The sequence below is a fragment of the Galeopterus variegatus genome, unplaced genomic scaffold (genome assembly GCF_000696425.1).
Source record: "Galeopterus variegatus unplaced genomic scaffold, G_variegatus-3.0.2 Scaffold1573, whole genome shotgun sequence".
NCBI classification, from domain to species: Eukaryota; Metazoa; Chordata; class Mammalia; order Dermoptera; family Cynocephalidae; genus Galeopterus; species Galeopterus variegatus.
The window spans coordinates 231,813-303,901 of record NW_007727684.1 but is presented as its reverse complement, the minus strand read 5'-3'; the positions used below and the strand labels follow the sequence as shown (position 1 = coordinate 303,901).

The following is a 72,089-nucleotide window of genomic DNA, read 5'->3' as shown; positions in this document are numbered from 1 at the left end:
TCCTATTTCCTTGTTCCCACCTTACAAAACCCACTGTTCTGCTATAGCCCAGTGGGAGCTCTCATTTTATTTTGTAGAATGGAGGCTGCCCTGATTAATGAATCACAAATAAAAGCCAACCAGGTCTATAATTAAGTTTGTTGTAATTTTGTCTTTTGACAACACAGAAGGTGGCTAAAGGGTGGCTAAAGGAAAAAGAGGGAGCCACAAGTGGCCAATTACAGAAGGGACGGATCGAGAAGGGACAAAGCCAGAGAAGGAGTAAAAAAGAGTTAAGCAAAAAGCCAGAAGGTCCAGTGTAGGATAAAGGAAAAAGAACTCTGAGAACCCAGGAGGCACTTTAAGGCTAGAAACCTAGATGGGGAAAAATGGGTGAAGAAAAATCCACAGTAACCTTCAGGAACAGACTAGGTAGAAGGAATGGGAAGTAGGGTAGAAAATACTTATAGGAAAAGCTGCAAAGTACTATGGGTGCATATCATTTTTTTTTCCTAACAGCGAAGACACAGGGAGGCATTGTGCTAATCAGAATGCAGAAGGATATGTAAACTTGATGGAGTGGTTTGGTAAAAGCATGTGATCACTTCAGCCAATTGAAACTTAAAAGGAAAATAGGCCTGTCCTTGCTAGAAGAACTGTACTGTGTTCAGGTTAATAGAAGAAACCAGTGCCAACTGACCAGGGGCTCACTCTCTCATACTCAGGAAAAGAAGTCACACTTCAAGAAAAAAATGGGCAAGGGGTAAAGAGTGGGAATTGAAACAATAAAGCATCCTTAGTTTTTTCCTGCCTGTCACAGAGATTTCTGTGTGGCCCTGAATGGCAGGAGATGCTCAAAGAGGGGAAAAACTAGCCACTTAGAAGGAGTTCCTGCTATGGCCTAGGGCACTATCTACCAAAAGGCTACGTGATCCAAGTACTAAGAGTGCTATGTGCCACTTGGAGGGTAGTCTTTGAGGAAGCCTCAGAGGAGGGAGAAAGCGTTGATATCCAGGCTTAACTTCCTATAGGGCCCCACATGGCAGGAAACTTATGACTATTAGCAAGTAGGACCTTCCAGGAGACCTGCAATTACACAGACCCTCTCCGCTTTGTACCCATGGGCACCAGAACTGTCTCGTTCTGAGACAGTGTGGTAAGAGTGTTCCTCTACCTTAAGTGCTTTCGGCCCAAAGAAACCTGTGCCCCATTCTGTGTGTATGTGTGTGTGTGCAGATACAAGAAAAAAGGAAAAAAAGAAAGAGAGAGAGAGATTGTGAGAAAGACAGAAGGAAGAGACAAGAAGGGAGAGAAAAGAGAAGAGAGGAGAGAGAGGGTAGAGAGGAAGAGGGAGAAAGAAGGAGAAAAGAAGATGACCACCACTAGGTACTGTATAGACTTTAATTCCCAAGCAGGCCTCCTAATTGGTTTGTTAGTTTTGTATTCCTGGGTTGTAGATAGAGCACTCTTACATTTACAAGATCTTTGCTCTTAGAGAAGCTGTGGACTATACATAAACCATGTTTTTTTCATTTCCCTTCCAGAAAGGGAGAAAGAGAAGAAATCGGGTGCACTTCAGAGGTCTCGGAATCCATTTACTATTCTGAGTTGCCATAATTACTGGTAATAACTCAGATACACTGCAAAAATAAATAAATAAAAGACAAGACATGGTTTCAGAGTACCAACAGTGTAATGATATTCATCAGCCACACACATGTCCCAAACAAGGCCTGCCTTATGTGGCATCACCTCCAAAAGGAGAGAGTATTCATCATGAAAACAACTGCTGCACCCAGCCACATATTAAGAAAGGCTTTATCCTGCTTTCATGGAAAGCATCTCTAATTTAGGTTTCTTCTTTAAAGTAATAAGAGGGAAAATATGTAACAGGAGAGAGGGGAGAAAGGGAAAGATGGAAGGCAAATTGTCTTTTGTATCAAGATGTTCAAGGTCATTTGAAGCAAGTATTAAAAATGCAACACAGACTAGCCTTGAATGGATGCCACCCCAAACTCTCCTTTTCAGTCCCCTTCCAATTAAAGGAAATTTTTAGACTTGGAAAGGAATTCTGCATCTCTCAGTCCCCATATCAATCATTCTTAAGTGCTGAAAACACCTAAGAGTTAGAATGAACCTTCCAGGGCCGGCCCGGTGGCGCACTGGAGAGTGCAGCCGCTTGGGAGCGCAGCGGCGCTCCCGCCGAGGGGTCAGATCCCATGTGGAGACCGGTTCCCGCTCACTGGCTGAGCGCGGTGCGGGCGCAACACTGAGGGTTGCAATCCCGTTACCGGTCAGTAAAAAAGACAAAAAGGAAAAAAAAAAAAAAGAATGAACCTTCCAGATTACCACTAGCATTTCTCAAAGCATGTTCTATAAACTCTAATTCCACATGACATTAATAGGTGTACACACACACAGAGTTCTGTGGTCAGGATAGGGAAACACTGGGTGAAACAAATATAAGCAGGTTTCTTTGTTGTAGGGCTTCTTAGAGCCTTTAATAGGTGACCATTCACTATGAATCTCTACAGTGTTTGTGTTGTCAACATTATTTTACCTTAGAATTCTTTTTATTGTCTTAAGCAAATTATCTTGTGGGACTAGTGTTCATCAAGAACATAGTTTAGGAAATCCTGGTATAACCCAATCTGGTTTGGGGATTTTATTTTTTTATTGAAGCAGTATAGTACAGAGGTTAAGAGCACACACTTTTGAGTTACAGACTACCTGGCTTCATATTCTGGTTCATGGTAAGTTGCTTAACCTTTTTGGTTGATTTGTTTATCTTTAAAATGAGAATAACAGTATTGTTGCAAGCATTAAATCGTACATAAATATGCAATATTTATGTAAAGCACTTAAAACAGCACCTGGCACATAGTAATTACACTACAAAGGTTAGATATTATTACCATTTTACCCAAGAGGGAAGTGAAGCCCTGAGAGGTAAAAGGACAGTCTAAGGTCACACAGCATGTCAATATCAGAGCTGTGGCCAGAACTCAGGTCTCCTGACTCCCTGTCCAGTATTGGTTTCTCAAATAATTAAAATGTCTTTAGAGCTTATCAAAAAAATCTTTCTAAAGCACTTAAGTATTGTACCACAAAACCACAAAAATATCTAAAAAGACACAACCCTAAAACAAATCCCAGTGGTTTCTAGGAGTAACTGCTTAGTTGGGTTTCCAAAGTACAAAGTGAGGTCAAAAAACGAGGTTTTGATGGTGAGGAAAATGATTCCAATGCAAAATAGTGGCCAAAATGCCAGACCACTGCTACCAGGGTTTCCTAGGTAGCCTCTCTCCTTGCAACATAGTACCAAGAGCCTGTTGGCACACTCAGGCAAATCTCCCTCTGAGACAGGCTGATCCTTGAGATCCCACAGGACTAATGTAAACAAAAACCTCTACCATTGTTTGGCTCTGATAGAAAGAGAAGGGAATGCACAGTTATCAAACACTTAAAATGTGCCAGGCCCTCATCATATACCTTATCTTAATTTTCATCAGTCTCAGACATTATCCCCATTTTACAAATGAGAAAACTGAAACAGAGCATTTAAGTGATTTGCCCAAGAACTCGGAGCTTATTAATAAATATATCTTGGATTCAAATGCAGCTCTGTCTGTCCATGATTTTTCCACTACATTATACTACTTCCTAAACTGAAAGGATCAGTGTAAATCCAAGTGGATTTGGACTTTTGAGAAATGAAAGGGGAGCACAATTCTCACCTCTAGAAATCCCAATTCCTTGATAATGAAAAACACTTCTTTACCCAGTTTTATCTTTATTTATTTTGACCCTGCCTCTTTCCTAAATGAATTTGAGGTAGTTTGTAATAAAGGACAGATCTACAATTAGGTTATTAGAATAGAAAATCAAAGCCGTGAAAAGGAAAAGAAAGGAATTATTCTAAGTACAAGAGCTAATGTACTTAATATGACAGAACATTAAATTTGGTCTTAGTTTCCTGGAAGTCAAGCTAAAAATTATCTGCTTTTAGGAAGGCTTCATATAAATTGTAATCTCCTTGAGAGCAGGTAGGGTGGATTGAAAAGCACTTTGTAAAGTACTACAAAGTGTTATTATTTTTTATTATTATTATTCAGAATAGCATTCTATACCCACCCAGCACTTCAATTATTTTGGCTGTTGTTTCTGTGATAACTCCACACAGTTTATCATAGTCTGACGCAATCATGCATACTAAATAACTAAAAAGCAATGCTGCCTCTCTGCTACCTGCTAGATGTTTGACCTTGGGCAAGAAACTTCAGCTCTCTGGACCTCAGCTTTTACATTTGTGAAATGAGAGGCTTAGACTATCACTAGTGATATTTATTTATTAACAGCTTTATTGAAGTATAATTTACATACCATAAAATTCACTCATTTTTAAATATACAATGCAATGATTTTTAGTAAATTTAGAGTTGTACACTTGGGTGGGAGGGGGGAGAGGGAGGAGGGAGGGAGGTTTCGGTGATGGGACATAATCAACTACATTGTATACTGACAAAATAAAAATTTTAAAAAAAATTTAGAGTTGTACAATCCATCACTGCAATAAAATTTTAAAACATTTCCATAATGCAAAAAAAAAAAAAACACCTCATTCCCATTCCTCATTTAGATAATTTTTTAAAAGGTCCTTCCTAACTTTTATCTTTCTAGACTTACAAAGCTATAGCAGCTCTTTGCTACTTACGGAACCAAGTTCAAATTCCTCAGTGTACCACTCAAGGTCCTTTATAACCAACAAAACCTAATCTCCAACTTAATTCCTTGCTAAACACCTCTTACCCCCTTGACTTAATGAGTTACCTGCCTCTGAGCTTATGTCCTTGCAGTTCCCTTAACAGGGTCCCTTTTACCTCCCCAGTCTCTGAAGAGTCAAATCCTATCTATACTCAGACTCAGCTTAAATGCCACCCCCTTCATAAAGATTTCCTCATTTCACACTCCTCACACGAACCTGAAACTGGACCTAATTGGCCTTTAAACTCCAACAGTATTTCATTTGTCCTCCTCATGAAAGTTCTCGCTTTCATTCTTGGATCTTATGCTTGGCATCTCATCACCTCACTTGATTAAGAGATCCTAGAGGGCAGTTGCTATATCTAAGCCAGCCATGTATCCTTAATAAATCCTAATGTGGGGTTCTATAAACAATAACAATTAATAATGATGATGATAGTAATTGGTAGCTAAATTAAGCATCTACCACATACCAGGCACTGTTCGAAGTACTTTTACAAATATTAATTCATTTAATCCTTATAACAACCCTGTGAGATAGGTAGTAGTATCACCATAATTTTACAAAGAAACTGAGGCACAAGAGATTATATACTTGCCAAGATCACAAACTAATTAAGTAGCAGAGTGGAGATTTGAATTCAGACACTCTGGCTCCAAAGAATGTACTCCTAACCACAGTAAATTTCCAAGCCAGTTGAAGCTCAATAAATGTTAACTGAATAAATCCTAATTTAAAAAGTTCCATTCCAGGAAGGTAATTAAGAATTCTAGGTGTTAACTGACAATAGAGATGAGGGTGGGGAAAAGCACAAAGAACAAATTCTGACTCTAATAGGAAAATCACTGAACTTTAAGGTAGGCCCGAGGTGCTACAAAAATGGTTGCTGAATCCCAAGTTGTAACTTAAAAAGGCAGTTCCTTTCTCATGTGTAGGTGGTAAGAGTGGAAATTAGTAGTATCTAACTGAACATATGCATACTCTATGACCCAGAAATTCTACTTCTATGTATATCCCAACAAATATGCATATTTCTATCCACCAAAAGAATGTTCTATTGGTAATAGCCAGAACTGTAAATTCCCCATTAACAGAAGAATGGATAAAACACGTGGCATGTTAACAAAACGTAATACTATATAGCAGTAAGAATGATCTATAACTACAAGGAATAATACGAATGCATCTTTCAGACAACATTGAGCAAAAGAAGTCAAACACAAAAGAGTGCATACTGTATGCATCCATTTACATTAAGTACTAAAAAAGGGCAAAACTAATGTATCCTGTTAGAAGTCAGGCTACAGTTCACCCTTAGGAGGGGTGTTGACTGGAAGGGAGCATAAGGAGGACTCCTGGTAATGTTCTGTTTCTTGATGTCAGTGCTGGTTATATGGGTAAGTCTAGTTTGTAAACATTCATTGAGCTATAAACTTATAATTTATGTACTTTTTCTATACGTATATTGCACTTTGATACATTTTTTTTAAGTCTTCCTGAGAAGAGAAAAAGACTCGAGCAAGAGCCAAAAATAAAAGTCACTTTGGTACTTGACATGCATAACTAATGACTAACAAACTCACAGTTATCTTTGTCCTGAGATGGACAAGACAGATGTCTTTCCCTTTTGTGGAAACAGTTAGTTGACAAGATGGAGGCCGTTTTAATCCCTAGCCATTAGTGCAACCCTAATCCTCCCCAGAAACTTAAAAAAAACAGACGTGGCAGCAAACCACCTGTGGGCACTCACAACCCTGCCAGGCATCAAAAGAAATGCCAATTTTGTTTAAAAAACTAAGTCTACTCTTGGAGCTTTTATTTGTATTTTAAGACTCACAACACCATCCATGCAGTACAAATGGAGTCTAGCCATGATGCCAATTTAAGTTATCTTGAGCATGAATACCATACCCACACCAGTCTGAAACTGAGCACTCCTATCTTTATTAGGCAAGTCATTCCACCTCAATGCATCTATTTCCTCATTTAGAACATGGGAATAATAATAGTATCTCCCTCATAGGTTGTTATAAGGATTGAAGACCTGTTTCATGTAAAACATTTAGCACAGTGTGCCTGCCACATAAACACTCAATATGTGTTAGCTGTTATTATTTTTATACGGGCTAGTTAATGATTTGTTCTCTCTTCCAATTACCATACAGCCAGCCCAGTTTATAGCTTTAATCCCCCAGTAGGGAGATTTTAATATGTTAAATATTTTAATATTTTAACGCTCAAGGACAAGGGCAGTTCTCCTTCCTCTTATCCAAAAAACGTATTCAGGTGAGCTGAGTTTGAAATGAGGAAGTAGAATGGCCCAGGCTTACGCAGGTTGGGAGCAGAGGGAATCTGGATAGCAGAAGCTCCTTTGCCTTAATGGTGCCACCTTCCCATACCATGCCAGGGAACCTGGTGCAAATTACATTACCTGGAAAGGAAGGAGCCCAGAAAAGGTAAGGCTGGCTACTACAAAGAATGTGGTTGGTTATCTTTCACAGATAAGGGCCCTGAAGAGGAGGGAGTCAGGAAAGAAGAGGTTTGAAGGCTATACTCCCTGCTTTGCCCATCAGGAAGCACGAAGGTCTAAAGCTAACAAGTGGGCAGAACTCTACTAATTAGAAAAAAAGCTTGCACATGCATCCTTTTATTTAATCCTCACAACCACCCTAGGAAGTGAGGGCAGATTTTTTTATTACCCCCATTTGGTAGATGAGAAAAAACAAGGCTCCTCACCAGCTAGTAGTTGGGGGGCCAGCACTCTAATTCAAGTCTTCCTGCTTCAAAATCTATGCTCTTTCCACTAAAACATGCTGGGCTTTTATGTGGACTTCAGTTAGCCTGGGCCACTTCTGTTATGATCAACAGAATAATTAACCACAGACTAGTTGTGAACTCTTGACTGTTCCTCCGATAGGAGAAAAAAGACCGTCAAGGGGGAGGTGGATCTGGAATAGAAAGGGGCTGGCATTGGGAAGGGAGAGAGTAGGATCTGGAAAGTTAAGAGAGAAAAAGAAGCAGAAGCAGCTCTAACCGGGGGCCGGCTATAAACAGACACCAACTGGCCTGCAATGCCACCTCTTGGGTTTCTCCTCCCGGCTAAGAAGGGCCAGGTCCACTCTGCTCCACCCCCTTTCCTTTCCCATAGCCCAGCCTGGGCTAGAAAGATGCTGTCTCCCCCCAAACCCACACACGCACGCCAAGGAGCTGGGGCTAGGCGGGGATCTGGGGAGTATTCGGAACAGGTTAGGGGCAGGGGAAGCCAAGAGGAGAGTGCAGGAAACGCTGGATAAAGGAAGTAACTCGCCACGAGGCAATGCCACGTGGGGTATTCGCGAAAAGCGGTTACAAGTGCGGCGAGTGTGTATAAGAAACTGGAGTTAGGGTGGGCATGAGGTAACGGCTGGGAGGAGGTGGGGCCGGCGGGCCAGGGCAGGGAGGGACCCGCAGACGCTCACCAGGCGCGGGGGAGGGGGGGCGGTGTCGCGTGAGGGGACGGTGGCGCAGAACACCTCTTCCCGCGCCGCCCGCAGGAGGGTCCTGAGGAGAAAAGTTCAATTTGGTTGAAAAGGAGTGCGGACTGAGAAAGACACGCAGGTCCCAGCGCGGGAAGGGAGCGTCAAAAAGCACCCCTAGAAGGCTGAGGGGGTGTGCCTGGACTCCCAGCTGAACGCCTAGAGGAAGCCCGCGGCTCTGAGTCTCGCCTAACTCCTCTCCTTACCTTGGGCACCGTGATGTGGTCCATGACCCCGGTTCCCGCCACTCGAAGCCCTCACTGCTACTACGGCTTACCGCCGCCACTCCAGCCGCCTTTTAGCCCAACCCGGGCTCCTACCCGGAGCCCTTCCAATCCTGGCTCAAACTCTCGTCACCTGATAAGCGGGGAGGCTTCTATCGCGGCACTTCGTCCGTAGCCGCTTTCGCCATTTTGCTTCCTGGCATATGCCCTTTTCTTTGGGGAGCCGACTATTCAGGTTTGGGCTGAAGGTTTTACCCAGTGCTTAATCCCAGACTCGAGTATTGTCACCGCCTTCACTCTCCTTGATGCTATAAGGTCTCTGAACACAGATATCACTCGACTAATGTTACAGTGATGGGACCTTGCAGAGATAACACAGCCTGTCCTATGCTGGCAACTGGGTTTCTAAAGAGCTTCCTAGTTCTGAGACCTTTGGCAAGTCACCCTGTTTTTTGAAATTTGGAGAGGCATTGTTGCTTTGTGTTGCTTCACCCCCCATGGATTTGTCACCCCACTACCCCTAGGTGACAGAGACGCAAAGGATTACTAAAAGCCCATCTCTTCTGAGCAGTGAGAGGCCCGGAAGTGGTTAATCTCCCGCTGGAACCCTCAAGTGAGAGGGATCCCTTCCTTGGGAAATTAATGCTGAATTGGGGTTCAAATATTCAAGACCAGGATGTTACAGGAAGAGAACAAAGGTGGAGTTATAGTTTAACAATATAGGCTGGTAACTTTCAGTGAAACAAGCCAGATGACATTCCAGTAGACAAGTAAGTGATCTTATCAACACAAGCTTGATCTTAGCAAACATTCCTTCTTATAGCAATTTCTCAGTATCTTTACATAACAATCAGTAACTAGTCTGTCTTTGAGCCAGCAACCTGCTGTGCCACAATTCTTATCTTGCAATAGAAACTTATAGCCTGAGGAAAATTTCCTGTCCTTGCAAGGTCAATATTTGAAACTGCAAGTCTTTGGAAAACCAGGCCCTGTGAGGTACATATGCTTTATAGTATATTCCACAAGGCATATCTTTATCTCCATCACCTCTTTTATATGTTTGCTGTCATCAATCTAGTTAAGACCTGGAGTACTGCGGTAGCCTCATAACTTTTGCCATCACAGATGTGGGAGGAGGACCAAGGGCCCACTGGACCAGCTCTCAGATGAGACGCAGATCTGCACAGGCCCTCAGTGGTGTGCTCTGAATCAGATTTATGATGGGAAAAAGAAAAGTCTGGGAGTTGGAAAACTTGGGTTCTACTCCTATCAAGTCTGCCGCTAACTTGCTGTGTGACCTTTGTCAACAAATCATGTCACCTCTCTGGGACTTGAGTTGACCAAGGTTATGATGAGGGGTATTGGCCACTATCTCTAAGCATTTCTAGCTCTACTATTGCAATATTAAGGTTTGCAATCTCACCTCCCCTAAAAAGTGATTTCTATCTTCTTTGAATGCCCATAACATTTGCTAGCTAAACTACTCATTCATCATATTCTGCCTTCTTTCCTACCTAAAAGCCCTTCCCTCGATTTTTGGCCCTCTTTTCCCTTGAACTGTCATTTCATCATTTTCAGTTCTTTTACTGTCAAGCATCTCAAAAGAATAGTCTGCTTATCATCACCTCCACTTCATAACAAACTCCCTAACCACTCCCCTGAGTTGGCTTTTTTACATTATCCTCAACTCCAATGAGTACAACAACTCTTCTCAATGCTCATTCTCTATTTTGCAGCATTTAACACTATTGATTCATATCTCTTTTTGACATTCTTGTCTTGCCCTTTGTTATAAAGAAGACTCACTGCCTGCATGCCTAATTGTTCTGTCTCTGCCTCCTTCCCAGTTCTTTTTGTCCTTTTTTTAGCCATTTCCCTGGCTTCTATCCTCATTCCTCTTCTATTTTCTTTCCGTTGGTAATCTTGATCTCTTCTACAAGTTCAACTCTTACCTGACTCCCCATCCAGGTAGGGAACTCCCAACTTTATACCTCAAGTCCTGTGACCTTTCTCCTGAGCTCAAATTTAGAACTTCCAACTGCCCCCTGGGAGTTCCACTTGTATGCTCTTGCTAGCATATTAAAGGCATAATCACCCAAAACAAATTCATCATCTTTCACGCTCTCCTCCCACCCACCTCCCCACATTCTCCCACCTCTGCCACCTGCTCTTTCTCAAGGTTTCTCTATCCCTTCTAAAAGCACCACCATGTGCCTGGTTACTCAGATTAAAAACCTCATTTCTGTGCTGTTTGAGATAGTGAAAAGAGTGTGTGGACTCTGTAGTCAGACCAGGTTCAAATTTCGGCTCTGCTATTAGCATGACTATGGGCAAGTTATACAACCTCTCAGTGCCTTAGTTTCTCTCTCTCTCTCTCTCTCTCATTTACCTTCAGAAAGCATAGCAGAATGGGCCTTCATTTTCTTGTCTGTAAACTCATTCTTATAAAATTCTTATGGGGATTCAGAGTATGTAATGTGCCAGGAACAACATATTGGAACAATGAATATTGGTGGTCCCCTTCCATTCCTCAACTCAATCTGAACACTTCTGTTCTCCTCTCTCTCTCTCTCAGATGATTACCTTGCGTCCTAGTTTGCTGATAAAATAGAAACCATCAGAAGGAAATTTCCACATCCTCCTACAACCAAATCTGCTTGCTGCCCTGCATGTGAACCCATATAATCTGCCTTCAATGAATGAACTGTTCCTGAGTCTTCCTAAGGCAACCCTTCCACTTGTTCACTCAATTTCATCCTCTCTCACCTGCTCAATTGTCCCATTTCCTTTATTACTAAATGTGTACACTTTACCAGATCATTTCCAACAGCACAAAATAAATTCTATAATAGTTTTAATCTTAAAAAAACTCTTTATTGACCCACATTTCTGTTCCCTAGCTATCATCTCCCCATTTCCCTGTTATATGTTATAGGAAAACTCCCCAAAAGATTTGTCTAAATGCATTCTGTCCCCACTTCTTTTCCTCTCCACCTGTTCTCTCTTGAAGTCACTCTAATCAGGCTTTGCCCCTACCACTCCACCAATCTGCTCTTATCAATGTTGCCAATAATCTCACCATAGCAAAATCTACTGGTCAATCTTCAGATATATTCTTGTCCTCTCAGCAGTATTTGATCATTCCCTTCCCCTTGATACATTTTCTTCACTTGGCTTCAGGGACACCACTCTCTCTCCTACTTCTCTGACTTCTCTTTCCCAATCTCCTTTGCTGCTTCCACTCATCTTACCTATCTCTACATGTTGGAATGTTGCCAGGGCTCAGACCTTGGTCCTCTTCTCTGTTTACACTTAATCTCTGGCTGCTGTCATCCAGTCCCATGGTTGTAAATAACATCTATTTGTGGAAAAACTTTATATCTAGTCCTAAAACTTCATGTCTATGTCCCAAAGATTTATATCTAGTCCTAATCTGTCCTCTGAACTCCAAATTTACATAATATTAGGCAGCCTACTGACATTTCTACTTGGATATCTTAGAGGCATCTTAAACTTACCATGTCCAAAACAGAACTTTTGATTTCTACCTGCATCTTCAAACCTGCTCTTTCCATAGTATTTCTCATCTCAGGAAATGGCAACTCCATTCTTCCAGTTTGTCTTAGTTTGTTTGTGCTGCTATCCCAAATTACCTAAGCTTTGGTAATTTATACAGAACACAAATATATTTGTCACAGTTCTGGAGGCTGGAAATCCAAGATCAAGGTGCCAGCAGGTTCAGTGTCATGAGGACTGCTCTCTCTACTTATAAGATGGCATCTTAAACACTGCATCCTCCAGAGAAGACAAAAGCTGTGTCCTCACATGGCTGAAGAGATGGAAGGAGAAAAAAGATCTAGTTAGTTCCCTCCAGCCCTTTTATCAGGCACTAATCCCCATCCATGAGGGTGGAGCCTTCATGGCCTAATCACTTTCTAAAGGCCCCACCTCTTAATATTGTTGCATTGGGGAGTAAGTTTCAACATGAATTTTGAAGGGAACACAACCATTCAAACCATAGCACATTTGTTCAGGCCAAAAAGCCTTTAAAAAAAAAAAGATGACTGGTGAGGGGATCTTAACCCTTGACTTGGTGTTGTCAGCACCACGCTCTCCCAAGTGAGCTAACTGGCCATCCCTATATAGGGATCCGAACCCATGGCCTTTGTGTTATCAGCCCCACACTCTCCCAGGTAAGCCACAGGGCTGACCCCTTAGGTCAAAAGCCTTTGAAGCATCCTCTTTCTCTCATATCCCACATACCCAACTCATCATCAAAACCTATCAGATCTTCCTTCAAGATATTATCCAAATCCAACCATTTCGTTCTCTTGTACCCTTGGCTCAGTCCTCTATTACCTCTTGCTTGGATTATTGCTACAGTCTCCTAACTTGTCTCCATGTGTTGGTGCTGGTCCCCTAGAATCTATCTCTACATAGCATCTTCTATGGGACTAGAATCTAGAATCTAGAATGATGTCACTCCTTTGTATAAAACCTTCTAGTGGTGCCTCATCTCAGAGTAAAAACCAAACTCTTAATCATGCCCTATGAAGCCCTACATATGATCTAAGACCAGTACTTCTCTGACTATATCTTCTATAACCCTTTTCTCTCTCTGCCCAAGTCATATTGACCTCCTTGCTGTTTCTCAAGTATACCAGACATGTTCCTGTCTCAGGGACTTTGCACTTGCTATTCCCTCTGCCTAGAATGCTCTTCCACCAGATATCTACATGTTCACTCCCTCATCTCTGTCAGGTCTCTGATCAAATGTCACCATGTCAGAGAATCCTTACCTGAGCACGTTATATAAAATAAAACCATTACCACTTCTCCAACATTCTGTACTCTCCTAACCCTTTTTCTTCATAGTTACCAATACCACCTGATATATTATAAATATGTTTGTCATTTATTATTTTATGTATGTCACTTCTTTTAGGGTAGGGACTTTTAGTTTACTGCTAGATCTCCAAAGTCTAGAATAGGCCTGGCACTCAGTAGGAACTCATTAAATATATGCTGAATAAATGCATTTTCAGAGCTATTCCATATTTTTCCCACCATTAAAATTAGTCATTTCTCATAAAATTCCCTCCTTAAGGCAAGTTGGTATCATTTCAGAAAAAAATGAGGCACAGACAATGACTTAGCAAAGGTTGCAGAAGAGTCACGAGTCAGAACAAACATCCACAGTAGTAAAGAAAGCCTGGGAATGAGAGAGAAAATCTGGAAGAAGAGAGTATTAGGCTCATAAAATATTTTTAGTGAAAGGGATACTGCTATTATCTATTACTTTTTTGTCTCCATTAGAATGCCAGCTCCATGAGGGCAATGGGTTGTCTCTGTTCTGTTCACCACTGTACCCCAGTGCTTAGAAAAGTACTTGGCACATAGTGAATGCTTGATAAATACTTGCTAAATGACTGGATAAGAATGAACAACTCTAGACTCACAGCTGGTGAGGGCCAGAGGATAAACTAGAGGGAAAGAGTCTGGAGGCAAGGAAACCAGTTAGGAGGCAATTGTGATTGTCCAAAAAGAAGTTGTGAACTGGTGAACCCTATAGGCTTTTTTACTTTGTACCTAGATCCCAGGTCTCAGCAAGATTAGCCAACGTATGAGATAATCGTTTCTGTAGTAAATCTCCCCTGTCCTGTTTTACATTCAAGCCTCCAACTCAATTATTGTCCACTTATGTTCTACTTCCAGGGCTTTCCTACTATTGGGGGTTAATGTTCTTCCCATGGTATCCCAGGGAAGTAGGTAGGTCTACTTTGTCCTATAATCTTGCTAGCTTTGGATACTTCCTCAGAAAGCTACTACCAGAGGTCACCAATGATGTAATTGATGATGACTATTTTAAAAGTCACACAGCCTTTGTGACCTCACTCCTGCTCCAGAGATAGCTTGATAAATCACAGCAGAAGGCAACTGAGGCATAACAAGTCACCAAGACCTCCTCCACCTTGCTTCTGGAGAAAGGCCATAAGAAACAGACTATTTTTAACTTATTTCAGTCTCAGCTTATCATACTTCTTGAGCCAAATGCCAACAAACTTCCTTTGAAGACCAACTTGCTTGAAAGCACTTTATTCATTTTTTAGAGACCACTTACTTGAATAATGCAGTGCATAGGGAATATCACCAAAGAGGTCTGGCAGGACTACATCACCCTCTTCCTACAGACTGGGATATGCTGTGATGCAGCAATTATCACCAATTCCCCTCCTTGGTTATTAGCATCTTATACTGAAGGCAACCTGTTCCAGTTGACTCAAGAAGAAATTCAGATCTTGGTGGCAAGGGAGGGGAGAGAGAAGTTATTTCTCCAGGGAATCACCCTTGCGGGGACCAAATGCTTGCTGATCCGGGACAACCTGTACACTGAGGGCAACAACACCATGGACCTGCGCACCAAAGGCCAGAGTCGGGGCAGCCAGGCAGTGACGGTGGTTCAGATCGAGTCTGTGTACCTTGTGGTGATGGGACAAAAAGGAACAGAAGGAGGGCCTCTCAACCTCAAAGCTTTTGAGATAGCACGTTACATTAGAGAGGCTATTCATCAACATGTGACCCATTTCTAACTAATAAAAAAAGACTTGATGTTTTACCTGTAATTTGAATTCAGTGTTATGTGTTTCACCTGCTAAATTAACATGCTCTTGAGGAATAAAAGAAAGGGAGATCCCAGATTAGGTTTGGGAGGGGGTGTGCGTGCATGTGTCTGTGAGTTGGGAGGAGGTATGTGTTGGGGAGTGAGTAATTCCTTCAGGCATTTGAGCTTCTGTGTCTTTTTTACATTCTTAACACCTACAATGCCATCCCTTCCTTCTCAGCACCTGGTTGAGAGAATAGTGGACTGAGAACCAGAAAATCTCGGTTCAAATCTCAATTTTTCCTGTGATCTTTACGTCTCTGGGCCTCACTTTCCTTATCTGTACAATAAGGAGTACACTATGTCTCTAAGAGTCCTTTAAGCTCTGGAAATCCAGGATTTTATAACATCATACACATCCTCCAAGAAGCTTTCTCTGACTGCCTTAACCCTTGAGGCTAACCCTGATTTGAAGTCCTAGAGGTCCAACATTCTGGGTCATTTGTTGGCCCTTAATCACACTCTACCCAACATTTCTTCGATGACTATTCTATGTACTTGTTTAACTTTTCATGTACACCTTGGTTTTATTTTCCAACTTCATTATAATCTCCTAGAAGGCAATGGCTTTTACTTCTCTATTACCTTCTTGGGATAACCCAGCATGGGACTCTTCAAGTGGAGTTGGTTATAGGCATAAAATTGCATATCAGGCAGAGATAGATTTTCTGAACTGAGGGCTCTGCAGGGTGTGGGTCATCCAGGGTGCTTGTGGCTAGATTTTCCTCTTCCAATTTGTAGCTCATTTTTGGACCATTTATGTGTTTATTGATGTCACTGTCAGGGGAAGCATGAGTGGGCAGGAGGTAAGAAAGGAGGTGAAAAAAAATCTAACCATTCAACCTAGTTTGTGGCTAGAAGCTTTGGAGCAACTGGGATGAGAAATGGCAGAAATGAGAAAGATGAGGTTGGGTAATAGACCATGGGGCTATTTTTTTGACCCCGTTGTCATCAGTACCCAGGAGCAATGATTATGGAGAACACTCTTCTGTGTTAATTACAAAAACCAAAATTACCCCTAACACACACACACACATGCATGCACACACACACACACACACATACCCCTCACAAGCTTGTAAAGGTCCGGGTTTAAACATGGAGGTGGTCAAAATCTCCAGAGCAGCACTATCCAATACAAGTATGATGCTTGTTACAGATGTAATTTTAAATTTTCCAGTACTATAATCAAAAAGATGGCAAATAACAAATGCTGGCGAAGGTGTGGAGAGAAGGGAATGCTACTGCACTGTTGATGGGACTGTAAATTAGTACAAGCACTTTGGAAAACAATTTGGAGGTTTCTCAAACAACTACAGATAGATCTTCCATATGATCCAGCAATCCCTCTTCTGGGTATATATCCAGAGGAATGGAAATCATCATGTCGAAGAGATACCTGCACTCCCATGTTTATTGAGGCTCTGTTTACAATAGCCAAGATATGGAACCAACCTAAATGTCCATCAATAGGTGATTGGATAGGGAAACTTTGGTGGTATATATATGCTATGAAATACTGCTCTGCCATAAAAAAGAATGAAATGCTCCCATTTGCAACCACATGGATGAACCTGGAGAAAGTTATGTTGAGTGAAACAAGTAGAGCACAGAGGGTTAAATACCACATTTGCTCACTCATATGTGGGAGCTAAGAGAGAAAGGAAGGCAGGAAAGAAAGACCACAGTAGTACCGTGATCCAGCAGAGGGAGGGAATATTCCTAGGGCTACAAATTGGAGTTGAGGGGAGAGGGGGAGGGGGAGAGGGGGAGGGGGAGAGAGGTTGGGGGATAATTGGGAGGGGCAAAGGGTGCAAAAGTAATTTCTGGTAATGGATATGCCCCCAGTATGAATCTGGCCCCCACATCATGGGCAGGAGGGGGAACAATCAGCTTTGTATCTCATGAATATTTGTAATAAATGAATATATGACTAAATGAATAAATAAATACATAAATAAATTTTCCAGTAGACACATTAAAAAAGAAAAAAACAGATCAACTTAATTTTAGGAATATATTTTATTTAATCCAGTACATCTAAAATATTATTATTTAAACATGTAATCAATACAAACATTACATGTTTTTATTCCAAGGCTTCAAAATCTGATGTGCATTTTACATTCGTAACACATCTTAATTTAGGCGAGCCTCATTTCAAGTGCTCAGTAGTCACGCATATCTAGTAACTATTGTATTAGGCAGCATAAGTCTAGGCCAACCCCCATCCAATACTTGAAACCCTTCTGCAACATCTCTGCCAGTACATCCATCCATCCATCCATCCATTCATCCAATACATACCATGCTAGACATTGCATAGGTAACTAATGAAAATGTCAAGAAAGAGGAAAAAGAGGCTTTCTAGATAAAATTTTAGTGGGGATAAGACAGAAGAAAATATAAATTACAGTATGAGGTAAATGCTATGAAAGAGTTTATTTGTTCATTAAAGTTTGTATTGAGCTCCCACTATGCGTCAGGAACTGTTTTAGACACAATAGTGGATAAAACATATAAAAAGCCTACATTCTACTGGGAGAGACAGATAATACATGTCAGGACATAAGTGCTACTAAGACAAAGCAATGTAAGAAGAGATAGAGAGTGATGGGAGGGACTACTTTAAGTAGGGAGGCCAGGGGCAACCTCTCTGGAGAGGGGAGATGTGTGCAGAGGCCTAAGGAAATAAGGGAGTGAACCATGTCAAGAAATGGAAGAAGTGTTTCAGACAGACTGAATAGCCTATTCAAAGGCTTAGAAGCAAGAGCATGCCTGGTATGGTGAGGTACCACCAGGAGGCCAGTGTATTTGCAGCCCTCCAGGACAGTGCCCCTTTCCCCTTCTACCTGCAGCATCCTCAGGCATGGTGATAAACAGCTTGGTGCTGCCTTGCAGGGTGAAGCAGCAAAGCAGAGCTAAAGCTCTTGCCACCCTCCTTCTGGGCCCTCTCTTTCTGATTAAATTGCATTAAGTTTTTTTTTAGCAGTCACATCATTCTGCTGACTCACATTGAGCTCTTAGTTAACTAAACCTCCTAAGGCTTTTTTCACACTGGCAGCTGTTAAGAAATGATCTCAAAATAGTGGTGGGCCAATGAGCCAGAGAAAAAATTAAATGTGGAAGTGGCTTCACCTTCATCTTGGACACAGCCCCAATGTGGCATGATACAGATCCCTGAAAGGAGAGAGAAGGAGGTAAGATGGAAGGTGAGGAAGGTGAATTTTTAAGATAATTGAGCCTTCTACATTGTCTTTGCAGCCTGGATGTCTCAAATAAAGAGACAAAAATAGGGCTGCTGGGGAAGAAATGGCATTGCAAGTTAATTAGAGGGGCCCAGGCAAATCATTAGAGGACTACCTAAAGCACCAAGATGCCCCATTGAACAAGAAACTTAATTGGGCCTACAGCCGACTGAAGCCCAGGACTGGTAGGCTGGGAAGAAGATTGGGGAACCAGTTGGTGGCTGCCCAGCAGAAATCCTGCTCTTTCTAGCCAGGGAGAAGCACTTCATTGCTGGACCAGGCCTGTTGTTATGGTGAAGTATTTCCCTAAAGACTGAATGTGCCTTGAACTGCACATGGAGAGAAACATATAGAGCTGTACTGCTTCCAGAAGCATAAAGGAAGGCCATCATGGGAAGGCTGGGGCCAGAATAGGGAAGCTTGTGCCTTGCTCGGAGGACCCATCTCCTTTCTCCATCCATCCTGTGAGCCCCACAGCAGCCCCTCTTCAGAAGCTAGTCTTAACCCTCCTCTGCCACCCTCACACCCATTTTTCTTTTGCACCCCATAGTTCAGCCACATTGAACTCCTCACTCTTTTCAAGAAATGCTACACAATTTCTGTATAGTCTGTTTTTCATGTTGCTATAACAGAATACCTGAGACCGGGTAACATAAAGAACAGAGGTTTATTTATCTTACAATTCTGGGACAGCTGCATCTAGTACAGGCCTCAGGCTGCTTCTACTCATGGCTGAAAGTGGCAGGCAGCCAGTGGGTGTGAGCAGATCGCATGGCGACAGGAAGCAATACAGAGAGAGGAAGGTGCCAGGGTTTTATGGGAACTAACAGAGCAAGATCTCACTCGCATTAATCCATTCATGAGGGATCCGACCCCATGACTCAAACAGCTCCCAACAATGCCACACTGGGTATCAGATTTCCACATGAGTTTCGGGGCGGGGAGGACAACACATCCAAACTCCATCATTCTGCCCCTGGCCCCCCAAAACTCACGTCACTCTCACATACAAAATACAGTCATTCCATCCCAACAGTTCCAAAAATCTTAGCTTGTTCTAGCATCAATTTAAAAGTCCAAAGTCCACAGCCTTATTTGAGACCAAAGGCAAAACTCCTTCCAGTTGTGAACCTGTAAACATCAAAACCAAATTTATCTACTGCTAAGATACAATGGTGGAAGAGACATTGGATGCACATTCCCATTCCTAAAGGAAGGAATAGACCAGAATAAAGGAGAAACATGCCCCAAACAAGTTTGAAACTTGGTAGGGCAGATATTAAATCTAAATGCTCCAAAATAATCTTCTTTGACTCCAAGTCCTGCGTCCTGGGCACAATGGGGCCTCTGGGCCTCTAAAGCCTTGGGCAGTCCCACACCCATGGCTCAGCTGAGAGCATCCCACTGGGCTGCATTGGTGCCTGTGGCTTTTCCAGGCCAGTGTTGCATGTGACCAGTGGCCCTACAGTTCTGGGGTCCTGCTGGCAGCCCCACTGCCGTGGCTCTACTAGACATGTCCCCCCAGGTGGGGTCTCTGTGGGAGATCTGACCCCACTTTTCTGCTCCACATTGCTCTAGTAGATGGCTTCTGCAGCAGCTCTGCCCCAGTGGCAGGTCTCTGCCTGGGCCCCCAGTCTTTTCCATACATCCTCTGAAATCTGGGTGGAGGCTGCCACGCCTCTACTGCTCTCGTGTTCTGCCAGCATGCAGACAACACAACAGGAACACCACCAAGGTTTCTAGTTTGTGCTCTCCAGAGCTGCTGTGTGAACCACACTTGGGGTCACTTGAGGGAGGGCTGCTCCAGCCAGAGCAGCTGGGATGCAGGGAGCAGTTCCTGAGGGCAGCTGCCCCCCAAGTCTGTCCTCCAGAACAACTCAGTTCTCCCAGGCCTCTGGGTCTGTAATGGGAGGGGTGCCCTTCCAGACTTCTGAAATGCATGCCTTCAGCCTTTCTCTCATTGTCTTGGTTATTAGCATCTGGCTGCCTCATCACCAAGCTAATGTCTTTAGTAACCAGTCTATCTGCTCCTTCATCCTTGCATTTTTCTTATAAAAGGGCTTTCTCATTCTCTACCACATGGCCAGGCTACAAGTTTTGCAAGTCTTTATGCTCTGCTTTCCTTTTAAATTCTGGCTTTACATCATGCCTTTTCTGCCATAACTCAGCATAGGCTGTTGGAAGCAACCATGCAGCTTCCTTAATGCTTTGCTGTTTGGAAATTTCTTCCACCAAACATTCTGGTTCATAACTCTTAAGTCCCACCTTCCACAAAGTCACAGGGCATGGACACAATGCAGCTAAGTTCCTTGCCATGGTGTAGCAAGGATGATCTTTTGTTCAATTCCCAATAAGTTCCTCATTTCTGTCTGAGACCTCATCATCAGCAGTTTACTGTCCACATTTCTATCAGCATTCTGGTCACAACCATTTAAACAATCTCTAGAAGGTTCTAAACTTTCCCTCATCTTTTTGTCTTCTTCTGAGTCCTCCAAACTCCTCCAACTTTGCCCATTACCTGGTTCCAAAGCCACTTCTACGTTTTCAGGTATCTGTATCACAACATCCCACTCCTGGTGGCAAATTTCTGTATTAGTCCATTTTGTGTTGCTATAACAGAATACCTGAGGCTGAGTAATTTATAAAGAGCAGAAGTTTATTTGGCTTATGATTCTGGGACAGCTGCATGTGGTGTGGGCCTCAGGCTGCTTCTACTCATGGCAAAATGTGGCAGCCCATGGGTACAAGCAGATCACATAGCGAGAGGAAGCAAGAGAGAGAGAGGAGGTGCCAGGGTCTTTTGAATAACCAGCTCTTGTGGGAACTGATAGAGTAAGAGCTCACTCACCACCTCCACTCCCCAGGGAGAGCATTAATCCATTCATGAAGGATCTGACCCCATGACTCAAATAGCTCCCAACACTGCCACATTAGGGATCAGATTTCCACATGAGATTTGGAAGACAGCACATCCAAACTCTATCAATTTCCCTCATGGTATTCTCAGAATTGACACCTGCCCCCCATTCCCTGACAATCTCAAGCCCATATCCTACCTAGTTTTCTGGCCCAACCACGAGGACCCTTCCTCTAAGGATATTCCCTGGTCTGCAAGTTTGGAGGTGTTCTCTTATACCTTGGAATCCCCCACCTTTTTCTTTGCAGCTCTCCTAGGACACTTAAAACTTTCAACTTTTAGTCCTTACTATGCATGTGCATATCTTCTTTCCCTTATTAGTCTGAAGGTTCCCCAAGAAATTACTATTTGGCTGTAACCCCCATTAGAGCAGGCTTTCGTGCTAGGAAGTTCTCAATTAATACACAACTTACTGGACAATTAAACAATGACAGACATAACAAATGAATGGACGAAGGAGTGATTTTCCAGCCAAGCTTCTTTCTTGGCTTCCCCCCTCCCCCACAGTTTCAAGCAGTGGAGAATGAGGAAAGGTTGTTGATGATTGCTCTTTGCCCCCTCCTCCCCGACTCCCTAGCACTAGTCACTAATTCCCTTGCCTCTAGGCAGCAGGTAGGAGTGGGGGAGTATCACTTTGGAAAATTTTTAACTGTGGCTTTGAGGCTCTATGTAATTAATTATTATGGACCCTGCATAGGGTGAGCTCCTGCCAAGTGAATGGTAGACACAATTAATGGTATAAGGGTTGAGTGGAAAAACTGCCTTTGGGTGCTGTCCTTGCTCATTACCTCACTGAATGTGCATACTCTCTGCTAATTAAGAGTTCCACAAGCTGCCTATTCATTTATTCATATGTTTATTTTGTTGCCAGGTTGTCTATGAAGACATTTACAATGGGATGAAAAGACTTGAAATCTGAATCCCAGTCCTGAGCTATCACTAACTAACCCTGGACTAGTCATTTTACCTCTATGGGCCTCTGGTTCTTTACCTAGAATAGGGAGATATTGATATCTGCAGGGCTGGTGTGGGAATGACCACAAAGTGCTTTGGAAAATGTAAATTGCTGTATGTATAAGGTCAGCCATGAAATGGGGATTAAGTTAGAGCCATCTGTGTTCAGACAGGTACTTGGAAGCAGGAGTCAGACTCAGATCCCAGGCTTAACAACAGTCTGGAAACCTTGGCTTTAAAGTGTTAATTACAGCAAAGGCTTTACTGATTTTGAGGTAGGGAAAGGGGTAGAATGAAGTGTTGCCTCTTGTGGAAATGTTGGGAGCAGCTATTAGTATCAATAGCAAACAGCCTCATCCTTGTGGCCTAGAAAGGAAGAGGGTAGCCATTTCCTAATGATAAAGCAGTGTGGGTACTCTACAGTTTATAAAAAGTTTTTGACATTCATTCATTCAATAGATATTTATTGAGTGCTTACTATGTACTTAAATGTGAACAGATAAATTACAATAAATGTAGTAAGAGGTATTAGAGAGTGTTTTCATTCATTCATTCAAATATTTACAGACTGCCCACTATGTTTCAAGCACTCTTCTAGGCACTGACAACATAACAATGAACAAAACTGAGAAAACCCCCTGCTGTCATGGAACTTATGTTCTAGTCTGGGAGACAGATAATACACAAAATAATAAAATACACAGTATGTCAGATGATGATGAGTTCGAAGAAAGAAAGAAAGAAAGAAAGCAGAGAAGGGTGACAAGGAGTACTGCAGCAGAGTGAGGAAGCCTTACAATTTTAAATAAGGGAGTTAAAGAGTGCCTTACTTACAGGCAACATTAAAGAAAAGACCTGAAGTAGGTAAGGCAGTAAATCATGTGTATATCTAGGGGAAGAGTATTCCAGGCAAGGACAAAGGCTATGAGGTAAAAGCAGGATTGGTGTGTTTGAGGCCAGAGTGGAGTGAGCAAAAAGGGGAGGAAAATAGTTGGGAGATGAGATCAGAAAAGTTATATGGGCTAGATCTTGTAAGACCTTATAGGACTTCAGCTTTTACTCCAAATTAGTTGGGGAGCCTTTGAAGAATTTCAACAGGAGGGGTGATACAATCTGACTTGTGTTTAAAAGAGATCACTTTGGCTGCTATGTTAGGGATAGACTGCAGGAAGGCAAAGGAAAAGCAGGGAGATCAGTCAGGGGGCTACTGCAAATGATCCAGGTGAGAGATGGTGGTGGTACAGAAAAGGGTGGTAGCAGGGGAGATGGTAATAAGCAGCCAGAATCTGAATGTGTTTTTAAAGTAAAGTGACAGGATTTGCTGACAGATTTTATGTTGGGTGTGAGAGAAAGAATAGTCAAAGATAACAGCAATGTTTCAGACCTGAGCAACAGGAAGGAGTTGCCACTTGCTAAAATGGACAAGACAGCAGGAGGAAAGTTTGTAGTGGGGAGAGCGAGGAGGTTGTAGATTGGGAGCACAGTTTCGGTTGTGTTAAGTTTGAGATGTTAAGTTTTAGATATCCAAGTGGATATGTTAAATGTTAAATAGGAAATTGGTTATATGTGTCTGATATATAAGTCTGGCATCTAGAAGAGAGGTTTGGATTAGAGATATCAATTTGAGGGTTTCAGAATATACCTGTGTATCATGGGAGCTCCAAATCTGAAAGGGCACTCGTGCAGTGCTTGCCTATTCCAAAGAACTTGCATGGGCCAATAGTGGTTTATTAGACTTACAGGAGGTGCCATGGGGTACATACAACAGTTATATAGTGAACAGATCAAAGTAGAGGTGTAAGTCATTTGCATGCTTACCTGTAGACTCTCACCCAGCTCACATAACTCAGAGCAAGGGGAGATCTGGCTGAGTAAATAAGTTGAGTTACCTGCTACCCTCCTGGTACCAGAGTAGTTAACACTAGTGTGCTAACTCCATTTATATGTTAATTCATTTACTCCGGGGCTCCTGCTTCCTACTGACTTCCCTTTGTCTTAAAAGAGACATGCCTTTCTTTGGGTAAACTACCGTGGCCAGGGGTAGTTTCCAAGGGGGAAGGGGAAACTCCGGTATGCACGGGGAGAGGGAATAAGTCTATGTCCAGCATTTACCTTACAACCTGGTATTTAAAGCCACAAGAATGGATGAGATCCACCAAGGGTGTGAGTGCAGACAGAGAAACCACATGATTAGTCTGTGGCCGGACTGGGATCAGTGGTGTGCTGGTAAATGTTTGATGACTAATTCTCTGAAGGGAGAAAGCCCTGATTTGCAGCATTTGCCAGTTTCCATGGTGTAAAATCTTCCACCATGGCCAATTTCAAGCTACCAAGGTGATGTTAACTAGTTGCAAAATTCCTGAAAATTAACTCTCACTAGCTGATATAGATCAGTTCCAGCATACCATTGGGTAAAATAGAATCTGGATTCCAGACATTTGACTCTTCCACAGAGTCCCAGTCTTCTAGACATTTGGGCCAATTTAGAGGTGTTCTGGAGAAGAGGTTAGGGACAGCATCTGAGTCTTGAGTCCTTTTGGGGTTGGCGCTACTACTACTTACCAGAGGGATGTAGAGTGCCCTGCCTACTGCTGGCAAGAAAATCTTCCTGTCTACAAATCTTTCCAGTGTCTGCTTTTCCACAGCACCTCTTTTAATAAAAGCATCCTCTTCCAAAGACCCTTGGTAAAATTTCAAGCTCAGTCCTATAAGGAATGGCATATTAATTAGCACTAATTAATGTCTTAGTTTATCATGTTACCTCTAGTCATTTACTCTGCTGAGCACAGGGTCCTGAGCGAATGATATCCAGGAATAGCAAAATTTGATTGGATATGACAGGCAATGGGAAGGGAGTGGGGGATAGAAGTGATTACATCCACATATAAATGATTTCAGTATTCCTTCTCTCCAGAAATGCCACTGCTATCACCCAAGATGCTTAAGGCAGACATTTGGCTGTCATCTTTAACTCTTCCTTCTCTTATAAACCCACCCCCACACATAGTCAATCACCAAGTGCTATTGATTATACTTTCTAATTACCTACCAAGTCTGTCCACTTTCTCTCCATTGCCACTGGCACCACACTAATATATGCCACCCTCTTCTTTTACTTATAATGTAACCTCCTAGATAGTATCCCTTCTCTTCAAGCCACCCACCCACCCCCAATCTATTCTCCACAAAGCAGCTAGAATGATGATTTTAAAATGCAAATCTGATGGTATCATCCTGCTTAAAACAGTTCAGTGTCTTCCAGTTGCCAATGAAGACGGAGAACCTCACAATAGCCTAGAAAGCTTGTCAAGGTCAGGTCCTATCTATTCCTTCAACTTCCCTTTGTGCTATATTCTTTTCCTCCACACTCCAATCATGCTTAAATGTGTCAAGCTCTTTTTCATCTTAGGGTCCTTTGTACGTGTTTCCTTCTGCCTGGACCCCTCCTTCTCTCCCTCCTTCACATCTGCCCCCCTCCCAAGTGTCTCCTGATAATGCTTTCTTATTCTTCAATTCTCATCTGAAAAGTTGCTTTCTCTAGGAAGCCCACCAAGAGTACACATACTAGGTTAGGTCCATCTGGTGCATGCTCCTAAGCACCCTGTACTTACTTGTCTTTCAGACATTCACAGAACTTGTTCATTGTCTGCCTTCCCTACGAAGACGATAGCATCATAAGAATTGTAATTAGTTGGCCTTGTCCACTGCTTCACCCCTCCCATACCACATAATAAATGATCTGTAAATATTTGCTGAATGAATCAATGAATTAATGTTTTATAGGGCCCTTTTAAATTCAATATATCTAAAAGTGAATTTATTATCTGTACTCCTACCACCTTACCTGCTCTCCCTATAGCATTCCATACATTAATTTACAGCATCATTGGCTTATTTTTGTACTCTTGAAAGCAGAGCCTAAGACAAAAATACTCAGGAGTAGATGATTTATTTAGGAGGTGATCCAAGAAAGCATGGGTGAGGGAGGAGAGAGAGAAAGAGATATTGAAGAAGGAAAACTAATGTAAAGATGCATTTTCAAGATCATTACTATAGACAACAGAGCCTTGATTCCACCAGGATCTCTGAGAAGCATCCAGAATGCCTCCCCAAATTCTCTACCTAAACATCTTTCAGAGGCAAGAAGATATATCTAATCCTATTGGTTCTCTTGCTTCACTGATGGAAGGTTGCTCCTGGGGTCATTAACTTTCCCTGCACTTTTGGACTACTTTTGAGCAAGCTCCACACACCAGAAAAGGCACTGGGGCAGAATTCAAAGATGTTTATCGTGCTCTTGAGGCAGGACACCAGTAGCTAGAGGTGAGTCAAAACTGTCCGTCACAGGTACAGCTAAAATCAGAGGTGACCCAAGAGGATGTAATGTGGGTGACAAAGGTTTCTGCTCAGTCACTGAATTAGTTTCTATTACTGTGTAACAAATTACCATAAACTTTGCAGTTTAAACAAAACTTACTTATTAGCTCACAGTTCTGTATGTCAGAAATCTGAATGGGTTTAGCTGGGTTCTCTGCTTAGGGTCTCACAAGGCTGAATTCAAGATGTTAGCTAGGTTGTACTCTTATCTGGAGGCTCTGAAAAAGAATCCACTTCCAAGTTCATTCAAATTGCTGGCAGAATTCAATTCTTTATGATTGTAGGACTGAGGTCCCTGTTTCATTGCTGACTCTCAGCCAAGGGTCACTCTCAGCTCTTAGAGGCAACTCTCAGCTACTTCCACATGGCCTCCTCCATCTGAGAAATAAAGAACATCCCTCATTTCAAATTTCACTCACTTTTAATTTCACTGACTTCCTCTTCTGCTTCCTGCTAGAGAAAACTCTCTGCTTTTAAAGTGCTTGTGTGATTAGCTTAGGCCCACATAGATAATCTCCCTTTCTTAAAGTCAACTAATTAGTACCCTTAATTACATCCGCAAAATCCCCTCTGCCATGTAATGTGACATAATAAAGGGTGTAATACCAGGGGACAAAGATCACAGGGGCCATCTTACAATTCTTCCTTAACCACCGTCTACTTAGTTGCCTCCTTCTTCTCCCTCTCTTCCCAAATCCAGTCACTACATCATGTCAGTTCTATCTTGTCTCCAATTACTCCTATCTCTATCCTTTCCTCTCCATCCCACTACCTGGAGTCAGGCCCTCATCTTCTCCCACCTGCACAATTGAAACAATCTTGTGACTGGTCTCTCCACTTCCAGTCTCACCCTTTCTCTAATTCATCTTCCACAATGCAGTCAGAATTATCTTTCTTTTTTTTAAATTGTTATTTGTTTATTAATATATATATATTTTTACATTCTAAGATGTTGTGGAGCAGTTGGGGGGAGGGGAAAGGGGGAGGAAATAGGGTGGGAGGAGTAGGAAGGAAGGGGGGCTTGGTCGAGGTCCATGGCAGCCCCGTCATTCCAGTAGGGGAGACCAGGGAGCTTCCAGTGGCCACTCAGTCATTGCTGGGCTGAAAGCAGATGTCAGAGGGATGTAGCTGAAGCCCTTGGCCCCCCAACAAACTGGCTTGGGAGCCTGGGGCATTTCCAGCTGCAGCTCAGTGGTCATCACTGGGCTTGGTGCAGATGTTGGGGGGGTGGCTGAAGCCCTCAGCCACTCACCATCCCAGCTTGGGAGCCTGGGGCACTTCCAGCAGTGGCCTGGTGGTCGTCGCTGGGCTGGGTGTAGTTGTTGGAGGCACATGGCTGAGGTCCACAGCCCTCCCTGCTCCTCGGCTTGGAAGCCCAGGGGGCATCCCGTCCTCCTGGGTTTTATAGGTGTTCTTTGGTGGTGTTAGACCTTTGCTAGTTAATATCAAACTTTGTCTCTGATCTGTGGGTTTTCTTGTTTTTTCTTTCAGTTCTGTGTTGGATTATTTGCTGTTTCCACCACTTAAACTCTGCACTGGAACTAATTTGTTGTCCTTTGATTACTTCTAAAATGGGGAACTTCCTGTGGAGACCAGCACTTGAGCTCTATAGTTGAATTAAATTGCTGCTTTGCTGCTGATTCCCTGGGGAAGGCTTTTTGTGCAGCTCAGGTTTTAATTGCTGACCTTGTATGTACTTCTGGGTCTTGTGAGGTCCAGTACACTTGAGTTGTGTGGAAACTCTAGTCTGGGCCTGAGACTTTTAAGCAAACTGCACCCCCTGCAGTTCTATATTCCTGACCAGTCTCCACTGAGTGGTCCTGCACTGGTTGAGGGACAGATCACCTGTCCATGCTGTGCCTCAGTGTTCCCCTGGTGGGCCCGTCTCCCCCACCAACTGCACTCCAAACATTTCCCACGGGATGGGCTATGTGCCAGTCCCTTGCAATGACTCACAGGCTTCTGGGTGGCTCCTTTTTTCAGTTGTCTGTGTCCCCTCACTCCTATGTGGGTCCACAGGAACCATGTCAGTGGTCTTGCTGGCCTGGGGGCCACCAAGGCCCTCTTCTCCCCTGCTGCCTCCAAGCAACTTCATATGAAGGGCATAGCTGTGGCTTTTTCCAGCTCTTGCTCCATGTGCTCACCATCTCCAGCCTTGAAACAGCCAGGGCTCAAAATGGTGGGAGTGATCCTATCTTTCTCTCATCATGGCTTCTCCTGCCTTCGTGAACTCTGTAGGTCTCTCCTCCTCTTCCCCTGAGCTCTAGCAGCCCCAGCTTGGCTGTCATTGCTTTTTAATAGTTGTATTGGATGATTTGTGGGAGACCAGAGTTGTCTTCCTAAAGTATAGACTAGATCATGTTCTCTGCTTTTAAATCTTCCATAGTTCCCCATTGTTTAAAGGATAAAGCTTAAATCCTTTAAATTTTATTTATCAATGTATTTATACTCTACTTTTTCCTGCAATTAATGGCTGCAACTTATAATGATATCCCATACAATATTATAGTAAATAATAAAGTTAAAACACATAAAATAGTAGTGGAACATAAACAGAAAATGAGGACCAAGGAAAAGAAAAATATAAAATGAAAATTCTAGGACTAGTTGAGTTTTAAATTTGCCTCTGAGCTCCCTGATAGCCAAGACAAAAGTGGGATATGATCAATTACATTATTCTCATTACCAGAAAGGACAAAGTAAATCTTTGGTTAGCACTAAGTAGTGAAATGAATAATGTCTTATGCCAGCATTTTAATAGGAAAAGTGGCAATGGATTTCAAGTGACTATTTGAAACAGCTGAGCAAGGCGTAGCAGGTTCTTCACAATTCATCTTTGGCCTCCTTTTCAGACCCACTCCTGCCATTCCCCCAGAAAGTACTTCTACCTTAACCCTCAGAACAACTTTCTACCCAGCAAACATAGCTTACATGTTCATGTATCCATGACTTTGCTTGGCTCCGATTAACACTGTGAAGTGTTTTTGTCACCTACTGCAGAGTTCTTTTCTTTACACTAGAGGTTATAAACTCAAATGCAGGGGTTAGGCAAATATAATAACAGCCTTGGAGAGTTTATTACATTAACTCTTTAAATTCTCACAAATTCCCTACAAGTTGGCACTACCATCTTTTCCATATACAGACAAGGAAACTGGACAGCTAGTAAGTGGCAGATCCAGTCTATGCAAGCAGGAGGTCTGACCCCAGAGACCAAATATTCTTAACCATTGCATGGGTTAAGTCTTCTTAACCTCTTGGGCAGCAGGTATAAGACAACAGGGAGTGATTTGAACTCAAGAGTTCATACTCCATGTTAATATTTTTTTAAAATTATGCTAGCCAAACAATACATGACTTCAGGTCATAAGGACAGTGTAATAGTCAATTTTTGTGTTGCTATAACAGAATATCTGAGATTGAGTAATTTATAAAGAACAGAGGTTTATTTGGTTTACAATTCTGGGACAGCTCCATTTGGCACAGGCCTCAGGCTGCTTCCAACTCATGGCAGAAAGCAGCAGGCAGCTGGTGGGTACAAGCAGATCACATGGCAAGAGGAAGCAAGAGAGACAGAGGGGAGGTGCCAGGGTCTTTTAAACAACCAGCTCTTGTGGGAACTAATAGAAAAGAGAATTCACTCACTACCCCCATCTCCCAGGGAGAGCATTAATCCATTCATGAGGGATCCACCCCCGTGACTCAAACAGCTTCCAACACTGCCACATTGGAGATCAGATTTCCACATGAGTTTTGGGGAGACAATAACATCGAAGCTCTATCGGACAGCTATCACTAGTTTGTAATCTTTGCTTTATCCTTCTCACCATAAGTTACCTGATGTTTCTCTTAATAGCTGTATCCCACACCAGGTGAATCCTGAGGCCAGGTCTGTCTTTCATGTCTATCTCCGCTACCTAACCTCCCATTTCCCATCTAGGTTTCAGCTAGTCAGAGGGCCAAGCAGCCATTACTTAGTCCCAGTTGCTACTTCCAAGGAGCCAGGAGAAAGGTAGAGATTAAGCTCTGTCTTTTTTTCTGTCCATGAGAGTTCCTGGAACAAATCTCTGAGAGCGAAATCTAATGTCTAATGGGATTCCATGCCCGTCATGGAGATCTGCTGTTCAATTTCCTGTGAACAAGCTCCAGTACTAAATACTGGTTAAAAAAATAAAATAAAGTAAAGTAGCCACATTGCTTCTTGTGGTCTGGGTCTCTCCTCCTTCTCCCTTACACTACTTCCTCTGGTGTGCCCCAGGAATACACAAGACTCCATTCCGTCTGTCCTAGGTCCTTCTCTACCAAACACCCTCTGCAAAACAGGGTTGCATTCCAGTTCTGGCCTAGTCCAAGAAGAGCGTTATCAAGCACTTTTCTTCAGGTTTTGAAACCCATTTGAAGAGGAAACATTCTGCAGTTTACATGGACCAAGAAGATGACCCAGAGTTTAACAGATTCAACAAAGAGCAAGCCAAAAAACCTCTCAATTTCAGAGATCTTCTCTGAGTCTCTGGTTTAGTTTACAAGGCAGAGAACTCTGTGGATTTCCTGCCTCAAGCAGCTTTCAGATACCTCTTCAGTATTGAATTGTGGGTGTGCCCAGTTTACTCAGAGCCCTTGGCTCAACCTAGGACAGGCATTAAGTACCTGGGAAAAGGGGGGGAGGGGAAGGTGCTTATGTGCAAAGGGAGAAGCTAAGCCTAGAAAGTGAAGGCCCTGTGCCTGAGATGAGCCCTGAAGTCTAAATTGACCATGCACCCAGGATTCTTTCAATAAGCTCTGCTTCTATTCCATCAGTCTTCCAACCTCACCTTTCTTGATTTATTTTTAACTCGATTCCAGTCAACAATCTCTGAGTTGGATCCCCATTACTTCCCTGACCTTGTCTCCTGACAGTCTTTCCCTCTCTCACTCTGCTTCAGCTACACTGGCCTCTTTGCATGCTCCTACCTCAGGATCTTTGTACTTACTGTCCCCACAACTTGAAACATTCTTGCTCCAGATATCCCCAGGTCTAATTCTTTCATGTTAGATTTCTACTCAAATGTCACCTTTTCTGAGAGGTCTTTCCTGATTCTCCTGACATGGACCCTACCCCTGTCATTCTATCCCTCTTACTATGCCGTATGTTTTTATAGCACTTATCATTGCCTTATGTATGATATATTTATGTGTTTATTGTCTGTATCTCATAATAGAATGTAAGTACCATGAGGATATGGATATTTGACTGTTAGGGTCACTACTGTATCCCCAGTAATCAGCACAGTGCCTGGCACATAATAGGTACTCAATAAATATTTGTTGAAAGAGTGAATAACTGAATGAATAAACAAGAATTTACAGGGGCCTACTATGCTGCTGATCCTGTATTAGACTATGATGAAAGAAGGGGTGGGTAAAGATAGAGTGTCTATCCTGGTGTGGGATGAAGGGCTTTACAAATTAGTCAGGGAGTTAAATCCATCCACAAGTAACTCTGCTGAGGTAGGATGTGGTAGCCGCTATAATAATAGAGCCAGAGAATGTTCAATGGGTGAACAGGGGTGAGAGAAAATGGGGTGATCTGTGAAAAATTTGGGAGGAGATGGGATCTGAGCTGTGTTTATGAGAGTGGGTAGAACTGTCAAAGGTGAGAGGAATCAAAATAAAGGAAATTTTAGGTATAGAGGGGACAGCTTGAGCAAAGGTACGGGGAAGAAAAAGTGGCAGAAGTGTTTCAACAGAAAAGGTCATCTAGGATGGGTGGCTGGTAATTAAGTACATCAGTGGAGGCTGAAATGAGTTGGAGAGGCAGACTTGGGTCAGGGCAGGAAGTCTCTGGCTCTTCAGGCCATCTGAGAAAAATAAGAGTCACCTGACAGAAATGAATAGTGTGCATTTATGAAAGCAAGCGGCAAGCATACTGGACTCACTTTATTTTAAAAAGAAATGCCAGCCTGCAATGTGTAGTTAATGCTTGGCGCCATCAGCAAAGTCCCTGCAGGGACACTTGTGGTTAGTTAAAGATATAGAGGACATTTTTCATGCTCCTAGATTTTTCTGAACCTGCCTACAAGCCTAATTATAAATGTCTCAAAATATTTCTTACTCATTCTCACAACTGGGACAGATTATTGTCACCAAAGGCAATGGCTGATCATTCAGGGAATCTGGAATTGCATGCTATTTATCAAAACATTATTTTCACATTGTTAGTTTAAAAGATCCCAAGCCCCCATCACTGCCTCTCAGAACTCTTGCAATGTCAGTTGTCTAGTGCATTCTGCCCCATGATTGTCATCCTTATCATTGTCATCATCATCATCACCATGACCACCATCTTAGAGTGGAGAGAGGGGACAAGGAGTATTTCAGGAGTTACTTGAAGAGGTTCTTCATTCTTATAGATCTGCCCTCTCTCATCCAAGAAGGACCTTAGTATGGGTATCTTTGGTCTGAGTGTTGTTTTCACCTTCCCAGCATCCCTTTCATTCCTTTTGATAATAGCCTCCTCAATTTCCCTTTGGGGAACCTTCCCTTCCTCCCTCAGTCCATGTAGGTCAGGTGGGTTGACACATCTCTTCTCTGACTCAGATGGGTTGGTACATAATATCACTTTGGCCAATGATATCTCATTTTATTACCTACAGTAAGTGTTCAGGGATGGAAGGTGACTAAAACTGAGGCAACCCTGGAGCTTTTGATTGGAACTATTGGTAACAGTATGTTTTATTTTCATTGGAATTACTAGATATGAGGATGAAGATGATAGCAACCAATTGTTGGTATTTGCCATTGTTCTAAATCCTTAATGGTTTTTTTTTTTCCTTTTTGTCTTTGTTACTGACCGGTAATGGGATCGCAATCCTCGGTGTCGCGCCTGTACCGGGAACCGGCAACGGGATCGCAACCCTCGGTGTTGTGCCCGCACCGCGCTCAGCCAGTGAGCGGGAACTGGTCTCCACATGGGATCCGAACCCTCGGCGGGAGCGCCGCCACGCTCCCAAGCGGCGCACTCTCCAGTGTGCCACCGGGCAGGCCCTAAATCCTTAATGTTGATGAACTCATTTCATTATCACAGTAACACTATGAGGTAGGTAGTAGTATTATCCATATTTTATAGGGGATATAGAGAGTAAAATAACTGTCAAAGTCATGCAGTAAGTAGCAGAACCAGGATTCAAAACTCAGGAGTGGAGTTCCAGAGCTTGTGCTCTTGACTACTAGGCTATATTGTAGATGAATAAACAAGACTGAGTTGGTGGATGTGGGGATGACTGAGGATAAAATGGAATGATGAAGAGAGAGATTCCAGGTTCTAAAGATGTAATTGAGCTCCTAAATCCAGATATCTTTGATCTTTTGAGGTGTCTGACAATAAATTACCTTTTTGCTTAGGCCAGTTTGAATTGAGTTTCTGTTACTTGCAACCAAAGTAACTCTGACTAATCTTTTTTTTCCACTTGTCTTACTTAGGGCCTCATATTTCTATGAGTTGGAGGGAAGAGAGGAAGAAGAGTCCTGGATAGCATCAGGCTCTGACTGGCTTCCTCATCTCCCAAAGCTGGAGCCACATGACATCTGCATGCAGGCTCAAGCTCACCCTGGACTTTGGAACTATCACTGACCTAAGATAAGGGAGTTGAAAGCATAGCTCAAAAGACTCCCCATCATCTGCCATTGGCTAGAAACCTTACTTAAATCTTGAATCACAACACCACTCATGTCCCCTTTAGATAAACAGAATGCTGAATGTGAACTGGTTGGATGCCTGCACATGAAAGTGAGCTGGTTGAGGGCCTACACATGAAGATGATTTGCATTTTTGCTTTGATCTGTTGACTATATAACTTCTGTGTGTGGTCCACAGTGGTGCAGATTTCTTACTGACCAGCCACCATCGGCATCTCTTGTTAGTCTAATAAACCCACATCTCTACCTGCTTGATGTCTGGGTGATTTCTTTGGAATAGAAGGATACTACACAAGTGCCCTCTCAGATTTGAGGTTCCCATGTTACACCTGGTTTCAGTAGTTTAATTATTTCCTGTGGTAATTTTTTTATTACTGCCTTGGCAATCTCCCTGATATCACCATCGTTCAGTGGCAGTGGTCCAGGATGGCCTTGCCATTTACTTTCCCAGCTACTGGAGTCCATCTTGAAGTCCCAAGTTGATGGCTAGGGTTCTGCTACTTGCTGAGAGACTTGCCAAATGCAAAATGCCTGCCTGGATTTCCTTGCATCCCATATATCTAACTTCCATGTGGTTCTCTCTACCAATCTGGCTTAGTCTGGTCTCTGGCATATAGAACATGCTCAGTGAAAGATAGCTTATTTTAGTGGGCATTTATTGTTTACCTTCTTAACATCCACTCCCCAATATCCACCTTCCCAACAATTTCTGATTTATTTGGAGGATCTATGTGATGTGGTTTCAGGGAAGTTGATTATGTCTTTAACTCTAGGAGTTGAGCAATCTACACATTCTCTCCCCTATCCACAGAGATTCAAGGGTGGTCATATAATTTAAGCTGCTAAAATAAGAATGAACCTGAGGGGTATAATGAAAACACTGGGATAAAGATGATTTCTTTTCTTTTTTAGATGTGAGAATTGAAGCATGTAGCCCTTGGACATTAGCAGCCGTCTTGAGAAGCTAGCCTTAGTCAACATCATGGAAAGTAGGGTGGAGAGAGGGAAATAAATCAGGGCCTTCCTGACAATGTTGAGCTGCTGATAAAGCCCCACCTGAAGCTAATCCTATCTCTGGGCTTTTCAGTTATATGAAGTCATTTCATTTAAAAATCAGTTTGAGCAGGATTTCCTTCTACATGCAACCAGGAGAATTCCAAATGGTGTAATTATTGTTTCTGTTGTCCCAGTTTTTCCTGGTCATCTGCTAACTCGGCTATATACAGTAGCATCAAGATATAGGAAGCCAACATATGCTTTAGGAAAAGCAGAGATGAGTAGGAACAGTGTTTGGAAAGGATGTATGGGCAAGATCATTGGGTGTGAAGATGGCTATTTAAGGTCTAAAGTTACACTGTCCAGTACAGTAGCCACATGTGGCATTTCAAATTTAAATTAATTAAAATGAGATAAAATTAAAAATTCAGGTCCTCGGTCACACTAGCCACATTTTTAGTGCTCAATTGCCACATGAGTGGATACTATATTGGACAATGACAATTAAAGAACATTTGCACCAGAGAAAGTTCAATTGGACAGCATTGCTGTAGACAAGAAGTGAGAGCAATAATTCTCAACCATGGCTGCACATTGGAAACACCTGGGGAGCTTTAAAAAAAAACAAAAAACACTCATGCTCCAACCCAGATCAAGTCAATCAGGGTTTCAGAGGGTGGGGAGGTATCAGTTTTTTAAAGCTTCCCAAGTGTTTTCAATATGCATCCAGGGCTGTGAAACATTGGTGAACCGGCATCTTTGGCATCACTTATGAGTATGTTAAGACTGCAGAATCTTCCACACTATTTCAAATCTACTAAATCAGAAACTGAATTTTAACAGATCACTAAGTGATTCATATGCACATTACAGTTTGAGAAGCACTGATCTATGGGAACTCAGTGTTGGGTTAGGGCCCACAGACCCTTCAAACCCATTGTACAGACTGGGTCAGAGACCCCCCAGATACCATCCTGGGTCACCAGACCCCTCACATACAGATCCACGAGCTAGGTAATTGGGAAAGATCCTGGGAGCTATTGGCAGATGACACAAACTCAGTCCTCAGCTTCCTCAGCAGCAACAGCAGCTTACAGTAGCCTCCAGCAGCTGTGGTGGTGGCCTCCCCATGGCCTCCTGGGGGTGGGGGACACTGTGGATCAGAGCCACTCATCCTTTATACTTAAGTCTGATAACCCAGGAACACCTGGGTGCATATGTGCAATTACATTAAACAATTACCAAGGAACACCTGGATGCATGTGCATATTTACATCAGATGCTTGGCAAGATTCGAAACCCCCAAGGGATCCTGACCACTTACTTTCACTTTCCCTACACTCAATAAGGGTCAAGAAAGGAACATTGGAAGCTGTGGACCTTAGAAGATATCTAATCATAGATGGAAGGTGTCACTTTTATCCCCAAGCCTCCATTTTATCTAACTGTAAAATGAAAGGGTCAAACAACATGGTATCTCCAGTCCTCTAACTTGCTTGATTTTGTGTTGACAGGTACCTTAAGGGTCATGTGACCCAACGTTTCCCAGCCCAAACTAGACTTCTGAGCAGTAAACTCTGTACCATGAATCCCAGGAGTGAGGAACAGGAATTTGAGATGCAACTTCTGTTACCTGGAAGGAGTTAAAAAAGGGAGCAAGCTTGAAGTCAAAATCTGCCTCAGTGAACCAAGGGCCAGTGATTGGGAAATAGTGCTTGTGACTAACCCCTTCCTACCTTAAATTTGAATTTGTCAATGGCATCTCATCTAGGTGGCTGTCCAGCCCCTGCTTGCACACTTGCAGTTATTCAGGTGCCCCTTCACTCATTAACCAGGCCATCCATTACATCCATGGTCAGCCCTGTGAGAAAGTTCTTGCTCATGTTGAAAACTATATTTTCCTGTGTGCAGGGAAAATGAAAAGTAAATGGTCAGGGTCTCTCAGGGGGTTCGGAGTCTTGCCAAGCATTTGATGTAAGTGATAACTGTGCATGTGAGCCCAGGTGTTCCTTGGCTATTGTCTGTGGATGCGTGTGGGTGCCCAGGTGTTCCTGGGTTGTCTGCCTCACCTCCAGGTGTTCCTGGGTTATTGGACTTAAGTATAAAGGATGAACAGCTCTGATACACAGTGCCCTCGGGATGCTCTTGGAGTCCACTAGGGAAGCTGCTGCTAGCTACCTGAGCTTGCATCTGAATAAAGCCTATTAATTTTTATCCATGGTTCCCAGGATCTTTTCCCTATTACCTAGCTCATGGACCTGCAGGTGAGGTGCTTGTGACCCAGTCTGTACAATGGGTGTGAAGAGTCTGTGAGTCCTAGTCCTAGCAAGACACTGTGCTTCCACCTGTGGGTTCTAGCTCTGGCTTCTGGAGTCAAACAGACTGCATCCTCTGACCTGTGCCAGTGCATCAATGATTCAAAGATGAAGATAATGTCTCCCTGAGTCATTTCTTTTCCATGCCACGTAGTCCTGCTTTCTTCAACCATTCTTTGTGGGGCTTGGCTTACAGCTCTCTCCCAAACCTGCTCACTCCCCTCTGGACATGCCCCAGGTTGTCTGCCTCCTTCTTGAAGTGCAGGGCCTATAACTGGACAAATACTCTAGGAGGTGTCTTATGATCATTATTTAATGAATACTTGCAGCATGGGATGCACATGTATCATCAAGCAATACTTTTTTCATGTGTCAGAAGCCAAGGCATTGCCAAGGTCTGTGACCAGTTGAAGATCTTCATCCTTAAGCTGTGAGTCATCCAGCTATGTTAATGTTCTGATGACCTCTGCCCCAAGGGCCAGAACCAGAATCCATGCTTTCCTGACCTAATAAAAGCCATTAATTCTACAAAAGCTAATAACCAAAAGAATCTGCTCTGATCAGGTCAGCTAACTTATAGTGCTTTGGGAGATCTGAGCTAAATCAGTAATCAAATCCACCTGTCCTGGAAAACATTATCATAAGACCATTTTTCTTAGAAGAAGCCTTAATGGTGCCAGAGAGCCATAAAATAACCTTGAATACTTCTAATTACTCTTACCCTAGATCCCTGCATGTAGGATGTAACCTAGTGTCAGGCTAGGGCTCAGACCCTTCAAACCCATTGTACAGACTGGGTCACAAACCCCTCACATGCAGGTCCACAAGCTAGGTAATTGGGAAAGATCCCAGGAGCTGTTGGCAGAGCTGACAGGTTCATTCCAAAGAGAGCTCAGTCCCCAGCTTCCTCAGCAGCAGCACCAGCTTACAGCAGCCCTCAGGAGAACCAGCAGCAGCAGCAGTGGCCTCCTGGGGCACCCAAGGGGCCTGGCAGCAACAACCTCCAGCAGCAGTAGTGGTCTCCCCATGGCTTCCCTGGGGGCATCCTAGGGGTGGGGGCACTGTGGATCAAAGCCACTCATCCTTTATACTTAATTCTGATAACCCAGGAACACCTGGGCACACATGCACAGTTACATTTACATCAAATGCTGAGCAAGATTCTGAAACCCCCGAGGGAGCCTGACCATTTACTTTCTCTTTCCCAACACCTAGTAACAATCCCAAATCTGTATGTCATGTACAGCCAATAGAGCACCTCATGAAGTAATTAGGCAGGGCTGTCTTTCTCTTGTTATCCTTTGACTCTTCCTCCTCATGATTATAAAATGTGTATTAGTCCATTTTGTGTTGCTATAACAGAAATACTTGAGGCTGGGTAATTTATAAGGAAAAGAGGTTTATTTGGCTTATAATTCTGGGACAGCTGCATCTGGCACAGTCCTCAGGCTGCTTCTTCTACTCATGGTGGAAAGTGACAGGCAGCTGGCGGGTACAACCAGATCACATGGTGAGAGGAAGCAAGAGAGAGGAAGCAAGAGAGAGAAAGAAGAGGTGCCAGTGTCTTTTAAACAACCTGCTCTTATGGGAACTAATAGAGTGAGAACTCACTCATTAAAACCCCCAGCCTTAATTAATCCATTCATGAGGGATCCACCCCCATGACTCAATCAGTTTCCAACACTGGCACATTCAGGATCAAATTTCCACATGAGTTTTGGCAGGGACAACACATCCAAACTGTATCAAAATGTTAAGCTCTGCTGGCCATCTTTGGAACACATTTTCAGGGCTACCTGATCTGTGTCTCTGTGTTTGCAATCATCACATTGGCTCAATAAGCCCTTTCTATATATATTTGGTCTTAGTTTCTTTTTAGGTCAACATTTAAGTGACCACAAAGGGACTCCAGAGCAATTCCTCTGACCACCCAGTGTTTTCTCTTTTGTTTAAGCTTTCAGAACCAGCAAAAAGAGGGGCCCATTGTGCCCTCTCACTCCATGGGCTCCATTGGTGCAGAAGAGCTGAGTTTCTCTTGGATTCCAGATCTCCCCCTTTTGGTTTTTGAGATCAGATGATCTATTGAGCTGGGGTTTTTTTTCCCCACCCTCTCTTCTCTTTAGGGAGTGAAAGTTTCCATCTCTATCCATGGGAGTTTTGGATAAAGGTACTGTTAATTTCCACTCCCACTGCACAGGTAAGAGATTCTAGGTTTGGCAGCTGTCTCTTTTTGTTTATGTGTACATATTTATGTACAAAGCATATGCTATGTCTACATGTTCATGTCTATATGTGTGTTTGTGTTGTCTGCATGGTACAAAATTGGCTTATAAATAATCTGCACCTCTTGACTGAACTTTTCAAGTTCACTTGACTTTAATTTTCTAAAATTGCTGATAAAATAAATGTGTTTTTAAAATTTGATTTAAACCTTTTGCCTAAATTTGCCTTTAGGTCAACACATTTTGTGGTATGCTTAATACTTGTTTAATTTGTTTAAGGACTAAAAGCTGTAAGATAACTGCCTTCTGAGCTTCTCCCAACGCCCTGCACATGTTTTGTTGTTAGCTTGTGTCTGGTTTTAAGCTTCTAAATTCTGGGCACTAAACAGAGGGCCATGGCAAGGGCAGAGGACATAATGTGTCCACAGCACATGGGCCACCAGCTTCAGGACAAAACCCAATACATCTCCTCCTTAGCTCTGCATCCTGGCCATGCTGGGAGAAACAATATCTTTTAGACAGTATCTTTGTGAATGCTGCCCTCTGCCTTAAGCTCCACATGGCCTCTCTGGAACCCACAAGGCCCTAAATGCTACATGGATACTTGGGACCCAAGATGGCTAGTGAAAGGGGACCTATGCCCAATATCTCAAAGGCCCTAGTTAACATTAGCTGATAAGGGTATAGAATTAATACACTAAGATTTTGGCTGGGAAAACATAAATATTTATTTGGTAGAAATAGCTGAGATTCGAAGATCCTCTATAAGTTAGGTATAGACGGAAAGTATCTCAACATAATTAAAGCCATATANAATGAAATACTGCCATTTGCAACAATATGGATGGGCCTTGAGAGAATAATATTGAGTGAAATGAGTCAGGCAGAGAAAAAGAAATACCACATATTTTCACTCATTGGTGGAAGCTAAAAAATAAACAAATTAATTCACCCACATACACACACGAAAAAAACCAGGGGTGGGGGAAGATATAAGAACTATACTTTTTTGAAGGTGTTACAACAAGCAAACGGAAAGGACATTCTTGGAGGGGAGGGGAGAGAGGGAGGAGGGAGGGAGGTGTCGGTGATGGGTCATAATAATCATATATATTGTATATTGACAAAAGAAAAATTTAACGAAAAAATAAATAAATAAATAAAAATAAAAAAATAAATAGCTGAGACTCCAACTGGGCTTTCTATAATCTGCTCTGACAGATGGACCCCATTTACTAACGTGAATGTATAAAAATGTTCTTATCATCACACATCTTTGCCTGGTTTTACCAATCAAACAGGATTACATTTTTCTTTGTTAAAGTATTTTTAGTTGTGAATCTAGCCAAGACCAGAAAAACCTTTCTATATATAATTTTTAGGCAAATGAGGCCAATTTAACATTAATAGAAAAAAACCCAAGTATGTAAAAAAGAAGTGATATAAAGAAAGCTATGTGTGTGAAGATTTAGTTATGGTTAGAAAGGCTAAAAGGAAAAAAAAATTCATGTGAGAAAGCATCGGGTACAGTGTGTTTTTGTCCTAGAGTAAAGTGACTGGCTATTTAGGAAGTACGAAATACAGAACAAAAACAGAAAGTCTGAGTAAGTCATGATAATGGTTTGTATGGGTTAATTTATAAAAGAAATTATAAAATTGGCTAAAATTAAAAACAAATTATGTATAAGTTTTTCTAAAAATTAAACATCAATATGAAAAGTATTGTGATACAGTTTTAGAGTTTGTTCTCCTGCATTGGAACAACCAGATTTCCTAAAAGCACTTAGCTGCTCTTAATAGAAAATTGTAAGAAGTTTCCTTTATCTTTTATATAACTGGCCTAGGAAACTTATTTCATGTTTTATCATGATAATTTCTTGTGCTCTCTGCTTTTGAAATCCTTTGTCACTTTGGTTTTATTTTTGTAGTGTTTTATGATCTTATTTAACTAAATGTTTTAAGCCTTTGTTATTTGACAAACTTTCCAAAACCAAATCCTGAAAACTCAACCTTTTGACTTGGACTAATTTTGAGGGGTTGCAAGGGCCCTGGAGTTTCTCAAAGGATACACACACACACACACACACACACACACACACACACACACACACACACACACATAACTTCGTATAATGTATGCTATACGAAGTTATTACGATATGAGTTGTATCAAAACCAATTGGCTTATTTGATAAATTAGACTATATGGGAAAGCATTGTCAGTACTGAGATGTTATGAATATGTGTTCCAAAATTATGTAAGATTCATTAAAATCTATGTCTTATAAAATGCTATCAATCATAATCTTAGTTAAATAATAATTTTAAAGTGTTATATCCTAAACTAACAGATGCAGTTTATTCTAATGAAAAAACTAATGGGTTTATAAAATTACTAACCAAGGTCAAAAGAACAAAAATTAATTACATAAAACTAAATTAACTGAAAAAATTATGGGTTTTTACCATTTATTTTGAAACATTGTTGTTTCCTTTTAACAATTAAAACATTTACTTTTCTCTCTACTTGATCCCTCTAGGATTTTAACACTATTCATGAATATTGTCTTTTTATGGCAATATAGTTATTAACATGAGTTCAATAAGGACCTGTTCTTTTTGTAACAGGACACAATTGGAAACACTGGTTATTTCACCAAGGATTTGATTGGAAAGTTAGGCTTTGAGATATGACCAAACTGCCCTTCCACTGCCTGCCCCAGCCACTGCAGTACAAATATGTTAATTGGAGACTGAGTTTACACTCACCCTCAGGCTCAAACCCAGACCCTCAGGCTCAAGCTCAGATTACAGATGTAAAGGATTGTTTCTTTAACATTCCCCTGTATGAAAATGATAGGGAAAAAATTGCATTTTCCCTCCCTAGCGTTAAGGCTGGGGCTCCTTTATGAAGATATCAATGGAAAGTCCTCTCTCGAGGTATGATTAACAGTAAGATTTTGTAGATTGTGCTTTATGCCCTGCTTATATGGCTTTTCCAGATGCCTTGATTTATCATTACATGGACAACATTCTCATTGCTTATCCAGACTTTAATGCAATTTTTCGAATTCAAATTAAAACTGACTATAGACTCACATATACTTCTAAGGCCTTTTGATTATTTTACGAAAATTAAAATATTAAACATGTGACAGGAATCCCATATAACCCCACTCGCCAGACAATTGTAAAAAGAGCTAATGGCCTACTCTAGTCTCAATTAAATAAACAAAAAAGGGGGAGTATGGAGAAAGGTTTGGCCCCTCATGAACAGGTCTTTAAGGCCTTGTTTACTCTTGTTTAAACTGCAATTCTCAAAACTTAACGGTCATAGAATGACATTTTATTCCCACTGAGGAAAGACGAAAACCCTCGGTTTTACACCACCATCTACCAACGGGAACACAATAGTTGGGCCTGTTAAATTGTTAATTTGGGGAAGAGGGTCTTCTGTTCTTTCTCCTACAGGCCACTTTGGATAACAACAAAGGTCATTTTCCCCTATTGTGTGGCACCATGTGAGAATAAATCCAATTCCAGAACTCCAGAATCACGTAACTATAAATTCCTAAGGTCCAGAGGTAACATGCCTGTTCATAACATATGGGCTTTTCCTTTTTATTCAGCCTTCCATAAGTAATAATATCTATTGGCCCCATGTTTTGAATCCTCTCATTTTTGTTCTGCTTACTTGTGGTGATTCAGAGCCTCCCCTTTCATCTAATGATACTGCTTACACTGGAGGTCTCCTGGTCCATTACAAGTTTGCAGAATCAATTGTAGTACTTATTTTACTGCTAGCAATTTTTGCATTCCCTTTCAACCACAATGGTATATAAATCATATTTTTACAGCTTTTAATTGTATTATAAGCTGTGAAACATAAAATATTTATTCAAACTGCAGGAGTTGGTGGAAACTCTAAGTGGGAAAACAATCATCCCAAACCCGATATTCCTGTTTGTTTTCGCCCCTGGATTGCTATTGGAAAAGGTGTGGACCTTAACTGGGTCTCTTGCCATTCAAATAATTTTACAGAAAAAAAAATTATGTTGGATAGCTAATGTTAACATTGACTAAGTTTTGATCTGTATGTATTTGCTATCTCCTCTACACTTTAATATCTCTAATCTTAATATTTCTCATATGCTTATTTTAAAACAGAGTGCAGAAGCGTGATTACCTGTTAACCTCACAGCAAAAGGGATGAGGAATTCTGCCCTGGAGCATGTCACCTTTGCTCTAGAGAGAGTGCACACTAAGAGATTCTTGGATATTCTTATGTCCTCTACAGCTACAACTGCTATAGCAGTGACTGTTCTCATTCTATCCAAACAGCACAAAGAATGGCTCTTTTCAAAATATGACCTCTGAGCTTCTATCTCAAACTAAACTTCAATTTGTCCACTACATGGAAGGATGTACAAAGACTTTTCCATGGAGCTTTTCATTCTGATTTACATGGAGATATTAAAAACTTAATAATTAACCCATTGGATTTCTATTTTAAACATAAAAATTTGGATTATTGCTTGAATTAGTGTCTTATGTATCTTGTGTTTTCTTATAGTGATTAAATTGTTATGTTCCATGTTCCAATGAACTTCTCAAACTGAAGTAATGCTGACTCTTCTTCGTCAGAACATCCTCGCTTCCACCATTGACTCTGACTCCTTGACAGCTTCTAATTTTTTAAATAAATAAATAGGGGGGAAATGTGGAGGGTTAGAAATCTTGATTCTCATTTGATTTTAGAATAGGGTTTTTGGTTAAATGTGTGTATAGGGCAAAAGCCCTCAGGTAGGGCACCACAGCCCTCTGATAGCCAGGCAACAGTCCATCTAATCAATGCTAATCATTGCTTAGGTATGGGATTGTATGCTTTAATGATTTTAGAGCTAACAGGTGTTTGTCATACCAATCCTGTTAAGAGATTTTAAGAATTGCTGTAGGGAAAGATGTGAAATAAATGTTTGTTAGGGGCAAGCTGTCTGTTGGGGGAAACTTTAGAAATAATTATACTTAGATTTTATTATAAGAATGTAACTTTTGCTTAAAGAGAGGTTATACTTTAGATAATGAGCCAGTTTGACCAACTTAGCTTTTCACTAATTATACTTTGGAATGTCACATTGTTAATTTTACTGACATTACTAGTTTCCATTGCTTAAGTATACTTAACCACAGATAACTTTTGTAACACTGCCCATGTCCTTGTGTTCTTTTGTAATGATTGAATCAACTGAATTTTCCTGTGAGACTTCCTTGTCTTTGCAATAAAAAACAGAAGCTAGCTTTGAATTGGGGCGCACCCAGTTTTCTCCTTCTAACAGAGGAATTGCTGGGGTACAGATCCTTCAGGCTTCTCATCGCATTCACGGTGCTTTGAGTAATTCTTTTTTCATCTCTGTTACACACTGAGAAGTGTAACATCTTTGGCAGGGGGATCAGGGAAAAGGGGAATTCTGTCATTCCAGTTACTGCTGCTAGGTGAGTCACAGCATTGACAGATACGGCACTGGTATTTTTCAGTTTTCCAGCTGAAGGAAAATTACATAGCATTGTTTTGAAATAACAGCTGTTTCTTATGGTGTTTTATTTTACAAATACTTAAAAAGTGGGCCCATATAACTTGAGGTGACCTCAAAATTACAATGGCCAAACATGCATCCTTTTAATGTATATATATTATAATATATATTATATTTATATATCATATAAATATATATATATATACTCTCATAAATAATTGACTTATAGGTACCTATGGAAAGAAATTAACAAAACAGCTTTTTAAACAGTGATTAGGTTTAAAACAGTTATAGTTCTTTAGACCTGCCACAAAATTCCTTTAAGAAAGAAATATTTATAATAATTAATTTAAATTGTTGTAATCAAATTATGATTCTTAACCTTTTGGCATATGCATTTATAATCCTTCTACCTCCATAGACAGCTTTTGATTTCCTGTTTATCTTACCAATGGTTTTTGATTTTCCATCTATAGGGACACATGGGAATTTTATACACACAGCTTAGAAGACAGTCAGCTAAGAAGCTGAAAACCTAGAAAGCATAGCCAAACAAAAACATGGGTTACACCCCTTTACAGCCAGTAGAACTTCTAAACTTTCCTCTTTAAGTTATATTAATAACAGCCTAGACTGTAAAAGGGTATAAAATTCTCATTTGTTTTAGGTTTTTGAGTCATTTGTAAAGATATATATTTAATCTAAAATTGGGTTTATAATATGTTTAAAAAAACTCTTGTTGTTTAATTTCTCTCCTAAGCTAAATAAATAGTACTATTTGTACTGTCCATGGCCAGCTCTCAGGGCTTTGTTTTTGATAGTGGTACTGGATCACCAGAGGTCTTTGTTACACCTCTGGTTTTGTTTGCATTGCTTGATACATACCTTAAAAATTCAAAAGCCAAAAACATTTGCTGTTTTGTTCTGGCTAATATCTGATAATAGTAGATTTTAAAAAAGATTTTAAGGGCCGGCCCGGTGGCACACTCGGTAGAGTGCGGCACTTGGGAGCGCAGCGGTGCTCCCGCCAAGGGTTCGGATCCCATGTAGAGACTGGTCCACTCACTGGTTGAGCGCGGTGCGGGTGCGACACCGAGGGTTGCGATCCCGTTGCCGGTCACGAAAAAGGACAAAAAGGAAAAAAAAAAAAAAAAGATTTTAAATCTCTGTGGTAAAAATTTGGCTTAACTAAAAATGACATGTATATACACACACATTTATATTTAATTAAAACTGATACTATATATACACATATCAGTTTTAATTAAGTATAAATTTAATTAAATATTTATTTATTTATTTATTTAAGGTCTATTTCTCTCTGTTGGATTTTGCTTCTCCCTGTGGGAACCTTTTAGTAGACCCTTTTCTTAAAACTCTATTAAGTATATATGCTCTCTCTGTCTACTTCTCCTGTTGGCATTTCTACCAATGACTTCTGGAGACTCTGGGATCACATGAGAAAATTGGTAATGGAGTCAATGACCTCTTTTTAGATCTGCTGCTTTCCTCTAGGAGCCCCAACAATCATGAGTGAGTTTGGCCCTGTTCCTTAATGAACTCCACCCTAAGCTCAGTAATTCAGTTAAAAAATGAAAACTAAATTAAAGGTCTAACCAGATTAGTCTCCAGAAATAGTATTTTCCATCATTCAACTGATTATTCTAAACAGACCTCTAAATTTTCTATATATTTCCTTGTAAAATCCTGTAGCAAATTTCTATAATTTTGTGTTGATTGACATCTGTCCTCTGTGTCTTATCTAAGTGACATACCTAAATCTAATTCTGTTCCATAGAGAATGGCTGATAAACCTGTCAAGCCAAAACTAGAGTTTATAGCAACTTCCAAATCAATTTTAAAAAATGCAACAAATCCAGTTTTAAAAGAAATAGATATTTAGTCCATCCAGATGAGCTTTGAAAACATTCAGACCTAATAGACAATATGCCTTAAGCTCTTTCTTGAGAGAAATTACCTTCCTTCTTTGGGCCTTGATAGAGATCTTCTACCTTGTTCCACCCAGGAGTTATTCCCTTTGGAATACAGATGTAGTGTTGCCTAACTATTGCTTAGCACAGTAAAACAGGTAATTAAATATAGATAGTCTGAAAAAGAAATAAAATTTCTTAAGAACTAATGAATAAAAAATCTTAATAAAAACTATAGGATATTTATTTGTTTCTTCCTGTGTTTTCATGTGTACATGTACACATATGTACGTGGTATATTATGTCTACATTTATATGTCTATACTTGTGTTTGTATATTGTCTACATGGTACCAAACTGGCTTATAAATAATGCATGCTTAAAATTAAATAAATAAGCCTAAATGCTTTTAAAGTTCACATGACTTTAATAATCTTTAGTAAATAAAGCTAGTTTTTAAATCATTAATAAAATAAATAAAAATGTTTTTGCATTTAATTTAGATATTTTTACCTAGCTCCATTTGGTCATATAAAATTTTATGCTATTTCTGCTAGACACTTTAAAAATCATAAAACTGTTACTTCTATTTTCATACTAACTTGAGTTATTTGTAAGCTAAAGCTGTAAGAACTGACTGCTGGGCCATGCTGGAATAAGACATTATTTTGTAGTTCTGCCCTCTGTCCTGAGATCTGCCCCCACAATATGTAAATCTAGGACCCAAATGGGCCCTGCCTTCACAGCCAACCTTGATGCCATGTTGGCTTGTCATCCAGGATGGCTGAAGGGTGAAACATGGGAAAGGGTACCTATATCCAGTATCTCAAGGGCCTTGGTAACACATTAAATGTGCAAACTCCCAGACTCATGGTCTTGTTAATTTGGCTAATCAGCTCTCTACATCTCCAAAAGAAAAAAAAAAAAGTTCAAATATACCTGTTTAAAATAAGTAAATTAGGTAAATGTGACTAGGATAAATGTTTATACACAAACTTTTCATAGTTTCTCTTTTTTTAATGATTTGTTTTTATTGGTTATGAATATTCATGAGATACATAGCTGATTGTCACCGCTTGTGCCTAACATGTGATGGCCAGATCCATACTGGCAGCATGCCCATTACGACAAATTGTGATTATAACCCATGTCCCCCACCCAATTATCCCCTCAATTATCCCTGACCTTCCTCCCCATCCTCCTTTCCCCACTGCACTTTGTATCCCTAGGTATGTTCTCTCTCTCTGCAAGTCCAATGCACCACTGTGGTCTTTCTTTCCTTTCTTCTTTATCTCTTAGCTCCCACTTATGAAAGTACATATGGTATTTATCCCTCTGTGCTTTGCTTATTTCACTCAACATAAGTTTCTCCAAGCTCATCCATGTTGTTGCAAATGGGAGAATTTCATACTTTTTTATGGCAGAGTAGTATTCCATGGTGTATATATACCACAGTTTCCTTATCCAATCATCCATCGATGGACATTTATGTGGGTTCCATATCTTGGCTATTGTAAACAGAGCTGTGATGAACATGGGAGTGCAGGTATCCCTTCGACATGACGATTTCCATTCCTTTCAGTATATACCCAGAAGTGGGATTGCTGGGTCATATGGAGGATCTATCTGTAGTTGTTTGAGATGCCTCCATACTGTTTTCCATAGTGGTTGTACTAATTTACAGTCCCACCAACAGTGTAGGAGCATTCCCTTCTCTCCACATCTTCGCCAGCATTTGTTATTCTCATTCTTTTTGATTACAGCCAGTCTAACTGGAGTGAGGTGATATCTCAATGTGCTTTTAATTTGCATTTCCCTGATGACTAGTAATGTCAAGCATTTTTTCATGTACCTATTGGCCATTTGTATGTCTTCCTTTGAAAAATGTCTATTCAGTTCCTTTGCCCATTTTTTAAATTGGGTTAATTTGGTTCCTTGAGTTCCTTGTATATTATGGATATTAATCCCTTGTCAGATGCATATTCAGCAAAAATTTTCTCCCACTCTGTAGAATTGCTGTTTCACTCTGTCTATTGTTTCCTTTGCTGTGCAGAAGCTTTTTAGTTTCAAAAAAATCTTTTCAACACTATAAAATCTTTTTTTTAAAAAATTAATTAATTAATTTATTTTTCCTTTTTTTTGTCTTTTTTCGTGTCTGGCAACGGACCGCAGCCCTCAGTGTTGCGCCCGTACCGGACCGGGACCGGCAACAGAATCGCAACCCTCGGTGCCACACCCGCCCCTCGCTCAGCCAGTGAGTGGGAACCGGTCTGTATGTGGGATCCAAACCCTCGGCAGGAGCGCCACCACGCTCCCAAGCGGTGCACTGTAGCAGTGCACCACTGGGCTGGCCCAACACTATAAAATCTTAAAGTCATGTTAAATTAATAGGGATCATAAGATATTTAAGTCATTTCTAAGTAAGTTAAAATACTAAAACATTAATTATTAAACATAAGTTTAAGTTTATATACTTGTGCATCTACTAAAAAATTAAAACATGCCTTTTCAAAAATTAGTAAGTGGTTTTCATCTACAAATATTGATATAAAACTTTTCAAAATTGCTTGTTTCTTAGGTTTTCCACATGAAATTATTGTAAGAAGTGAATTTGTAATTAATATGTGAGATTAAAACTACTAGATATAAGAAAAACAATTCCATATACAAAGTATATAAGAAAAATAGAATGTAAAAAAAAAGTAAAATATGTTTTCCTTAAAATTGTTATAAAAAAGACATGAGAAGGTGGCTTTTGTTAAAAAAGTTGTAAAAGGTCTGTAAAAATCTTGTTTTGTGTGGTCAAATCTGACTAAAATTGAATATATTTATTTATGAGCTTTTTATTAAAATTAGCTTTAGTATTAATAGCACACTGGTACAAAAATAAGTTTTAGGTTTCCCATTCAAGATTTTCATGTAGTATTCATAAAAGATGACAGGATATTTGTGTTCAACTTTTTTCCCCCCCTTTTTTTTTTTTGTCCTTTTTTTTTTTACTGACCAGTAACAGGATCGCAACCCTCAGTGTCGCGCCCGTACCGGGGACCGGCAACGGGATTGCAACCCTCGGTGTTGTGCACGCTCCGCGCTCAGCCAGTGAGCGGGAACCGGTCTCCACATGGGATCCAAACCCTCGGCGGGAGCGCTGCCGCGCTCCCAAGCGGCGCACTCTCCAGTGCGCCACCGGGCCGGCCCTTGTGTTCAAATTTTATGTTAATTTTAAAAAAGAGTGAAAAACAGACTCTATGTCTTTATTATATCTTTTAATTACTTTTAAAAACTTAGTTAAAAATTTAAGGTTTTTTTAAAAATATGTAACTTTATATTTACATAAGTGTATTAATATGGGTTCCAAATTATATAAAAATCCTAAAATGGATTTCCAGTCAAGATGGTGGAATAGACAGTATCCAGTCTCACTCTCTCCCACAGTTAACTAATTTACAGCTATTAAAAGGCAGCTGGGTCTGCTAAAGGTCAGGGGAAGAGGAGGAGAGACCTACAGAATTCATGAAGGCAGGAGAAGCCACAATGAGAGAAAGAAAGGATTGCTCTAAACTTTTTGAGCTCCGACCATTTCAAGGATGGCCCTGTTGAGCACATGGAGCAAGAGTTGGCAAAAGCCAATGCTGTGACCTTCATATGAAGTTGCTTGGAGGTGGCAGGGGAGAAGAGTGACTTGGTGACCCTCAGGCCAGCAAGACCACTGACAGGGTTCCTGTGGACCCATATAGGAGTGAGGAGCCACAGATAACTGAATAATGGAGCCACTCAAAGGCCAGTGAGTCATCACAAGAGACTGGAACACAACCTTCCCCATGGGAAGTGTTTGGAGTGTGGGGAGTAGGGGAGACTGGCCTACTGCAGGAACATTGGAGTACAGCATGGACAGCTAGTCTGTCCTCCAATCAGCACAGGCCTATTCAGTGGAGACTGGGCAGGAGTATAGATTTGCACAGGGTGCAGTTTGCTGAAAAGACTCAGACCCAGACCAGAGTTTCCACAAAACTCAGGTGTACTGTACCTCACAATACCCGGAAGTGCTTACGAGGTCATCAATTAAGACCTGAGCTGCACAAAAAGCCTTCCCTGGGGAATCGGCAGCAAAACAGCAATTTAGGTCAACCACAGGGCTCATGTTCTGGTCCCATAGGATGTTTTCCCATTTTTAGAAGTAATCAAAGGACAACCAATTAGTTCCAGTACAGAGTTTAAGTGGTGGGGGTAGCTAATAATCCAACACAGAACTGAAGGAAAAAACAAAAATACCCACACGTCAGAGACAGCGTTTGATATTAACTAGTAAAGTTCTAACATCACCAAAACCACCTATAAAACCTAGAAAGTCTGGAAGTCCCCCAGGCTCACAAGCCAGGGTAGGGGTAGGGCTGAGGGTCTCAGCCAGGCCCCCAGACATCAGCATCCAGCCCAGTTATGACCACCAGGCCACTGCTGGAAGTGCCCTGGGCTCCCAAGCTAGGGTATGGGGCCTGAGGGCCTCAGCCACCCCCTCAATATCCACATCCAGCCCAGCAATGACTGCCAGGCTGCTGCCAGAAGCACCCCAGGCTCCCAAGCTGGGACAGTATGGGGCTGAGGGCCTCATCCAAGCCCACCCAATATCTGCATCCAGCCCAGCAATGACCACCAGGCCACTGCCAGAAGCACCCCAGGCTCCTGAGCTGGGGTGGGGAGGGGCCAAGGGCCTCAGCCACACCTCTCCAATGTCCACATCCAGCCCGGAGATGACCACCAGGCTGCCACCAGAAGCATCCTGGTCTCTCAACCTGGGGCAGTGAGGGGGTAAAGGTCTCAGTCATGCTCCCCACAGTGTCTGCATCCAGCCCAGCCATGTCTGAGCCACTGCCAGAAGACCCCTGGGTTCCCATGCCAGAATGAGGGGGATGCCATGGGCCTTGACCATGTCCCTCCTCCTTCTGCTACCTTATCCCCCTTTCTTTTCCCCTCTCCCTCTCCCTCACAACTGCTCCACAACATTCTAGAAGAATGTGAAAAAAATTAGTAATAAATATATTTTTAAAACTACATAAAAAATCCTGAAATTCTGGTATGTCTTGGTATATGTTGTCACTCATAATTATGGCTACTATGCAAAATTGTTGTAGACGATAGATACAACCAAATTTCTTTGTCAATTATAACTTAATTGTCCACAGTAATTGCTCTATTTTGATGCTTTTCTTTCTGAAAGCTCCTTGCAAATCCTAAAATTGTTAAATCTTTTCTTTTCTTGTTTTACTGAAACATAATTGATTGTACCTATCTGTAGGGTAACACACTGAATATCAATACCTGTGTGTAATATGTGATACTCTAATAAAGATAATTAGTATATTCAAAATTATACCACGTGATCATTTTTTGTGGCCCCTTACCAATTTTTCCATAACTTCTACTGTTCCTCCACCTTTCCCAACACTGTTGGCCTCAGTTGTGTTCTCTCCTTTTGAAAGTTCAATGTATTATTGTGATTTTAGTCTCTATATTTCTTATTTTATTTGTTTATTTTTATTTTTATTTATTTTTAGGTCCTACTTGTGAGTGAGGATATGCAGAATTTCTCTTTCCGTGCTTGGTTTATTTCACTTAACATAATTTTCTCCAACCTCATCCATGTTGCTGTGAATGGCAGAGTAATTCTATTTTTTATGCCGGAGAAGTATTCCACTGAGTATACATACCACATTTTCTTTATCCAGTCATCCGTCTATGGACATTTAGGTTGGTTCCAACTCTTGGCTATTGTAAATACAGCTGTGCTAAGTATGGAAATGCGTGTATCCCTTCGACATGATGCTTTTCATTCCTTTGGGTATATACCCAGCAGTGGAATTGCTGGATCATATGGCAGTTCTAACTATAGTTGTCTGAGGAATATCCATACCATTTTCCATAATGGCTGCACCAATTTACAGTCCCACCAACAGTATAGGAGGTTTACCCTTTCTCTGCATTCTCACCAGCATTTATTATTCTCGTTCTTTTTGATAATAGCCAGTTTGACTGGGGTGAGATGATATCTCAACGTGGTTTTGGTTTGCATTTCCCTGATGCTTAGTGATGTTGAGCATATTTCCATGTGTCTGTTGGCCATTTGTGTGTCTTCTTTTGAGAAATGCCTATTCAGCTCCTTTGCCCACTTTTTAATCGGATTACTTGGGTTTTTTGTTTTGTTTTGTTTTACTGCCAAGTTGTTTGAGTTCCTTGTATATTCTGGATATTAATCCCTTGTTGGATGCATAGTTTGCAAATATTTTCTCCAAGTCTATAGGCCATCTTTTCACTCTGTTAATTGTTTCTTTTGTTGTGTTTTTAGTTTGACATAATCCCACTTGTTTACTTTTTATTTTGTTGCCTGTGCTTTTGGGGTCTTATTCATAAAGTTCTACTTCCTGAAGTGTTTCTCCTGTGTTTTCTTTTAAGAGTTGTATAGTTTCAGGTCTTATATTTAAAACTTTAATCCATTTTTGGTTAATTTTGGTATATGGCAGGAGGTTCAGGTCTAGTTTCATTCTTCCTAGTGATAGATCTTGAATATGACAAGCACCATTTTAGACAGAGCCAAGCACAAAATGGCTGCCAGCCCTCCACCCCCCACCCCTTGCCCTTTACAAGAAGCCACATGATTTCTGTGAAATAGAAACTTTCCAGCTTCCACATAGGTGCAGTTCTCCACCAGGTTACATCAACCCAATGGTCCTTCCCCTTCTGCACATTTCACTCTCACAGCTTATATAAACTCTTGCACTCCCATTGTTGCTGCTGTCCTCCATTCTGACCATAGCCTGGCAACTTCCTTTCTTTAATAAAGCCTGACCAGTACCCAGCATTTCAGCTCACTTTCTTTCACCTAGGTTTTTTGTTTGTTTGGTTTTTGTTTTTTGGTGACTATTGTAAGTGGGCTTGTTTATTTTTATTTTAATTTTTTTGCTGTGAGTTTGCTATTGGAGTATAAAAATACTACTCACTTTTGTGTGTTGATTTTGTATCAACACACACACACACACACAAAACCATCCTACAAGTTTACTGAAATCACTTATCAGCTCTAAGAGATTTTTTTTTTAAATTATTTATTTATTTATTTTTTATTTTGTCAATATACACTGTATATGATTATATTGGGCAAGCGAGTAACCTCTCTGTGTCTCTGTGAAATGGGGAGAGCAGCAGAACTTATTGCCAAGGGTTTTGTGAGAATTCCATGAGTCATTTCATACACAGCGTTTAGAATGTAGTGGAGGGGCCAGCCCATGGCTCACTCGGGAGAGTGTGGTGCTGACAACACCAAGTCAAGGGTTATAATAATAATAATAATAATAATAAATAAATAAAATAAAGTAAAAGATTGGAGCTGGGCAGAGTAAGTGCTCACAATGTCTTGGCCAGACATACTCCTTGTTCAGTGGTTCCCCTTCCTTCACCTGCTCCCTGCATCTTCCCTCTGACAGTCTAGCTGAAATCCTTGCTGCTGCCTTTAGATTCCCTTCTGGCTCTAGTTTCCATAAGAAGATGAAGGAAAACAAAGGCTAGAGGGATTTCCTAGGTGTCCCGAGGCCAAAGGGACTGAAGAGACCCCTAATAATAATATTAATATGATTTATTATATTAATATAGTACAATCGTATTATTAGAATTATATTGCTATTAATCACGATATTATTATCTGATTAGTAAGTATTGATTTATTGTTAATATTAATATTAATTCATAGTATATTAATATCTTATGTTGTTAATAATAATAATAGCCACTTCCATTTCGTGAGCACCTTCTCTGAACTAGCCTTATATTTAGAACTTTCCATCCACGATGTGAGTGAGCGCAACAGTGCCACGAGGCATATTCACTGATTGGCTCCATTTTACAGAAGATTAAACTGAGGCTCCAAGGAGAGGTTGCCTGCCTCAGTGGCTGAGTGCCCACAGTCAGTAAGAGAGAGCTGAAGGTCAGACCCTCCAGGCTGAGGACCCTCCATGAGACCCCACAGACTTCTGGCCTCTGTCTGCTTCCCCTGTCTGTCTGATTCAAGGAAGACTCCCATAGGGCCTTCCCAGATCCTTGGAGCTGGGGACCTGAGAGGTGTGTGGCCAGGGTGTTTGTAGATTGTCTGGCTCCCAATGTCAAGCTCTGAGCCACCACAACCTCCTGCTTCCTGTTATGCAAAGAGGAAAGGAGAGGCCCAGGGGGAAGGGGCAGGATTTGCCTCAAGCTACATACTGGGGCAGGGGTTGGCCTGATTGTGATCCCCATCAGACACAGTGGGGAGAGGTCTTTCCTGGGTCATACTGGGGCAGGGTGGGTGGATGGGGCTAGTCCAGCACCTCTTTCTGGTATGAGGGTTGGGTGGGGAAGTGCTAGGGTTACAGTTTCCATCCTGCTGTCTTCCTTTTGTGCCAGGGCCATGTGGAAGAGCTGTGGGGCCTGGCCACACACCCCAGCCGGGCACAGTTTGTGACCTGTGGGCAGGATAAGCTGGTGCATCTGTGGAGTTTGGAGTCCCACCAGCCCCTGTGGAGTAGGATCATTGAGGTGAGGGGAAAGGGGACTGGACACACCGTTCTACCAGAAATACCTTTCTTCATGCATCAGGCAGGGCTCAGCATATCAGACGGAAACCACACAAGGTCTTTTTAAGCAGAAGACGATTGAATACGGGGTACTGGATGCTTACAAAGTCTCTTGGAAGGGCTGGAGGAACAAGTTCTTAGCTGAAAGGAAGACCAGAACAATGCACAGAACTGACCCTCCAAGGGAGCCTGTGCCACAGTGAGGAGGGTAGGGAGATAGGAACCATTGAGTTCAAGGACACGTTGCTTAGTTGCTATCCAGGAGCCAGGGGCTGTGGCTCCTGCAACTGTTGACTCTAGAGCTACACTGTCCCATGCGATAACCACTGGCCACATGTGGCTGTTCAAACTTAAATGAATTAAAATGTAAATAGAATTAATAATTTAGTTCCTCAGTTACACTAGCCACATTTCAAGGGCTTGATTGCCACATGTGGCTAGTGACTACCATATTGGAAAGTGCAGATATATAATATCTCCATCACTGCAGAAGGCCCTATTGGACTGCTGTGCTCCAGAGCTACTCAAATGCTGGCTAGACTTGCACTGTCCAGAAACATACTCTGTGCCATTTCCTTTTAATATGCACAAGGCTAGTGACTGCACACTGGGTACTTGCATAGCAAATCCCATTTCTTTCATGACCCAACTGGTCAGTAGGAGTGGCAGAAGCGGGCCTCTGCCTTCTGGCTTCCAGAGCCCTCAAAAGTGCAACTGATTGTCAGACCCAAATCACAGCAGCACTCTAGCTGCAAAGGATTTTGGGAAGTGTGGTTTTTTTGGCTCTCCTGCCTGTACAGTATGGGCAGGCATGTGAGAAGAAAGGTGGTCAGTCCTCTGCATCCCCCACACTGTCTTTTGAGGCTTTCCTTCTGGAATCCTTCTAGGGTTACCTCTGATCGTTGAACTGAATCATAGATAGTGTGCTCTGGAAATTGTTAGGGGAATGTATTATAATCCTCATCCTGGCTGTCTTAATTCAGCACCTACATATGCCTGGCCTTGTGCTCAGCACAGAAGTTCTCCAGGTCACTAGGGCATCAGATCACCCGGGGAGTTGTTAGAAACAAGATTCCTGAGCACCATCCAGAGAGAGTCTGATTCAGGCAGTCTGAATGGAGGACCAGAAATCTACAGTTTTTTAACAAGCTCCCTCAGGTTATTCTGATTCAGGTGGTCTGTGGACCTTGCCCAGAGAAACAGGCGTAGCATTTTACCTGCATCATCTTTTTGACTCCTCCCCCAAACTCCACAAGGTAGTAGGGATGATGGATCCCCCTTGGAAACAGGCTCAGACAGGCAAAATCACTTACCCAATGTCACGGTGTAGTTATAGTCACAGCTAACCTTTATTGAGTACTTACTATGGGCCATCTTACTAGCTTACCATTCTAAGGATGTTACACTTTGCTTATAACAGTCCTGGAAAGTGGGTTTTTTTGGGTGGGGGGGAGCAGAGCATCTGGCCTGTAAGGGGATCCAAACCCTTGACCTTTGGTATTATAACACTGTGCTCTAACCAACTGAGCTAACCGGCCAGCCCTGGAAAGTGCGTATTGATGAGCTCCACTGGCCACATGAGGCAATCAAGGACTGAACAGGGAAAGTCACTTCATGTCATTCGCATCGCTAGAAAGTGTAAGAGCCACTGTTTGAACCCAGGCCTGACTCCATTGTGCTGTACTGCCTGTGAACCAACCAGATGCCCCCCAAATAAAAAATGTTAATACCCTGTGCTGATGAAGATGTGGGAAAACAGGCACTCACCCACAAGTGGTGATAAGTTGATGTACTTTTATGGAAAGCAAATTGGTATTATATATCAAAAGTCTTAAAAATATGGATACCCTTTGTCTCAACAGATCCATATCTAGGAAATTACCTAAGGAAGTCATCTTGGATAAATAAATCTGGGGGATTTTCTTATTTATTTAAGTGGAAAAAAATTTTTTTACTTTATAATATTTAATTATCAAATAGGGAATTTAGAATAGGAGTAACAAAGAATCTGGAGACAGCAGTGACAGGAGGAATATTTTCTGTTCAGGCTGACACGTTAAAGGAAGGGGAATGATTTCCGGGGTGTCTGGGTTGGTGGGTTCCTGGAGGGCAGCAGAAGGAGGGGCGAGCCCTCATGCCAGGCTGAGCGTTGGCTCTGAGGTAGGGGAATGGTTATATGGATGTGGGATGCCAGCTTTCGGCCCTGCCTCTTCTCTCCCTTCTCAGGACCCTGCATGCTCTGCCAGCTTCCACCCCAATGGTTCTGTCCTGGCTGTGGGCACAGTGACTGGCAGGTAAAGCTGAGGAGGGCATTTGGGGAGGGCTTCTCTGCTCTCTGTGGAAATGGCCTTTGACCTCCCCCTTCCCTACTACCCCAAAGCCCATACAGAGGTTAATTTGTTACCCATTGTTTACTATGCTCTGATCTCTCCACGTTTCCTCTGGAGTCAGCCTATCTCCCAAATCTCTACTGGGGTTCCTCTGCTGCCCCTCTCTGCCAGGTCAACTCACTCCTCCTACCCCCACCATGCCTTCTCCTTACAGATGGCTGCTGCTGGACACGGAGACCCATGACCTGGTGGCTATCCATACAGACGGCAATGAACAGATCTCAGTGGTCAGCTTCTCCCCAGGTAAGGGGTATCCCTGGGACCCAGGAGAGGCCGGGCCTGAGGACAGAGGCTCAGAGTTACTGACAGGGGGAGGAGACAGAGAGTGGGCGGCAAGACCTCTGAGCTAATGTAGAAGGGGGTGGAGTTTGGGACTGTCGAGCAGTCAGTCTGGGAGAGTGAAGAGGCTGAATCTGGGAGAGGAGGGGGCGGAGCCTGGGTGCCTCCTCATAGCCCCCTCCCCCTCCCCCAGACGGGGCGTACCTGGCCGTGGGCTCCCACGACAACTTGGTGTACGTGTACACGGTGGACCAGGGCGGCCGCAAGGTCAGCCGACTGGGCAAGTGCTTGGTGAGTGGGCAGTGGCCCCCAGCTTGCGCCGCCACCCAGCCCAGGGGATGCAGAATTAACCAATTTTCTACTTCAAGGGAGCACAGCTTCAACACTCAACTGACTTCCCTGATCACTTCAAGGAGCCTTGGTCCCACCAACACATTTACACCCTCAGTTGTTCTAAGACCGCCCCTTCGTGTAGCCCCGCCCCTCACGTTCTAAGCCCGCCCCTTCGTGTAGCCCCGCCCCTCACGTTCTAAGTCCGCCCCTTCGTGTAGCCCCGCCCCTCACGTTCTAAGCACCCCCTCTGTATAGCCCAGCCCCTTGCATTCAAAGCCCGCCTCTCCGTGTCTAGCTCTGCCCATTCTAAATGTTCTAAATTCCCATTGTGTTCTAAGTGCTTTTTGTCTAGCTCCACCCATCACAGTCTGGCCCCGCCCATGTTTCCTGGCCCCGCCCCCACACTCTAAAGGCCTGTGTATCCTTTCTTTAGTCCCTTTGTGTTCTCACCCTATCTTTCTGTATTTTGCCTTCCACCCTTCCTGATCTAATCTCGACCCCTCTGCTTGGTTCTGCCCTCTCCAGCTCTAACTCTACCCCTTCCCTCCCCCACAGGGCCACTCTAGTTTTATAACTCACCTGGACTGGGCCCAGGACAGCAGCTGCTTTGTCACCAACTCTGGGGACTACGAGATTCTGTACTGTGAGTTCTCCAAGACCCTAAGATGTTCGTCCATTAGCCTTCTTTGCATATGTGATGTGCATAGACTCCCTCGAGTTCTGGGAGGGGAGATAGGGGCTTCAAGTCTCTCTCCTCTGGCTCTCAGTATTCAGGGGGCTGTTCTGATTTGGAATTCAGGGACCCCTGGCTTCAGCTTTTCTCCCTTAACCAATTCCTTCCTTTCTGGTTGGATGGGAGGGATGCAGGCTTCTAAAAGGGACCCCTGGCTTTAGCTTTTCTCCCTTAACCAATTCCTTCCTTTCTGGTTGGATGGGAGGGATGCAGGCTTCTAAGCAGATGCCCCTGCCCAGGCTTTGGGGTGTCAGGACCCAGGATCCAGCTTCCTCAGCCAGTCCAGAGAGGCGGAATGAACCCTGGAACCTCAGCTTCCTCTGTCTTGGACTTCAGTGCCTACTGTCTGTGAAAGGGATGGGTTTAGTGAGTAGTTCTTCTGGCTCTGAACGCCTCACGTCATTTTCTGCCCCAGGGGACCCGGCCACCTGTAAGCAGATCACCAGTGCAGATGCTGTGAGGAATGTGGAATGGGCCACAGCTACTTGTGTCCTGGGGTTTGGGGTGTTTGGTAAGTTCTGCAATGAGGCAGATCCCACTAAGGGTAAGAGTTCAAGGAATATCCCTGACTGGTGGTTTTCTCGGTGTCTTATTGGTTACCTCCAGGACAGGGAACTCACTCCTCTACATGTGTGGGCAGTATTTGTTTAAGAGGAAAGGATAGGGTGAGGTGACTGCTGATGTTCCTTAGAGCTGTAATGAAATGAGAACAAATGGCTGGTGGCACCTGGCCCAGAGAGACTCACACTGCCAGAGCCCCAGCCACCCATTCATTCAGCCACTAATGCGGTCAGCACATACTCTCTAAGCACCTCTGTGCCAGCCCTGGGCTGGGCAGTGCTAGGACACAGAGGTGATGACAGCCCTGACCCTGCTCTCCTGGGGCTCATAGTCCAGTCGGGGAAACAGACTTGCCCCTAGACAGTGATGACCCAGAGTGGGCAGGGCTGGGACAGGGAAGCCCAGGAGGGTGTCTGAGCCCGTCTGGGGAGGGAGGCAGGGAGGGCTTCCTGGAGGAAGAGACATCTGAGCTAGTACCTGTAGGATGAGGAGGTGCCTTTCAGGGCAATGAAGAAGAGTGCCGTCTGAAGCAAAGAGAATAGCATGCGCAAAAGCCCAGAGGTGACACAGAACTTGCCATTTGGAGAAATGGAAGAAGTCAGGGTGTTTAAGTCATTGCAGAGTTCAAGGGGAGCACTGGTGAGGGATGAGGCTGAGGCATTGGGTGAGACCAGGCCAAGCAGAACCTTGAGGGTCGTATGCTTTCTCCTGAGGACACTGAGGAGCCATGGAAGGGTTTTGAGCAGTGGAGGGACAGGGTCAGATGTGCATTTTTGTAAGATCGTTCTGACTCCTATCTTTGAATAGATAAAGGCCAGGTAGGAGGAAAGGCAGGGGGGCTGGGGCAGGGCCTGCTCCCCTTGGGGGTCCCTGACCGCAGCTGACGTTTTACCACTCCCTCCTCTCCCATCTTGCCCACAGGGATCTGGCCTGAGGGGGCTGATGGTACTGATATCAACGCCGTGGCCCGCTCCCACGATGGGAAGTTACTGGTTTCAGCTGATGATTTTGGCAAAGTCCACCTGTTTAGCTACCCCTGCTGTCAGCCTCGAGTGAGTCCCTCAGGGGGGCTGGTGAGGCAGGGGATAGCAAACAGGATTGGGGGTAAGATTCAAACAGATTTGGTCCAACCACACTCCTCTCCAGGCCCCATCTGTATGAGTAGGACAGTGGGCTTGATGCCAAGGGCCTTACTTAACCTGGAGGTTGATGAACTTCACAATCTACTGCTGAAGACATGGCTCTCTAAAGTTCTAGGATCTACTATTCTGAGATCTTTGGTTCTTATCCTTGTTAACTCAAGAAATATTTATTGCGCACCTACTATGCCTGGGCACCGGGGATATAGCAGTGAACGAGACAGGTGAGGTCACTGCCCTCAACAGGCTGACATTCTTTTTTTTTTTTTTTTTAAAGGATGACCGGTAAGGGGATCTCAACCCTTGGCTTGGTGTTGTCAGCCCCACGCTCAGCTAGTGAGCCAACCGGCCATCCCTATGTGGGATCTGAACCCGTGGCCTTGGTGTTATCAGCACCGTGCTCTCCCGAGTGAGCCACGGGCCGGCCCCAGGCTGCCATTCTAAGTGGCATGATGGTTCCAAGATGCTACAGGTCTAAGATCTGTGATTATACTGCAGTCCTAGGACAAAGGTCATAAGCTGCAGTACCACAAGGTCAAACAAATAGACTGAGACTAAGGGGCAGCCACTACTTACACCCCACTTTTACTGGGAAGCCGATTCAGTGCAAGTAGATCTTGCAAGCTTTTAAGAATCCAGAAGTCAGGATTTTAATGTGAACTCCCTCAATTTTTTTTTTTTTTCCTTTTTGTCTTTTTTCATGACCGGCAACGGATCGCAACCCTCAGTGTTGCACCCGTACCGGACCGGGACCGGCAACGGGATCGCAGCCCTCGGTGTTGCTCCCGCGCCTCGCTCAGCCAGTGAGCGGGAACCGGTCTGTATGTGGGATCTGAACCCTCGGCGGGAGCACTGCCGGACTTCCCAAGCGGCGCACTGTAGCAGTGCGCCACCGGGCCGGCCCAGAACTCCCTCAATTTTTAAGTAACGTCAACAACTATCTTTCTAAAAACACTGTGGATCATATTTAACTCATTCACCAGCAGCTAACCTGTGTCTAAGATACAACTGGACATTAATTTTACCATTCTCTGGTTCTAACAGAAGAGGAGTTTGTTTTAACATTTTACTAGGAAATTTTCACACGTAAAAGCAGAGACCAGCTGGCTGGTCAGCTCGGTTGGTGAGAGCATGGTGCTGATAACACCAAGGTCCTGGCTTTGATCCCCATACCAGCCAGGCACCAAAAAAAAAAAAGAAAAGAAAAGAAAAAAGAGGGAATGGTACAGTGATCCTTCCTGTACCTATTACCTATGTTTAACTATTACACATTTGGCATGTTTGTTTCTGCTTTCGCCTTTTCTCTTTTCCTGTAATTTTTTTTTTTTTTTTTTTAAAGATGACCGGTAAAGGGATCTTAACCCTTGACTTGGTGTTGTCAGCACCACACCCACCCAGTGAGCTAACTGGCCATCCCTATATGGGATCCGAACCCGGGGCCTTGGTGTCATCAGTACCGCACTCTCCTGAGTGAGCCACGGGCTGGCCCCATTCCTCTTTAAAAGATATGTAATTTTTACATATCCACAAATCTATGATTACATCTACTCATTAACACTAATTCCTTAATATGATCTAATACCCAGTCTATATTTACATTTTCCTGATTGTCCCCCAAATAGCCTTCTACAGTTGTTTTGAATCAGGATCGAAACATTGCATTTGCTTATGTCTCAAATCTCTTCGTGTAGAACAGCCTCCCCCACAAGCACACTCATTTTTTTCTTTTATGCCCTTGTTGAAAAAACCTGTACAGTTGCCCTGTTGTTTCTTAAAGGAGGGGTTTGTTAAGCAGAGAATAAAGGATCAGGACAAGAAGACTGGGGTGGCAGCAACCCCTCTGACCTTTTTTTTACTTATTTCTTTCCCTATAACAGGCCCTTGGCCACAAATATGGTGGACACAGCAGCCACGTGACAAATGTGGCCTTCTTGTGGGATGACAGCATCGTCCTGACCACGGGGGGCAAAGACACCAGCGTGCTGCAGTGGCGGGTGGTCTGAAGCAGGGTTCCCAGGGACACAGGGCCAGGGTAGAGTCAGGTGAAAGGGCAGGAATTCTATTTTCGGGAGATGTCTATTGCCGAGTAGAGTAATATATACCCAGATTATGTCTATAGCAGAGGGGGTTATTAGGGTGGGAGGTGGGCTGACAGAATCTCTATTTATCGGGGTAGGAAGAGGGGTCACATTGCTTTGGGGGAGCCATTGGTGTTTGGTTTGGGGTGTTTTTTTAAGTTTATTCTTTTATATCATCCAGAAATAAAAACATGCGCACTGAGGTGTGGCATCGGGGTCTGTGTATTTTTTTGGTGTGTGCATAGATTGTAGTGTTTCTGTGTGTGTGTGTGTGTGTGTGTTACAGTGTTTGTAATAAGGGACTGTTATTAGGTCTTTATTGGATGCAAGTGACAGAAATCATCTTGCTCTAACTTGGGCCAGAAGACAACATGGTTGACTTACATAGCCAAACAAGAAAGTGCAGGCATTCCTCTGGATTTAAAAGCCATCAAGTCAGCATTTTTCTCTTGAAACAACATTCTCTATAGAATGAAAACTTGGCACTCTGCAGTTTCAAAGCCCATATCAACCAGCAGCCTTGCCTTGGGCCCCAAAGTTCAAAAATACCAAGGGAAAGCTGTGATTGGCCAATCTGTAGATCAATCAACTTGACCTGCAGATTTGTCTACTGTGATTGGCTCCACTTGAGTAAAGAACCAGCCCTGAGCCAATGATTATGGCCAGGGAGGTGGGATTGTGTAAAAACATGGAAGCCTCCATCTGACATAGGATTGGAGTGGGAGAAGGGATTTTTTTCAGAGAAGTGGGCTGATGACACAGTAGATGTCTGGGAGATGGGGTTTCTGGTTTGCAAGAAACAGAAATCCAACTCCATCATGTATAAATGAGAAAAGTCATCTAACCACGGTATTGGGTAGTCCAGGAGGGGCCCAACAGGATTCAGGGGGCTCAAATGTGGACATCAGGTTCTCCTCTTGGGGATTTCTCAGCTTAATGTCTGTGTAACCTCGAGCAAATTTTTTTACTTTAACATTTTTTTTTTCCCCCTATTTGTCTTTTTTCGTGACCGGCAACGGATCGCAACTCTCAGTGTTGCGCCCGCACCTCGCTCAGCCAGTGAGCAGCCGGTCTGTATGTGGGATCTGAACCCTCGGCAGGAGCGCCTCCGCGCTTCCCAAGCGGCGCACTGCAGCAGTGCGCCACCGGGCCGGCCCCTACTTTAACATTTTTATTGGTATTTAACATACATGCAAAGAACTGCACACCGAATTTTCAGAAACAAATCCATGCAGACAGCTCCCAGATGCAGGAACAATATCCCCAGACCCCCCAGAACCCCTTTCTGCCCTCTTCCAGTAATTACCCCTTAACGTAACCACTACCCTGACTTTTGTTAAAGTGAAAAAAAAAATTTTTTTTTCTAAGAGAACGTTTTATGGTTTTGTTTTGGTGGCTGGCTGGTGTGGGGATCCAAACCCTTGACCTTGGTGTTATAAGTCTAAGAGAACATTTTATTTGGGTAAATAGGTTTGTAATCCAGGGCACAAGTAGACCGTGATGGTCTCTGGTATGTCCTAAGAACAAAGAAAAGTCAGAGTTTTATTAGAGATAGGAATGTTATGTATTGATTTGAAAGAAAGCTCATTGGCACTAGCAAGGTTTTTGGGAGATAACAGGCTTTGATTGGTGAGTGATGTAGATAGAAAAAATTAGAATCATGGCAGGTTGTTTCAGCAGCTACTACGTGAAAACTAGTCTTAGGGTTACAGGAGACTGTAACAAACAGCTGGGTTTGAGCAGGTGTTATGGGGCCTGAGTGCTTTTTCCTCCTGGCTCCTCAACTCCAGTTCTAGTTTGGGTATGACAAGAATGCTCAATTTGAACTACCAACTTTCATACCTCTCACACCAAAAATAGTTTTACCCATTTTTGTATGTGAAATCGGAATAAAGGGCCAGATAGTAAATATTTTCACTTTGTGAGTCACTGAGTCTCTGTCGCAACTAACTCTGACGTTGTAGTGTGAAAGTAACCACAGACAACGCATGTGTGAATGTGCTTGGTTGTGTTCAAGTAAAACTATTTATGGATACTGAAATTTAAATTTCTCATAATTTTCATCTGTTGTGAGATAGTGTTCTTTTGAATTTTTTTTTTTCGAACCGTTTATAAATGTAAACAACATTCTTAGCTTGTGAGCCACACCAAAACACGCAGCAGATATGATTTGGCCCACAGTGGTAGTTTGCCCACTGTGTGAGAAGGGGATTAAAGTATAAAGCCTTCCAAATTGATAGGGTACCTTGATATGAAAGAAGGAATTTGGCAGGTCTATTCAGAGATATACAAAGGTATTTATTATTATTATTAATTTTTATTTATTTATTTATTTTTTTGTCTTTTTGTCTTTTTTCGTGACCGGCAACGGATCGCAACCCTCAGTGTCGCGCCCGTACCGGACCGGGACCGGCAACGGGATCGCAACCCTCGGTGTTGCCCCTGCGCCTCGCTCAGCCAGTGAGCAGGAACCGGTCTGTATGTGGGATCCGAACCCTCGGCGGGAGCGCCACCGCACTCCCAAGCGGCGCACTGTAGCAGTGCGCCACCGGGCCAGACCCTTTATTTATTTATTTATTTTTAATTATTATTATTATTTTTTTTTTGGTGGCTGGCCAGTACGGTGATCCAGCAAGATATCTGTTAATGGGGATGACTCACACACAGGAAAGCTGGATGCTGTGAAGAATCAGACATCCATAGATGAGAGCTCTAGCTCTCTGCATTTAGGTAAAGTAGTTTTATAGCAAAAGCTCTGTTACTAAAAATAACTTTAAGGAAACACATTTAAAAAAATAAGGTGATAACGTCATTCACCAGGTGTCTTGCAGATTCACGGGGTCAGGGGGTGTCTCAGGATGTTAGTGCTCAGACCACTGAGGCCACCTGCTGTGATAAATCACTCACTCCCTGAAACTTATGTTCCTTTTACAGCTTGCCCTAAGGTTAAGGTATAATTGGTCAGTGAAACAAGGGAACGAAGTTAAACAGAAGTTAACATGGGGGAAGGGGCACAAAATGGCATTGGTTTTGTGCACCTTCTAACACCCACTCTCACTTTAAATAGATAATTCATACAGTATAAACTCTTGGGATCTGGCCTCTCTCCTTGAGAGAGTTTTTTTCTTTCTTTCTTTTTTTTTTTTGGTGGTTGGCCAGTCTGGGGATCAAAACCTGTGATGTTCGTGTTATAAGGCTGCATTCTAACCAACTGAGCTAACTGGCCAGCCCCTTTAAATGAGTTTCTTAACCTCTTAGGACCTCAGTTTCCCCCATATATTTTTAAATTATTACTTAAAAAAATTTTATATGGGGGCCGGCCCGTGGCTCATTCGGGAGAGTGCGGTGCTGATAACACCAAGGCCACGGGTTCGGATCCCATATAGGGATGGCCGGTTCGCTCACTGGCTGAGCGTGGTGCTGACAACACTAAGTCAAGGGTTAAGATCCCCTTACCGGTCATCTTTAAAAAAAAAAAATAATAATAATAATAATAAAAATTTTATATGGAGCTTCACAAATTTTTATGTCATTGATGCACAGGGTCCACGCTAATCTTCTCTGCATCATCCTAATTTTAGCGTGTGTGCTACTGAAGCTATAGCACATCTCAGTTTCCCGCATGTACAAAATAGGGGTTAACAATAACACCCGCTCCATAGAGGTGCTTTGAAAATTAAATGACTTAAACACATGCAAACGCATTTAGGACATGCCTGGCACAGAGCAAACACTTTATAAATGTTAGCTGTGATTATGTTTACATGGTAGGGAACACAGACACCAGGGCAGCCAGGCCACATGGTGATGTCAAAGCAAGAGGAAGTCTTTCTCCCATAGCGGTTAAGGATCTCCAGGGAAAATCTGATTGGCTCAGCTTGGATCATGTGGTCACTCTTGAACCAATCCCTGTAGCCCAGGCAATGGGGTTATCTGATTGGCCAGACTTAGGTCATGAACCTCCTCTTTTGATTAGGGAGGGGTTCGCTTAACTGACAGCCCCCCACCTTAACCTCTCAGAGTGGGCAGAGGTGTTCCTCCAAAAGAAAGGGGGTGGAAAAATGTATTAGCAGGTGGAAAGAGTGACTGGTGACCGCAGCATATTTGTGTCACTATGGGTGACACTCTAGAGGGCAGACTCAACAATGCCTCCAGCAGTTTGAAGATCCCTATTCTCACTATCTACTGCTATGGAACAAATCATCCCCAAGTTTAATGGATTAAAACAACCAGCATCTTATCACTCATGGTTCTGTGTTTATTTATTCACCAGCTGATGGACGTTCTGGTGATCTCTACCTTTTGGCTATTGTGAATAATGCTGCTATAATTTGTGTATAAGTTTCTATGTGGAAATATGTTTCCATTTGAGTATATATACCGAGGAATGGAATTGTTGGGCCATATTGCAATTGTTTTTAATTTTTTGAGGAATATATGTGTGTGTGTATGGTTTTTTTTAAAACGATTTTGAAATAATTATAGGCTCAGAGGAAGTTGCAAAAGTAGTACAGAGAAGTTCTCTGTGCCCTTCATCCAGCTCCCTCCACTGGTAACATCTTGTATAACTATAGTAATATAGATATCGAAATTAAGAAGTTGATGCTAGTAAATCTACCGACTTTATTCAGATGTTACCAGTTTTACATGCACTTGCATGGGTGTATGTGTATGTGATGCACAGTTTTGTGTAACCATCGCTAAAATCAAGATATACAACAGTTCCATCACCGCAAAGAGACTCCATCAGGCTACCCCTTTATAGTCACACCTTCCCTTCTCCTTCCCCACTCCATTCCATTCCTACCCCTGGCAGCCACTAATCTGATCTCCACCTCTAATTTTGTCACTTGGTAAAAAAAAAAACTCACTTGGAGAATATTCAATAAATGGAATCATAAAGTATGTAAACTTTTGAGATTGACTTTTTTTTTACTGAGCATAATGCCCTGGATATTCATCCAAATTGTTGCTTGTGTCAATCATTCATTCCTTTTTAAAATATTTCCTGAGTAGTATTTCATTTGTGGAAATAAATGAAGACCACCCAGGGCCGGCCCGTGGCTCACTCGGGAGAGTGTGGTGCTGATAACACCAAGGCCATGGGTTCGGATCCTATATAGGGATGGCCGGTTAGCTCACATGGGAGAGCGTGGTGCTGACGACACCAAGTCAAGGGGTAAGATCCCCTTACCGGTCATCTTTTTAAAAAATAAAGAAAGAAAGAAAGAAAGAAGAAGACCAACCAAATGAAAACAAATAGAAGCTATTTGTTCAGAGGTTTCCATAGCAAGAAATTTGCCACCACCACTTGCATTTGTTAGAGACTCAAAGGCAGGCAGGAGTATGGGAAAGTTTTACAGTGAGGAAATAAAGAGAAAAAGAGCTTAAGATATGCTCTTATTGGAAGTTGTTGGCATGAGGAAGCCAGAGGTGGGCTAGAAGTAAGGCATCTTCTGTGATTATTTTGGGAAACATACTTGGCTTTTTCAGGTTGATCCTGAGTCGGAAGCAGGCAAATTATAGGGAATCTATAGTCATTGAGTCCTGACAGTTTGGGGCTGATTGCTATAAAGGTTGTGGTTCAGCTTCCCAGACTGGTTGTTGTAGAGGTTGTAGGTCAGAATTCTATTGTTATTTATAGTCTGGCCATTGTTTGCTTGTATGTTTTATCTCTCAGTCTCCCCTTTTGTCATTCCCTTGCTTGTGTGAGATTAGCCAATTCAGGGAAAAATAGAGATCCAGATGGCCACTGCTTGAGAACTGTCCAGTTGTCTTTTCTGTTTGTTTACTTGTCTTTATAGTCAACTGCATAACCGTTTTGTTATTCTAACGCCATGACAATCATCCTATGAGAGAGCTTCTGTGCAGAAGCATTGAAGACTGGATGGAATGCAATTGACTAGCAACATGACCACCAAGATTAAACAAGAATGGTGAACAATCCCTGGATGCTTCAGCACCAGGCGCCCCAATTACCAACCTAAGCCAAAAGAACAAATGTCATAGGCTATGAGAATCAGTTTTTGAGAGCCAAAAAGCTTGTTTTTGAGGCCATGGATAGCCTGTTCTATCTTGCCTGTTTCATTAATCCAAGTACAACAAGGAATATTCGTTCTTCTAGGTGGCAAGTACTTGTCCCATCTCCCTACAGAAGTTGTTGAATTTAAATTTAGAATTACTGGGGGATGTCTCATTAGCTCAGTTGGTTAGAACAAAGTACTGGTAACACCAGTGTCAAGGGTTTGGATCCCCATACTGGCCAGCCACCTAAAATAATAATAATAAATTTAGAATTACTGGCTCGTCTGGGTGTAGTGGTGCTTACAACTAATTGATCATAACCAGTTACAGATTTCTTTGTTCCTTCTCCACTCCCACTGCTTCACTTGATTAGCCTTAAAAAAACATTTTAATAAAGATTTAGAATTACTTAGGGTCTGATCAATAGATTGTCATAACTGACTCTTTTTCTGGAAGAGAGGGACACTAGCAAAGTCACCCGTTGACTTGTTTAAGGTCATTTGTCCATGTAGGTGCAAGTGGAAATGCCATTGGCTATGATTGCCTGTGGTCTCACTTGATGAGACTGGAATTGTCAAATGGTTTTTATCATGGGGGTCTGGTGATGGATGGTGTATCTATCAGTCAAAAAAACTGAGGACAGTGAGTACCATTGGTGATATTCTAAGAATAGTGTCAGAATGAGTATGTCCCGACAACGAATTATAGAAAGAGGAAACAAAAGGGAAAAAGGGCAATTGTGGGTGGACAGCAACCAGGTGTATGTGTAAAATTAGAATAATTACAAGCAAGCAGATGAAAAACAAAACAGGAATTAGACAGAGGTCTTGATCTGATGTTTTGTGCAGAAGCAGCCCACTATCCAAGGTCATCTGTTTGTTCCAAAGGTCTTGGGTTAGCCGTCTACTTCTGATGATTGGCTGCTTCAAAAGGATCTCTGAGAATCTTCTGATGATTGGCTGCTTCAAAAGGATCTCTGAGAATCCTTAGTTTGAGTGCCACTGTAGGAGTAGCCTTCCCATCGTCTGGAATCTGGATGGCTTCTTTTGTTGTGAAATGTGAACCTGAGGACTGACTTCTGAAGTTTCAGTGCTGTATTTGTTGTTAATATTTCCTGATGAGATCCCTTTCAGTGAGGTCCAAGAACAGTTTTTCTCCAATGTATCTTCCAATACACAAATCTCCTGGTTTAAGATTATGAAGAGACCGTTTAGCAAGATGGTGTTGGGAAGTGTCCTCCCCCTGTTGGTGATAGGACTGAGTGTAGGACAAGAGTTCCTTGCACCTCGTGCCATGTTTACATGCAGCAGGGCACAGGGGAGTATGAGAGGTGAAATCTCTAAGTATGTAAGCCTTTCGGTAATCAGTTTACAATGGGCAACTCGTGTGTCCCAAGGGAGTGGACCATATGGCCGTAATGGGTAATGGAAGAACCTTTGGTCAAGGGAGCACAAAGATTTCTGAAAGTTTTGCTGATTTTAATTGAAAGATGCCATTGGTTGTTTCAATCTTTCCAGGAGATTATGGGTGGTAAGGACAGTGTGATGGGCAGAAAAATGCCTCCTTCCCCCCAAGATGTTCATCTCCTAAACCTTGGCACCTGTGAGCACGTCACCTCACATGGCAAAGAGGATTTTGCAGATGTGATTAAGTTAGAGGCTGTGAGATGGGAAGCTTGTTCTGGATTATCTAGATGGACACAATGTCATCACAAGAGTCCTTTTAAGTGAAAGAGGAGGCAGGAAAGTCAGAGTCAAAGAAGGAGATGTGATGATGACAGCAGTGACACAGTGATGCGATGCGACGTGAGAAAGACTCGACTGGCCATTGCGCTTTGAACATGGGGGAGGGGTCGTGAGGCAGGGACTGCATGATCCCTAGAAACTGGAAAAAGCAAGGGAACACATTCTCCCCTGAAGCCTCTGGAAGGAATGCAGCCCTGCTGACACCTTGATTTTAGCCCAGTGAAACTCATTTAGGACTTCTTACCTCCAGAATTGCAAGGTAATAAATTTGTTTTATTTTAAGCTGCTAAGTTTGTAGTAATTAGTACAATAGCAATAAGAATCTAACATAGGGAGTATAGTTTTTGAGTAAGGGGTAATGTCTTACAGAGTTCTTTTTTTTTTCCCCCTCTCTTTTTATTTTTTATTTGTTGTTATTTTTTGTTTCTTTTTTCTTTTCTTTTTTTAAACCTATTTTTACAGAGTGCTTTTAGAATGCTTCCTATAAAATATGTACCTTGGCCCTTGATATAAAAATAGTTACACCCCTATCTGGAAGCACAAAATCAAGCTGCTTTATAGTGAATGTTAAAAGTTGCAGCTTTGTGTGAGGAAATGCTTCAACCCATCCTAATAATAAACATACAATGATTAAAACATATTCAAATCCCATGGAGGATGGAGGTTGGATAAAATCCATATGAAGATATTCTAAGGCTCCTTGAGGCTTAGGTTCCTGGACATGTCCCACCTTACAGCTTTTCTAGGACTATATCGTTATTACTATTATTATTTATTTATTTATTTATTTTTTGGTGGCTGACTGGTAAGGGGATCCAGACCCTTTACCTTGGTGTTGTCAGCACCATGCTCTAACCAAGTGAACTAACTGGCCAGCCCTAACCTGTGCATTTTTGACAGG

At 42.4% G+C, this 72,089-nt stretch overlaps 2 protein-coding genes across 2 annotated transcripts in view; one reads left to right on the top strand and one right to left on the bottom strand.

The window, feature by feature from the left end:
- Nucleotides 1-8,532, bottom strand: part of MTMR8 (myotubularin related protein 8) — a gene marked incomplete at its 3' end in the record, with an annotated part of 74,854 nt that extends 66,322 nt beyond the window's left edge. The window contains exon 1 of the mRNA XM_008577764.1: nt 8,466-8,532. Within this exon, the coding sequence (XP_008575986.1) occupies nt 8,466-8,489 (24 nt within the window). The remainder of the gene's footprint in view (nt 1-8,465) is intronic.
- Nucleotides 8,533-14,890: 6,358 nt separating this feature from the next.
- LOC103594535 (echinoderm microtubule-associated protein-like 2) lies at nt 14,891-63,621 on the top strand. Its single transcript, XM_008577763.1, has 9 exons — nt 14,891-14,968; nt 55,698-55,868; nt 58,133-58,200; nt 58,451-58,539; nt 58,769-58,866; nt 59,464-59,551; nt 60,057-60,152; nt 61,124-61,254; nt 63,219-63,621. The coding sequence occupies exons 1-9, from the start codon at nt 14,891-14,893 to the stop codon at nt 63,342-63,344; spliced, it is 945 nt and encodes a 314-aa protein (XP_008575985.1). The 3' UTR covers nt 63,345-63,621.
- The last annotated feature ends 8,468 nt before the right edge of the window (nt 63,622-72,089 follow it).

Excerpts from the sequence above, each read along its gene's own strand:
- LOC103594535 (XM_008577763.1), top strand. The coding sequence starts at position 14,891 with ATGGACCTGCGCACCAAAGGCCAGAGTCGGGGCAGCCAGGCAGTGACG. Across the intron at positions 58,201-58,450 it reads GTGGGCACAGTGACTGGCAG|ATGGCTGCTGCTGGACACGG; the intron begins GTAAAGCTGAGG and ends TTCTCCTTACAG. Across the intron at positions 61,255-63,218 it reads ACCCCTGCTGTCAGCCTCGA|GCCCTTGGCCACAAATATGG; the intron begins GTGAGTCCCTCA and ends TCCCTATAACAG.